At 38.5% G+C, this 72,089-nt stretch overlaps 2 protein-coding genes and 1 long non-coding RNA gene across 5 annotated transcripts; 2 read left to right on the forward strand and 1 right to left on the reverse strand.

Moving 5' to 3' along the window:
- Positions 1–20,665: 20,665 nt before the first annotated feature.
- On the forward strand, positions 20,666–21,601 carry LOC131534251 (gastrula zinc finger protein XlCGF49.1-like; the record flags this gene model as incomplete). Its single annotated transcript, XM_058767019.1, has 1 exon — positions 20,666–21,601. A coding segment is annotated over one exon (501 nt), but the record flags the coding sequence as incomplete, so codon positions are not given.
- A 12,761-nt stretch (positions 21,602–34,362) lies between these two features.
- Positions 34,363–36,364, forward strand: LOC131537624 (uncharacterized). Of its 2 annotated transcripts, XR_009270347.1 has the most exons (4): positions 34,363–35,244; positions 35,427–35,481; positions 35,917–36,040; positions 36,221–36,364. It is a non-coding gene; the product is annotated as an uncharacterized LOC131537624 (long non-coding RNA). The 2 variants fall into 2 exon arrangements; XR_009270346.1 differs by lacking the exon at positions 34,363–35,244 and having other exon boundaries at positions 35,277–35,481.
- Positions 36,365–65,534: 29,170 nt separating this feature from the next.
- On the reverse strand, positions 65,535–72,048 carry LOC131537599 (uncharacterized). 2 transcript variants are annotated; one of them, XM_058771173.1, is made up of 5 exons: positions 71,768–72,048; positions 70,450–70,878; positions 67,085–67,250; positions 66,875–66,990; positions 65,535–66,594 (listed from the first exon to the last, which is right to left on the reverse strand). In XM_058771173.1, exons 4-5 carry the CDS (start codon positions 66,953–66,955, stop codon positions 65,935–65,937), a joined length of 741 nt encoding a protein of 246 aa, XP_058627156.1. In that variant the 5' UTR covers positions 66,956–66,990; positions 67,085–67,250; positions 70,450–70,878; positions 71,768–72,048; the 3' UTR covers positions 65,535–65,934. The 2 variants fall into 2 exon arrangements, with proteins under 2 accessions (XP_058627156.1, XP_058627155.1); XM_058771172.1 differs by having other exon boundaries at positions 66,875–67,250.
- Positions 72,049–72,089: the final 41 nt, after the last annotated feature.

The following is a 72,089-nucleotide window of genomic DNA, read 5'->3' on the forward strand; positions in this document are numbered from 1 at the left end:
TTGCTTTTGATCAAAGAGGCTTCTCAGCGTATAAAATGTACTGTTCCACCTTGTTGAAACGTCTCGCTGAAGAACTTTGGTTGTGAGAGGTGAATACTTTAAGTGACCAACTATTCATCTGCATATTGCTATCACGTCAGAGATGCTCCATTGACATAACAAACCCTCGTTCACAGCTAGTTGTAAAGTGTGTGCTACGCAGGGTAAACTCACAACATCATTGACCTCTATTGCCTTAATGTTTCTTGCATTGTCTCTAACAACTGCATGTACCTTGAATTTGTCAATTTTCCATGTCTCAAGCATGTGTTGAATGCTGAAGTGATCGCTTCTGCAGTGTGTGAACCCGTAAACTCTTGTGTGTGCAGCAATATTTTTTGCAATTTGTAATCTTTATCAATCCATTGCCTTGTGAGACTGAGCATACATGTAGGGCTTACACCTGAGCTCCAAATGCCAGTTGCAAAACTGATGGCTGAAATATCAGTGGCCAGGAGCTCATGTATATGTGCTGCTACTACATTTGTACATGTCTGGTGGGCACACATCTGAGAAATATCTCCGACTAGGGAGTAACCCCACTTCTTCCACGATAGAAAACAGTTGGTCGTCTACTGCGATAAATTCCATGATTTTGCTTTAATGCTGTCTTGAGTAAACTTTTTTACTCTTTCAAATAGTAGGAAACAAAGGAAACAGCATTCAACTTCTATTAGTTTTATTAAGAATTTCGAATGATATAAACAGTTTTGTGGGTCTTTTATTGGCGTGACGGTTCATACGCGCTCCCGCTTTGTTTAAATTCAAGCGAAGCAGAAGTACATTCTAATTAGCATGAAATAAACATTGACTGAACATCCAATCCATATTTAAAGATACACTACGACTTACTGAATGTATAGTGTCTCATGTAATCATCCAATTAATGTTTCGACCGTGGAAAGACAGCAGCTAGAATATCCTAAATTGTCACATAACAGCAGAAAATCCATTCTGTGTCCATAAACTAGCGAGAAAAATGTACGCTAGAGAGGAGAATTTACATTTACTCATACTTGCTTGTAGGATATCAGAGCGAATCAGACAATTTAAGATTCGCTCAGAACATTGAAACATGAGGAGCCGAAATTCCACAAAGAGGCCCAAGACAACAGGATGTTCGTCATAAACCTGTCCACGATACCCTAGAGCCACCCAGTCTGAAGCAAGCCTCTTTCACAGAACAACTTACAACATTAACACAAAAGAACACATTGATAATCCAAACTCAGGAAGGAGATTGTCAAATTTGTGGCAAGTAACCAAGATTGATGATCAAAGAAACAGCACATCATGACCAAAATCATTAGAAGAGACTTTTTCCCCCACCCACGACAAAGACCAGACTGAAATTCCTTCTAAAGCCTTTTTGACATTTGTTCACAGAACAAGGGCACAGAAACTTTATGCACCAAAATCATCTTAAAAGGAATTATGAGCAACTAATGATTTCTATGCATATCTCCATATTATGTATGTAACCCACACATTTGACTACCATGTCCTAATCACTCATTGTGTATGTCTTTTTAATAACTATTTAATAGCTTAAGGGTTCATATTCATGTTTGGTATGTACAGTATCTCACAAAAGTGAGTACACCCCTCACATTTTGGCAATAATTTTAGTATATCTTTTCAAGGGACAATTCTATTGAAATTAAACTTGGATATATATTAGAGTAGCCAATGTGCAACTTATATAGCAGTAAAGATTTACTCTCCTCTGAAAATAACTCAACATACAGCCATTACTGTCAAAAAAGCTGGCAACAAAAGTGAGTACACCCTAAGTGATAACAGCTATACGTCGTTTAACCATGCAAGGCCACATGTCCTATTCATCATGTTCATGTTTTTGTCTGCTTGACAGGACCATACAAGTTTGTGTATCTTGTTTCAAAGCAGTTAAAATTTGGTACTTTGAGTACAATTCTCTCATACTGACCACTGGATGTTCAACATGGCACCTCATGGCAAAGAACGTCTCAGGTTACATATGTAACCATGGTTCCCTGAGAAGGGAACGAGACACTGCGTCCTCTAGGGGTCGCTATCGGGAACGCCGTCAGCGTGACCCGTGTCTGAAGCATATATACAAAAACACCAAATGTTGGCCGGCGACAGCCTATGACGTCACTACTGGCGCGACCACAGTATAAAGGGGCGCCGGGAAAATACGTCATTCTCTTCTTCGTCTTCAGTGACTGTTTTGTTTGAAGCGTGTATTCTACTGGTAAGAAACGATTTTCTACTATGGCGAGCACTAGCAAGGCGTTTAAGAGATGTGTGCATCCGTGTCCTCGTTATTGAAGGATTTCGTGTTGTTGATTTATGGATTGGGAGGAGAAACCGAGCAACGCCCTGAGCTAAGATAATAGGTGTGTTCAATTTGAAGCGGCGCCGCACAGAATAATCACTGTATGACAACAAAGTACCGCGAGATTCTTATGCTTTCGAATCACTCACGGAACTTTGATACAGTGATTATTCTGTGCAGCGGCGCTTCAAATTGAATCCCGTCTTGTAAAACCTCTGTATGACACTAGCCACTGTATTGTAATTCAGTTTCAGGTTGTTACTGATCTTCTTATAGCCTCTGCCATCTTTGTGGAGAGCAACAATTCTAATTCTCAAATCCTCAGAGAGTTCCCTTTCGAGGGAACTTCGAACTGCGTCCTCTAGGGGTCATTATGGGGAACGCCGTCAGCGTGACCCGTGTCTGAAGCATATATACAAAAACACCAATGTTGACTATGACGTCACTACTGACGCGACCACAGTATAAAGGGGCGCCGGGAAAATACGTCATTCACTTCTTTGTCTGAAGATTGCGTCCGAAGCATGGCACCGAGCCTAGAGGACGCAGTGTCTCGTTCCCTTCTCAGGGAACCATGGTTACGTATGTAACCTGAGACGTTCCCTTTCGAAGGAACTTCGAACTGCATCCTCTAGGGGTCGCTATGGGGAACGGAATACCCACACCACCATGCTGAGGGGAGTGCAAGCTAAGCACAAAAGGCGAGCACTAAGTACCAACTCTACCCGGCTAAGGGAGTTTCCCCTGGGACGGTTCAACAGCTGTCAGTGACATTATCCCCTTCAGCCAAAAACCTGAGCTGCATACCCAAGAACTTACCTGTTAGGGGCTGGGCCTCCTGGACCCAGGGTAGAGCTCAAAGGCTTGGAATCAGAATTAGCAGAGATTCCTTTAAGGGGATACGACCAAGCGCCTAGGATAGTAACTAGGCCTTGGCCTGTCACCCAGGGGCTACTGCTTGCTCTGCATGAGCTCGCTGAAGGAATTGTCTCAACAGATCCTTGGCAGCAACACCCTGTTCAAGTCAGTATCACTGGGGATACATAGGTAGAGTGGGGCCCAAGGTGAAAACCGGGACCTGACCGACTCAAAGAAAGGGCACGAAGCCGCAGCGCGTAACCCATACCATACAGGATTTTAGAAAGATCGCAAAACACTTGGTGTGCGATCTTACCACAACGTGGCTTTCAGAAAGTGTACAGAGTACAGCGTGCGCACTTACCATAACATGGATTTGAAACACCGTTCTGAAGAGCGGAGAATCCAACTCTCAGCATGAGAGGGAACTCAGATGCTCAGAAGGGAGCGGCATGCTCATAGGTGACCCTCATGGTGAGGGGAGCAACACCAGCTCGACCCACAAGGAGAGCATATGGGACACAGAGCTCTAGGGGAGCGGAGAACCCAACTCTCAGCATGAGAGGGAACTCAGATGCTCAGAAGGGAGGGGCATGCTCATAGGTGACCCTCTATGGCGAGGGGAGCAATGCTAGCTCGACTAACAACATAGCTCTGGAGAGTGGAGAACCCAACTCTCAGCATGAGAGGGAACTCAGATGCTCAGAAGACAGCGGCATGCTCATAGGTGACCCTCAATAGTGAGGGGAGCAACGCCAGCTCGACCAACAAGGAGAGCATAGGGCTGAATGACAGAACTCTGGAGAGCGGAGAACCCAAATCTCAATATGAGAGGAAACTCAGATGCTCGGAAGGGAGCAGCATGCTCATAGGTGACCCTCTATGGCAAGGGGAGCAATGCTAGATCAACCACTGACTCACAGAACTCTGGGAAGTGGAGAGCTCAACTCTCAGAATGAGAGGGAACTCAGAAGGGAGCGGCATGCTCAGAGGTGACCCTCTAAGGTGAGGTGAGCAAAGCTAGCTCGACCACTGGCCTAAAAATCCGGTAAGCCCTCCAGATAAGCTGCCACAAAAGCTTCTGGGCTATTTACTAAAACCCTAGCAGGGGAGACGCTACTTAAGTAGGGAGATTGCTACTTAAAAACCCTCGGAAGGGGAGCAGTCCCTAAGCTAGCACATAGATATCCTCAGATAGCCATGCACTTTACCAAACCATAGAACTGAAGTAAAAAGACCTGCAGGTCCTGGAACTGCAGTGTTGCAAGAGTGGAACACATAAATACCAGTGAACCGTAGAACTGGATCGTACTCACCCATCCATGGTTCCTTAGCATGAGATCAGTCCCGGAGGCGAAATCCGAAGAGTCGGGTCCGGACCATCAGTAAGGTAGTTTCTATGAAACATAGAACTTAACCAAAACATCATAACTGCAATGATTTTAAAGCACAGGTTCTATTTTGGTCCCCACCCAACTTTCTCGATCAGGTGGAATAAAACGGTGGTTGCAGGGGAATTAGAGAGGGGAAGATAAGGGCAGATGTACAGGCCCCCCGAGGGAAGGGAGTAGATGTTCAATTCTTACTCTGGTCCGGACGAGAGCGTTGAGGACGCCTCGTCTGGATCACCTCCCTCAGGTCTTGCCTACCTCTCTTTGACCCGCGCCTCTCTCTAGCCCTACCCGCAGGCGGGGGAGGGGTACGAGTCGCGACACTAGCCTTCTGTGACCATCTCTGATCCCCAGATGGAGATGGGCCAGGACCCCTGCGTTGTGCGGGCTCAGACCTGGACCTTCTTGGAATGAAGGTTTTGAAGGCCACTGAGCACGCCTTCGCCTCCCTAAATTTCTCGACCACCGTCTCGACGGAGGTACCGAAAAGCTCGGAAGGCGAGACTGGAGCATCGAGAAGAAAGCCCTTTTCTTTCTTCCCAAAATCTGCCAGATTTACCCACAGATGTCTCTCCGTTACCACCATGGCCACCATAGACCTGCCCATAGCAGTGGCGGCCTGCTTAGTGGCATGGAGAGCCAAATCCGTGGTGTGGCGCAGCTCAGCTACTTCATCAGGTGACAAGCCCTGACCCTTATCCAGGTCCTTCAGCAGATCAGCCTGGTATGCCTGAAGCACCGCCATCATGTGCAACGACGCGACAGCCTGACCTGCTGCTGCGTATGCCCTGCCATTTAAGCGAGATGTTTCCTGAAGGGGCTTAGATGGCAAGGAGGGAGCCTTGAGAGAGGATGTCTCGCCCACAGAGAGATAGCTGGCCAGCGTCTCTTCCACAGGGGGCATCCCCTCGTAGCCGTTTTCATGCATCCCTTCAATGTTAGCATAACTGGTATGCTGAAACCTATGAATGCGAGAGGAAAACAGCTTTTTCCATTCCCTCTCAACCTCTGCATGGAGATCAGGAAGAAATGGAAGGCTCACTCGAGCTGGGGGGCTATGGCCAGAAAGATAACGCTCATCGAGACGACCCCGCAGCGCCACCATCTTGGCCAACAGTTTGTCATACGCAGGGCAGGAGGATTGAGAGGGCTCAGCCTCAACTTCTTCGCCCTCAGACATCTCCTGCTCTTCCTGGGCATAACCCAGCAGAGCACTAGCTGCTGGATCAGATGATGTCAGAGAGATCGCATCATCGTCATCCCATGACTCACTCTCGTTCGCGGCCGACGAGCACGAGAGGGAAAGCCCCTTCTCTAACTCATGAGCCAGCTCTGCCTGCGAGCCCCACGAGCTCATTCTCCTCCGTGCCTCAGCAGCAGTGGGTCTCGAGCCGCGGGAAGCAGACGGCTGTCCCTCCTTCCTCGAAAAGAGAGACAGACGAGAGCGGAGCTTTCTCATAGAAAAAAGCTCACAGTGCACGCAGATTGCCCCCTCGATGACATCGCGTGCGTGCTCCTCGCCCAAACAAAAGGCGCAAAGATCGTGTGTGTCATCAGGTGTCAAATAACGAGGACACGGATGCACACATCTCTTAAACGCCTTGCTAGTGCTCGCCATAGTAGAAAATCGTTTCTTACCTGTAGAATGCACGCTTCAAACAAAACAGTCACTGAAGACGAAGAAGAGAATGACGTATTTTCCCGGCAACCCTTTATACTGTGGTCGCGCCAGTAGTGACGTCATAGGCTGTCGCCGGCCAACATTTGGTGTTTTTGTATATATGCTTCAGACACGGGTCACGCTGACGGCGTTCCCCATAGTGACCCCTAGAGGACGCAGTTCGAAGTTCCCTCGAAAGGGAACTCTCTGAGGATTTGAGAATTAGAATTGTTGCTCTCCACAAAGATGGCAGAGGCTATAAGAAGATCAGTAACAACCTGAAACTGAATTACAATACAGTGGCTAGTGTCATACAGAGGTTTTACAAGACGGGATTCAATTTGAAGCGGCGCCGCACAGAATAATCAATGTATCAAAGATCTGTGAGAGTGATTCGAAAGCATAAGAATCTCGCGGTACTTTGATGTCATACAGTGATTATTCTGTGCGGTGCCGCTTCAAATTGAACACACCTATTATCTTAGCTCAGGGCGTTGCTCTGTTTCTCCTCCCAATCCATAAATCAACAACACGAAATCCTTCAAATCGAACACACCTAATAACTAATTGGTCAAGACACCATTTTGGGATGTGTCCAAAAGCCCAGTTAAAAACTCAGGATTCCATCAAACCATGCTTTTTAGTTATTGCTTTTAGCCATGCTTTTTGCCACTGCTGTTTGCCCGTGAATTCTTCGAGCGCTGTTCCAGCGTGCTCTGGCCTACATGCCAGCTGCTACTTAGCCACAATGAGAAGAAAACCCATCTAGTCTCATGACATCCTTTTATTCTTTAACCTTAGTTTTTTTTCTTTCCGTTGTTTTGTTCCAAGTTTCGTGTTCTGAGTTAAGTTTGCCAACGCCGTTTCTCCGAGTCCGACCTCGAGCGCCCGTCTAAAACTTCAACCAGACCACAACTCCACAACTTCAGCCAAAGCCCAATACTTCACTACGAACGACCACTTAACTTTCAGCCAATTAGCAACCTCAGGAAACCCTCTTTCCTGCAAGGACTACAACAAAAGGGAATCCCTTAACACAAAGGCAACGCAAGTAATACAACTCCAGATTCTAGCTGAATTTGTGCATTTAATATCAATTTTAGCCTCATTGAAAAACTCAATGCGAGGGTTATATTAGTGATTGATGGTTGTTCAGGTCTATGCAATAGCACATATTCCTATAAGCTTGGGATTTCACATTTTCATTCTCTTTAACTCATTATTTCCTCACTTTCTCTCTTTCTGCAACGTGTATGAATGTGTGAGTGCGTGTGTTCATGTGTTAGATTAGTTTACATGTCTTATATTTATCCAATAAAGTCTTATTTATATTGAAAAGAGAGGTATCTTGTGTTTTGTGCATACAAGTTAATGTCTTAAACTGCCGATCTTGTTACTGTGCTATTTAATAGTTTTTTTCACTATATTTTGGATTTTAATATCAGTGCAGAGTTAATGTTATATGGCTCGTTCAGTAAATCGCTGGCCGACTCAATGATCAGCTCTTTTTTAATATAATTGTGACCCGTTCTGGCGAAATGAGTCCATTTTAAGATACGGGCCGATAATGTGGAAAAACAATGAAAAAAATCGATTTTTCTTTTTTTTTAGCTAATTTCAAAGAACAGACATTCAAAAATAATCTCCCAAAATTTCGTAGTCCAGATAATTGAGTAAAGGTATTTAAATAACTATTAAAGTTGACTTAAAGTTTTACTAAATTCGCTGGAAATGAACATTGCTTTTCTCAACTCCTCGTCACTTCTGAGCATTTCTCTACATTCCGGGTATCCCCTTGTAAGGTCTGTTTTGGGTTCTGGTTCATGTTCTTGTTTTCATGTCTTTTATTTTGAAGTTTAGTCACGGTTCCTGGTTGTTTCATGCTTCCCTTTCCCTCATGTCTTCATGCTATTGGTTCCCTTGTACATTGTGTCATGTTCCCATAAGTTGCTTTAGTCGTGTCTCGTCTCTCATTGGTTTGTTCATGTCATGTGACCCTCATTGTTTGTTATAAGTAGCCATGTTGTCGCCTTTGTTCCTTGTCGTGTATTAATATTGTAACTTGCTGTTGGCGAGTCTAGTCCGTTCATGCCATGCCAAGTCTGTCTCTGGTTAAGTCTGTTTCAAGTCTTTTTTGTATCTTGGATTTCAAATAAACTGCACTTGGGTTCTTCACTACGCTCGCCTTCAGTGGACTCATTACACCCCTGAAGTGTCACTATCTCTGCTCTCCAAATATGGTGTTAAACGTTGTATAAAACCAATCAAAAAGCTTAGAAATGTACACAAATAGTGACGTAATCGCTGATCATTTGACAATGGGAAGCCCTGTTTTGACTGACCGGCACTCGATTGGTCCAGCTATCCTCCTGTCAGACTAGCAACGCTCTGTGCAAACAAGCTAGCATATCTCCTTAGAAAGATAGTTCAATACTGTGTAGTGTAGTGTGTGTTGTTCTGTTTATTAATTTGAGAAATGTCGCTGTCAAAAGAGAGCAAAGTTGCGTGTATGTGCGAGGTGACAGTAGGGGTGTGCTATATATATATATATATATATCTCATCTGCGATAATATCGTAATTGTTGTTTTAACGATGTGCAATTTGACATTATCGAGCATTTTGCAAAAACCAAACAAAACACCCCTACAGAGAGCACGCATTCATTACGTGAAGTCTAGACTAGAGCACATGCGCATTTAGAGTGCATTCTTTCACTACATAATTCAGTCTATTAAAAGGCATTAAGAATGATCACAAAATTCAAGAAATGTGGGCAGAAAATGTGTCTATATATATATATATATAGAGAGAGAGAGAGAGAGAGAGAGAGTGGTGGGCAAAGTGAGGCTTCGTGAAACACTGAAGCAGTCGAAGCAAATGTGTCGAGGCTTCGAAACATTTCGACACCCGTCTCTACGGTGACACCTAGTGGTCATTTTCAAGTATGGCTCTGAAACAGCGTCGACAAAGAAACAGTTAAGCAAATTGTATGTTATAACGTATGTTGTGTTAGTCGATCCACTAAGTGATTTGGGGGAGTGGTTAGTGTTCTCGACTGGAATACTGTCTCCTTGGGTTCGAATCCTGGGTGACGCAGTCATCTTGACAAAAGATGTTTTAAACAATTAAAATGTGTGTTTTTATTGTTCTGTTCTTGTAATGTGTTGAAACATCAGTCTGACGTCTGAATGAACTCTTTGTGAATAAGTAAGTGTTATTTTGGTAATGAAAAATATACAATAAAGTACATCAAGCCACTTTTTTTATATATATATATATAAAGATTTTTATTTAAAAATATTAATTGTTCTGCTGTTGATGGACTTAGCCTACTTCTTTTTTTACATATAATTTCTCCAGCCTTTGAAAAAATCCTCTCACAAAAACACACGAAGTGAAGATGCGTTAACTCCACTTTTCTACTTTGTGGGAGTTAGGTTGAAACAGATGTGCGATTGTGTGATTTGCTCTTTACTTATATGACATGTTAGCGTTCTTTGGAGATATAATGTTCCAACAAGCCTGCTTGATCAATTACCAAAGAAGAGTGTCAAAATTATTCTAGTCAAAATTAGATTTTCTTATCAAAGTGATAAAATGTTGTGTTGCAAAAATTAGTACACCCTCCTGAAAATTAAAAAAAAAAAAAAAAAAAAGTGTATAGGTTTAAGGCTATTTTCGATCCACAGGTAAGTATATTGAACCAAAACTTTTATTAAGTAATTTCCTGACAAGTGTTATATAGCCCACTGAATCATACTCAGACTTAATGCTGGCAGCAGTGAACCACTTGCGAGAGAACTGCCAGGTGACTTATTTCTTAACATAAAAGAGGACAATGTTACAAGAGGAATACCAAATTATTGTTTTAAGTGTGAAAATATAGCAGAAGTAGCACCGACATTCAAAACCAATGGACTTGTGACAAGGCTCCTGAAATAATCAGCTCTTCGCTTTAAGTTTTCATTTAGTAATGAGTGAATTTTTGCTAGGAAAAGAGCAGGAGAAATAACATGCAAGTGTCTCAGAGCCGGAAAAAGCTATGAAAAGAGTGACACTTTATCTCGCAGAGTATGACGCAGCCTGCAGAAGTGACATGCATGGTTTTTGTCACCACTAGAATTACCTACTGTAGCCAAAGCAAAATAAACTAATTTAACCTCTTCCAAGGTCCATATTTACAAACTAGAGACTTCTGGGAATCCATGCTCTGGTCTCAAGAGTAAGCCAAGTCAATAATTTCGGATCCAAAAGCATCCAAAATGTTCTGTTGTTGCTAGAGGAGGAGTACAGAGTACAGTGAGAAGTGCTCGGTACCCACAGTGACGTTCAGTGGTAGTAAAGCTCTTATATAGGGATGAGTGAGTGCTGAAGGTGTGAGGGAGTTGTGCTTTATCAACGCTGTCATGAATTCACACACTACTGTGTGATGAAATACAAAAACCTGAAGCAGAAGATGCTACCCTCCCCTTATTCCCTGCATTATTGGGCATTTTTTTCAGCATGACAATGAAGATATTCATTCTCCCAAGGTGAAAATCCTTCAGTAGACATGTATTTCACTCAATCTTAACACTCTTGAGCAGCTGTGGGGGATTCTGTAAAGACGAGCTGAGCAAAACTCCCCATTAAAGACCAGAGCATTTAAGGAGGCCGTCCTCCAGGAGTTAAACAGGACAGATGTGAAAATTTGTCATGAACTTGTACACTCAGTGCCAAGAAGGGTCAGAGCAGTATACTTAAAGTTCAGGAGGACATACTAAGTACTAGAATATTATACATTTGCTGAATTAAATCTAGGGTGTACTCATTTCTGCAATCTTTCATTGAAACAAAATTGGCTAATTTACTTATCTTACAGAAAATATTGGCATATATTTTGTTGTTTTTATTAAGTTTATGTTTAATACATTTCAATTTCACCGTCTTTCCATGAATTATATTAGTGATCATTAAGATAATACATCTTTTATATTTATTCAGAGGAGGTGTACTCATTTATGCTGTGCACTGTATATATCATTTCATATAGTTACAATCACACGAAGAGTGCCGTTTTTTGTTCAAAAAATAAGCATGATTGTGATATTGATTTTATACAACAGTTCAATAAACAATAAGTTAATATTAAGAGACTTACGTTTTAGACACCATATTGCCAACAAAAAATAATTCCAAACAGCTACAGCACTGTTTTTTGCTTCTTTGAGCAACAAGACAATGTTTAGTTCCTGAATGAATCAACCGTTTAAATGACTCGGTTCAGTCGCAATGACTCACTTGTTAACAGTGACTTGCTGCCACCTACTGACGATTTTAATTCATTTTAAAATAATTTAAAATATCAGTATGTAATGTTTTATGTTTAAAATATCAAAACATTATGATTTGTAACGGCAGGTTAAAGCACTCCATGTCCTAAACAATGTGTAAATACTAGTGCTGTCAATTGATTTAAAAAAATTAACTAATTAATCGCACATTTTTCTGAAATTAATCACGATTAATCCCCCCTAACATTAAAGTTTTTAAATATACTTTTATATTGCAATAATTTCACATTCAATCTTCAAATTAATGTACAAACAACATAAAGACAGTATATGTTTTAATATTTGTTTAATGGCATCTTTTTTTTATGACTGAAGGCCAGTATCACTGATACCAATACTGATTTCTCGATAAAATAGATGAATCCTTAAAGCTATAAAAGTTCTTTTTTTCCTCGTCCTTTGATGAACAGACATCACAGCAGCTGGTTATTAGGTTATTTTGGCTGTTATTTCTTTAAGAGCTGCCGCTGCTGAACATGACGCGGATCTGACACGCATCCTATTTTCTCTCAACTCTCATCACCTTTTCTGACACACTTCAGGTCTTAAAGTCTCTATTAATGAGCTGACGAGTTGAATCAGGTGTGTTAGATGAGGAAGACAGTGCTGGGCTGCTCCAGGAAAGCTTTGAAAACCATTTCAGAGACATGTTCTTAAATGTGACTCATATAAAATATATTATATGCATGCAGCCACGCACAGTTTTAAGGCAGCTTTAATCGCCTTTTTGGTAACATCATGACTTAACCGTCCACACCATTGCATGCTCATAGTTTATTTCGTGCTTTGATATGAAATGATACAGGGCACGCTCAGGGGCGGACTTAGTGATTTGGGGGCCCTAAGTAAATTTCAGGTACGGGGCCCCAACAAAATAACTATAATGCTCTTTTACCCGTAACCCCTATTTTGCTCACTAGCTCTCTCTCATTATAGCTATAGCTATTATTTATTGTAACTATTACCCCTTCACAACTTAAGTAGCCTAAATAATTAGTCAACCTGATGCTGTTCTAAAGCCATATTAAGCTACCTTATTTTTTTCGGATAAAAAAAAAGACTTGCACTTTGATTTGTAAACTTCTTCAATCTTTTTCCAAATAAAAATTATCCCATGCAACTCGTTCCATATTCCAAGCGTTCTTAGTGCATATGATACATACAAATCGAAAATGTAATATCTCCAGTCATTGCATTCGTGCATTTATACAAGTTTTTAGTTTATAGTTCATATGCATTTATTGTTCGCGCTGGCGCGCCTATAAAAGCACACGAGAGACTCATTTTGAAACATCAAGACAAATAAAATTATGACTTGAAACACAATCATTTCTTTACTGAGGTGAATATAACTGTTCTGAGACAGTCATAACAGTGTAGAATGCGTGCAAAGAGCGCTCCGTCTATAATCACTAAAAGCTGTCACTCACTTCAGTTCATCGTGATCTCACGACGTTCCGTTAATAAGCTCTCTGCACAATTAATCTCTTATTTACATCTCATCTACACGTTGTTATAATGAGACGATTCACAAGCTTGCAGAACTCCGCACCTGACAAAAACTTATATATGACAAAAAAATTATTCATATTCATTCTCTATTATTGTTTTACTCCTCCTCAATTTTGTATAGTTAGCTATTAAGTGCTATTTACCTTTCTTATGTATGCTATAGCTTATTCCAAATTGTAAATACTAATTTGTACAAATGATATTAAAAAATTTTGTATGCCATTGTACAAAAAGACATCAAATAAAAATACATTAAAATAATAAATATTTTGGAGTGGCGAAGAGTTTCAGACTTTCTGTTTATTTTATTTTTTAAGTACTTAAAGCTCTGAAACAAAGGACGGCTTACATTTTTTTTTTTTTTTTTTTTTACCATTTGCATGTATGAATATGATATTTTATCCAAAAATAAAACAAAGTTGACAACATTTAAAAAAGAGAATTTAAATCACATTAAAGAAAATATATCCTGCAAAACAAATGGAGGAATTGTTTACATTTTTACAGATAACCAACTATGAATATCAAACCAGAATTTATCATATTGCAGGTGGGGCTTTGCAACATCCAAAACAGATGGGCTAGCATAATATCAGGGTGCACATAAGTTTTCAGCCTGGTTCTCATAAGAGAACCTGGAGATTTGCTTTGGTCCTCACACTGCACGTAGTGTGACCTATTAAACAGTGCGACAAAATGTTGTAAAAACACTTAAAGTGCCTTAATATACAGGTGCTGGTCATATAATTAGAATATCATCAAAAAGTTGATTTATATCACTAATTGCATTCAAAAAGTGAAACTTGTATATTATATTCATTTATTACACACAGACTGATATATTTCAAATGTTTATTTCTTTTAATTTTGATGATTATAACTGACAACTAAGGAAAATCCCAAATTCAGTATCTCAGAAAATTTGAATATTGTGAAAAGGTTCAATATTGAAGACACCTGGTGCCACACTCTAATCAGCTAATTAACTCAAAACACCTGCAAAGGCCTTTAAATGGTCTCTCAGTCTAGTTCTGTAGGCTACACAATCATGGGGAAGACTGCTGACTTGACAGTTGTCCAAAAGACGACCATTGACATGTTACACAAGGAGGGCAAGACACAAAGGTCATTGCAAAGAGGCTGGCTGTTCACAGAGCTCTGTGTCCAAGCACATTAATAGAGAGGCGAAGGAAGGAAAAGATGTGGTAGAAAAAGTGTACAAGCAATAGGGATAACCGCACCCTGGAGAGAATTGTGAAACAAAAGCCATTCAAAAATGTTGGGGAGATTCACAAAGAGTGGACTGCAGCTGGAGTCAGTGCTTCAAGAACCACTACGCACAGACGTATGCAAGACATGGGATTCAGCTGTCGCATTCCTTGAGTCAAGCCACTCTTGAACAACAGACAGCATCAGAAGCGTCTCGCCTGGGCTAAAGACAAAAAGGACTGGACTGCTGCTGAGTGGTCCAAAGTTATGTTCTCTGATGAAAGTAAATTTTGCATTTCCTTTGGAAATCAGGGTCCCAGAGTCTGGAGGAAGAGAGGGGAGGCACACAATCCATGTTGCTTGAGGTCCAGTGTAAAGTTTCCACAGTCAGTGATGGTTTGGGGTGCCATGTCATCTGCTGGTGTTGGTCAAACTGTGTTTTATGAGGTCCAAGGTCAACGCAGCCGTATACCAGGAAGTTTTAGAGCACTTCATGCTTCCTGCTGCTGATCAACTTTATGGAGATGCAGATTTCATTTTCCAACAGGACTTGGCACCTGCACACAGTGCCAAAGCAACCAGTATCTGGTTTAAGGACCATGGTATACCTGTTCTTAATTGGCCAGCAAACTCGCCTGACCTTAACCCCATAGAAAATCTATGGGGTATTGTGAAGAGGAAGATGCGATATGCCAGACCCAACAATGCAGAAGAGCTGAAGGCCACTATCAGAGCAACCTGGGCTCTCATAACACCTGAGCAGTGCCACAGACTGATCGACTCCATGCCACGCCGCATTGCTGCAGTAATTCAGGCAAAAGGAGCCCCAACTAAGTATTGAGTGCTGTACATGCTCATACTTTTCATGTTCATACTTTTCAGTTGGCCAAGATTTCTAAAAATCCTTTCTTTGTATTGGTCTTAAGTAATATTCAAATTTTCTGAGATACTGAATTTGGGATTTTCCTTAGTTGTCAGTTATAATCATCAAAATTAAAATAAATAAACATTTGAAATATATCAGTCTGTGTGTAATGAATGAATATAATATACAAGTTTCACTTTTTGAATGGAATTAGTGAAATAAATCAACTTTTTGATGATATTCTAATTATATGACCAGCACCTGTATTTAAAACAGTAATATTAAAAGATCAAATTCAGTGATCGCCATATTAATGATGCATAGTTTACACAGGCAAGCAGATGAGACCCGGATGAGGCCGGAACATGAACGCAATCCGCTTAGCGCTTCAGTGTTTTCCTTCTAATGGTTTTCTGTGGGAAACCATTTAATGTGAAACTTTGCACATTGTGTTTATATTCTAGCTTCATCCTCTTGTCTGTACAAAATATACTTGATCAATAAGGTGTCCACTGAATCTCACCTTTTAATATTTGCGTTTTACTACATTATTACTTGATGCAATCTGCGTAAAAATAACTGTCGGTCAGTGGAGCAAAGCTTGGTTTTGCCCTCCAGGTGGGCGTTCCTATAAGGGTGTGACGTCACGTGAAAACTATCAATATGCTGCCCTAGGCAAGATTTTACCTGGTGCCCCTTGCCTCACATTAACATTAGTGAATATTAACGAACTTGAACTAACAATGAACAATACATTTGTAACAGTATTTATTATTTTTGTTAGTGTTAGTTATTGACAATTAACCTTATTTTAAACTGTTTCCAGTGAAACTATAAAAATAGAGGTGCTGCCTAAATCACTTTATAAATTAAACACAATTAAACATCAATAATAACTAGATAGGAAAGTTCGTCGAGACAAACTTTAAGTTGGCTTGAGAAAGACGGACCAGAAAGTTTTAAAAAAAGTTTAAGTTTAAAAAGTTTAAGTTTGAAAAATGTTAAAAGTTTTAAGTTTGATGGGTTTCAGTCTGAAATAGTTTGAAGTTTAAAGTAGTTTTAAAAGCTTAAAGTTTGACATATAGATAGATAGATAGATAGATAGATAGAGTCAGATTATAGATAGATAGACAGAAAGACAGATAGACTTTAGATAGATAGATAGATGACGTCAGATTATTGATAGATAGATAAGAAACATTAGATAGATGAGTTTGAATGGATTAGAAATAGTATTGGGGTCAGTAAGACCTCAATCAACTTTCTTTAGTTAAAAAATGGTTTCCCTTCATCTCAGTGGAATAAGATTTTGTGACTTTTCAACATTTTCTATCTGTATTCACATAAAAAAAAAAAGGGCTTAATTCGGTTCTGAAGGTATGTATTTTATTTTATTTTTTTACTAATATGGTCTTTGGGGTCAATATTATATTTTAAATTTGTCAAAAAATAATAATAAATCCAGCATAGGTCTTAAAATTTTCAGACAGAAATAAAGGCCTGGTACTACATCACAAATGCAATGTAGAAAAGACGCGCGCACACACACGTGTGACTGCAACAAAGAGCATTTTTATAGAAATTGGCAAATAAAATCAATAAATTCTGCATAAATCTGAAAATGTCCACACAACAAAATCAAAGCCTGATACTAGAGCACAAATGCAATGTGGAACGAGCATACTCACTTACATACGTACACACACACTCTCTTACACACATACCCGCCATTCATATCTGCTTATTGCAGTTGTTGTTTAGTTTAGGTTTTTTTTTTTTTTCGTTTTGATTTTATTTACATTTATGTCAAAAACAAACAAAAATATTTTATTTTTCAGATTGAAATAAATACGTACCTGCAATCAAGTTTTAGTGACAACTTGTGTGGCATTTCTGCAAATTTATGTGGCATTATTGCAAAAGCGAGCACTTATACTGTTTTTAATGTATTTTATAATGTTTAAATATATAATTACAAAATATGTATCATAAAAGTTGTGAGAGGAGCAGTTGACCCCAGAAAAATGAATGGCTCTCTATGGGCCTCTGCTGGATATATATGGTCATTACACTATTCTTTCAAAAACTGTGATTTCTACAAGTTTTTCTCTAACCACCAGATGGCAGTATTGTACACCTAACACCTAGATCAATATCCAGAAACAGTTTAAATTAAATTTAGATCATCATTTAAGAGATTTATTCATAAAAATGTAATATTTCACATGCAAGCTAATGGTGTAGTTGAGGATTTTTGTGGTAAACAGGTACAAAAGTACTTCATATCTCCCAAAACACAGCATTAATGTATAGATGAGAAGTAAACAAACAAACAAACAAAAAAATATATATTATTTGTATGATTAAAAATTTATAAAAGTTTTACAATTACTCTTTCAATTTTGGGGTCATATTGCCCCCAAAGGACACAGGTGTAAACAGGAAAAACAGGTCTTATGATTGAAAGGTCTATGTTTGTTTATTTGTTTGTTTGTGTGTGTGAGGCGTGTCTGTGTCTGTGTGTCTGTGTGTGTGAGGCGTGTCTGTGTGTGTGTGTGTGTGTGTGAGATAGATCTCAGATAGATAGATAGATGAGTTTGATTGGGTTAGAAATAGTACATAGAAGGGAAGTCTGATTGAGTCTAATGGGCTTCAGTGTGTTTACATTTAAATTTTGACAGTTGGAGTTTGACGGAATGTTCAGATGAGCCAAGACTATTCAATGTAAGTCTATGGGATTTTTATGATTTTTAATCTTCAGTTATATGAAAACCGTAAGTCTGATCAGTTAGAAAAGATATAGCACACCCGGCGAGATCAGTCTGAAGATCTGGTGCGAGTTTGGAGTCTGTAGAGTTAAAGCTCTAGGAGGAGTTAGAGTTGTAAATTTTAGTCTCAGAAGAATAATAAGAAGTTTAAATAGCATTTCAGTAAGTTGGCTTTCTCAAGCCAACTTAATTACATCTGCACATAGGAGTGTGCAGATGTAATTACATTACATTACATCTGCACAAAACAGTATTCATTTGAACACTTCTCTAGCATACAGTAGGCTACTGTTTAATCTTCAAAATAAATTTGAAAAGTGTTCGATTTCCAGTAGATGGCAGCAATGTTTCTCAACCCTGGTCCTGGGCGCCCTCTTTGTACGTTTGCCCACTGACAAAGAAATTATCACTCTATTATTTTAATGGTAGGTTTATTTAAACAGTGAGAGACAGAATAACAACAAAAAATCCAGAAAAACACATTTCAAAAAGTTATAAATTGATTCTTATTGATTCCCAGTTCAGAAGTTGGTAAAAAAATTAAGAAAAACATTTTGACCTGTATGATAATTTAGCCTACTTATTGATAATTTGTTTGCAAAAAATATATGTATTTATGTGCAGTATTTTTACAATAAAATAATGTTCAGATTTATATACTTCCCTGACCAGTTTTTAGCAGCAATTGACCAGTAGGCCTAAGGTTTTTTTAAATGTTAAAGTGTAGCAGCCATTTTGATGGATACCTGTATATTAGCGTACCATTTGTATTGCCATAGTTTAACCACAAAAATTAAACTATAGTTACTATAATGAAACTATGGTAAATTTGTGGTTACTGTAGTTTTACTGCAAATACCATAGTTATGGTTACTATATAGTAAAAACATGGTTAACATGCCTTTTTAGACGTTTACATTAGCTTAGCGGGGAAGGTCCAGAGGTTGCCAGATTTGTGTAAAAAAACAACCAAATATCCATCCATTTTTCTTCCCTGAGCACCAGAGGGCTTCGGTCTTTTGACATAGTAATAATTTATTAGTGAACATCTATTGCAATCAGGTAACTGATGTCTGTGGAAGTGCGTCTGTGCGGAGGAAGATTGATCATGTGTCGAACCGAGGAGAGCAATAAAATTGTTGTTTTGTGGGACGATCACTTTTTTTGCAATATTTAAAATTTGGAGTATTGAAGTAGTATTGGTAATAAAAAATTAAATGGTTAAAAAAATTACTCATTTTTATAAACAGTGCGTTGTGAAGCCAAACCGATAACATATTGCTTTTGAGAGCAATGTTGATTGAACAACTAAAAAAGACAATGTAAAATAATCAGTTACACTACTCTAAAATCTGTAATTTATCATAACTAAAAATGCAGAAAGGCTGTGATAACACTTGTGACAATTCCTGACTAAAATAATGCAGAGGGGCATGTGGCATGCCTCACAGATGAATGGAGTGCATTTGAATTTGTGGGGTCAAAAAGATAACATTTTGCTTTTGAGAGCGATGTTGTTTGAAAAATAAATAAATACATAAAGATCATCTCAGTTATTTTTGTGTAAAAAAAAAACAAATACATAAAACATAAATAAACAAAAATAAACCCCACTAGAAACAGAATCTGGATTGTGCTTGCATTTGTAAAGGTGCATTTGTGTGTATGTGTGAAAAAGAAAAGATGAAACAACAGATTGCAATGATAAAGAGAAAGAGTGACGAATAGAACGCATAGCAAATGAAAGTCAAATGACGTCACCACATGCGACAAACCTTGGGGTCATAGTGCACAGAACGTGATTACGTCATAGTAGTCGTAGGAAAAGGTAACTAGCAGCCGCTAGCAACCTCAGATCTATAGAACGTGTGCAAAGACGTGCATTGTTTTTGTTGGTGTTTTTTGTTGAAAACGCATTTTATGCAATTTGTGCAGACTCGTTAGAGGGTGAAAACAACGCAACAGGAGTATGTTGTAGGCTTGATTTTAATGTGTAACGTCTCTGATTTTGTACGCAAAAAGAATTATTGCGCTACCTTTTTGGTTTCGGTTTCGCGGGCGCTCCCGTCGGTTTTATAGGGTTAAAAAAAAAATCCTGTCTGTTCCAAGCTTTATAATGGCAGTGAATAGGGGGTGAGATTTTGACGGTCATTTGCATTTGACTTGCATTAACTTCTGTGACGTAGTGCACACTCCTATGATGTGCTACATAACGCTACGCATTCTAAGCACATGAGCTGCGCAGCACATCATAGGAGTGTGCACTGCGTCACGCAAGTTAAATGCGTATCCGCATGGCTCCAAAAGCTAGTTGTTTTGCTTTATAAAGTTTTAAATAAGGATATTTGTCTTACACAAATGCATTGATTCACTTCATAAGGCCTTTATTAACCTCTTGGATCTGTGTGAAGTACGTTTTATGATCGCTCAGTGATTTTCGATCTTCAAAATCTCATCTCCTATTCACTACAGTCATAAAGCTTGGAAGACGCAGGGTATTTATTTTTTTATTAATTCTGATTGTGTTCGTCTGAAAAAAGAAAGTCCTATACACCTAGGATGGCTTGAGGGGTGAAGTGGGGTAATTTTCACATTTTGTGAAATAACCTTTTAACTTGTATTCGTCTCTCTTCATCTTAGACCTGAAAGAGGAGAGTCAAGAACTGAATGAAAATGAAGAGAAGTACCTGGTTGAGAAAATCTTCATAACGGAAGAAAAATATTTTAGCTGTTTGCAGATTAAAAAGACTTCCACACGAAAAAGAGCTCAGAAGACCGGAACTAGAGGTTTCTTCTGCCAACACTGTAGAAAGTTTTACTCATAAAGGAAACCTTAAAAAGCACATACAAATTCACACTGGAGAGAAGCCTTATGCATGCACTCAGTGTGGAAAGAGTTTCACACAAAGTGAAAGTCTTAAAGTCCACATAAGAATTCACACTGGAGAGAAGCCATACACATGCCAACAGTGTGGGAAGAGTTTCACACAAAAAGAACATCTTCAAGTCCACATGAGAGTTCACACAGGAGAGAAGCCTTTTACATGCACTCAGTGTGGAAAGAGCTTCACTGAGAAGAGAAACTTAAATCTCCACATGAGCGTTCACACTGGAGAGAAGTCTTTCACTTGCCAACAGTGTGGAAGAAGCTTCACAACAGCAATAAACCTCAGGTGTCACATGAGAATTCACACCGAAGATCACATGTGATCAGTGTGGAAACAACGGGTGCTTCTCAATATCCCTCCTCGCTTCCTCGCTCCTCCGTCCTCCATCCTATGACCCGGAAACCGATCGAGCTCAGCCATCTTGAAGGACATCTCAATTCTCTTACTGCACCGCGAGGAGGCGAGGATTGAGAAGTGAGGAGCCTTCCAGAGGCGCTATGAGCGAGGATAAACAGGTGTATCCTATGCGGAAGTCTTCTTCATCGAAAAACCTGACGCACGTGTAAATTCTCCTCCCCCTTCTCATCTGTTTCTCATAATCTAAATCTCATAATTTTAATTTATATTTTACCTTTGCAATTTAACCCCTTTGCTTCCACCCCCCATTTTCAGCATGAAGACACAAATGACATCCCCAAAATAAAAAGGTTCCTGCTCATGAGTCTTTCTGACTAGATATGTAATCAACATACAGTATGTTCACAAAGCTGACACTTCAAAGTTTACTGTTCAAGAGTCAGAATTACTCAGACTGTTATGATAATAAAGATGCATAAGCTCAAACATGAAAACAAAAATAAAAATATTAAAAACATTTTTTATATGTATAAAAAAAGTTGCTTTTAGGATATGGTTTTAGAAACAATGAACAAAAAAAAAAAACAATGAAGCTAAAGCCACAAGTCTACTAATGCTTCATTTTAAAGTTCAGAACATTATCTCTAAAACTGTGAATTTTATGAAACATTTTCTAAGACCATGTCATGTGTGTTTTCAGAGAAGGCTAATATAATGCTAATAACATTGATTTATGACCCCTGTAAACTCCCCTGTAAGATTTCTCCTCATGTTTGGCTCTGCAAACTGCCTCATTCATGTCTCTATTGTTTTCACTAAACGAATCTGTCACCCCTCCGGCAGGTATGAGACATGATCCTCATTATTCCTTTATCATTATTATTTTGTTTTATTCAGCCATTATTAGCCTTTATTCTGACAATAAAACACTTACCAAGATAGATCGCTTCAATCCCAGTATACATTTACCCAACTATCAGAAGTCTTTCTAAAAAAATACAACAAAACATTTTACATTGAATTATTATGACAAAATACATCATGAAGAAGAACTCCAGCTGTTCTGCATCTGCATTAGAGCTAACGTTAGCATCAAGCTACATAAGACAATTTATGAGATTAATAGTACACTTTTACTCAGAACTCACTTCAAACCACACATATATATATACATATATATATATATATATATATATATATATTAGTGCTGTCAAAGTTAACGCGTTAATAACGCGTTAACGCAAATTCATTTTAACGGCACTAATTTTTTAAACGCACGATTAACGCAGCGCAGAAGTCTTGCTCTCCCAGCGCGCTTACACCTCTCTCTCTCTCTCTGCCTCTGGTCAGTTTCTGTTCAGTGCGCGGCAGAGAGGAGAAGTGCTTTAATTCAGTTAAACACAGATATTATGTTGCTTCTCTAATTTTACATGCAAGTATAGCCGAAATCAAGGCAAGGCAAGGCAAGTTTATTTCTATAGCACATTTCATACACAATGGTAATTCAAAGTGCTTTACATAAAAGGAAGTGAAATAGTCATTAAAAATAATAAGAAATTAAAAATAATAAAAATCACAACAATAAAAACAAAGTGATTTAAAAATTGATTTTAAAAGAATTTAAAACATTTAAGAATAGAAAGTGATTATACATAGTGCAATCAGTTCGGACGTAGCACAGTGCTCATTCAACAAATGCACAGCTAAACAGATGAGTTTTGAGTCTGGATTTAAATGTGGCTAATGTTTTAGCACATCTGATCTCTTCTGGAAGCTGGTTCCAACTGCGGGCGGCATAATAGCTAAAAGCAGACTCCCCTTGTTTTGTGTGAACCCTTGGTATTTCTAACTGACTCGATCCTAATGATCTGAGTGGTCTGTTAGGTTTATATTCAGTGAGCATATCTTCAATGTATTTAGGTCCTAGGCCATTTAGAGATTTATAAACGAGTAAAAGTACTTTAAAATCAATCCTAAATGTAACTGGAAGCCAGTGTAAGGACCTGAGGACTGGTGTGACATGCTCAAATTTTCTGGTTCTAGTCAGAATCCTGGCAGCAGCGTTCTGGATGAGCTGCAGCTGTCTAATGGTCTTCTTTGGAAGGCCGGTGAGGAGACCATTACAATAATCCACCCTGCTGGTGATAAAGGCATGAACCAGTTTCTCCAAGTCTTGACTGGAAACAAAACATCTAATTCTTGCAATGTTTTTGAGATGATAGTATGCTGATTTAGTTACTGCTTTGACATGACTACTAAAACTAAGGTCTGTCTCCAGAAACACCCCAAGATTTTTGACTTGGTTTTTAGTTGATTGACCCCTAGAGTCAAGGTATGCATTCACCTTGAGAACTTCATCTTTGTTTCCAAATGCAATGACTTCAGTTTTCTCCTTATTTAACTGAAGAAAGTTCTGGGACATCCAACAGTTTATTTCATCAATGCATTGGCAGAGGGAGTCAATGGGGCTGTAGTCATTTGGAGATAAGGCTAGGTAAATCTGCGTATCATCAGCATAGCTGTGATAGGCAATTTGGTTCTTTCTCATTATTTGACTTAGTGGGAGCATATACAGGCTAAACAAGAGTGGTGCAAGAATTGAGCCTTGTGGGACTCCACTTAGACTTATGCTCTCCTATACTCACATAATAACCTCTCCCTTCTAAGTATGACCTGAACCATTTACCATCCCAGAAAGCCAGATCCAGTTTTCCAGTCTCTCTAGAAGTATGTTATGATCAGCAGTGTCAAACGCAGCACTAAGATCTAGTAGTACCAGAACTGATATTTTGCCTGAATCAGAATTGAAGCGGATATCATTTATTATCTTAATAAGTGTGGTCTCTGTGCTATGATACGCTCGGAAACCAGATTGAAAATTGTCCAGGTATCCATTTAAGTTTAAGTAGTTGTTCAGCTGATTAAAAACTACCTTTTCAATAATCTTACCTATGAACGGAAGATTTGATATTGGTCTATAGTTGTTCAACATTGTGTTATCAAGATTGCGCTTTTTCAGAAGGGGCTTAACAACTGCAGTTTTCAGGGAGTTTGGAAAAGTCCCAGAAAGAAGTGAAGCGTTCACCACTTCTAAGAGATCTGCTTCTAAACAGTTAAGCACACTTTTGAAAAAAGATGTGGGAAGTGTGTCAAGATAGCAGGTTGATGATTTAAGGTGCTGTACTATTTCTTTCAAAATTTTGCAATCAATTGCTTCAAAAACAGACATAGTCACTTCTTTTTGAAATTGCGGTCGAATCTGTGTGACCTCTGCAAAAGTAGATATGCCAATCTCCTTTCTGATATTATTGATCTTCTCAGAAAAGAAGGAAGCAAACTCATTGCATTTACTGTCGGAGAGCATTTCACTGGGAATCTGACTTGGGGGGTTCGTCAGTCTCTCCACAGTAGCAAAAAGAGTGCGAGAGTTGTTTAAGTTACTGTTTATAAGGTTTGAGAAGAAGGTCTGTCTAGCTGTGGCTAGTTCCACATTGAAAGCATGAAGGCTGTCTTTATAGAGGCTATAGTGAATTTCAAGTTTTGTCTTCCGCCACATCCGCTCAGCCTTTCTGCATTGTCTTTTCATACTCTGAATCACAGCATATCTATTGTCTTATTTTATGTGTATTTGATTTCATCAGACGACGGCTCGATTATCAGGATTTTTATGCAGATTAACATCTTGGAAAGGAGAGCTGGTTATGTTGATCGCGTTTTATGGGTCACGTTTCAGTCACTATTTCATATCCATTCCGTTGTCTGACAAAAGAAACAGTAAAATATATAAAATGAAAACAGTTTTAATGAGAATTTAGCTTCATCTAAATACAGTATGTGGGCACAGAGAGGGAAACAAATGTAATAATAAATGTACATTTTGCATGTTCAGAAGAAGAGCTGCCCTGTCATGCAATAATGTAAACAGGTTTGTGTCAGTAAATTGCTCAGTGCAAAGAAAGAGAATTAATGGGAACCTGGAATTTTTTTTTTTTCATGTGTCTAATAGACATGAACATGTTCGCTGAAAAACATCTATGACCTTTGAAACATGTATACGTTACGTTGTGTAGACCAGACACAGAGGATGAGTATAACACAGGTTTATTGAAATGCGTAGGTGGGTAAGTAATGCAGAATGTAGATACTGTGAGACTGTGATGATAATGACTGATAAAGGATATCTTGCCAAGGTGGAGATGCCAGGAGCTCGTGGCAGATGGGAGGCGCACACACCTCGGGGAATGATGGTTTCCGAGCTGGGACGACAGGCGAGGACAGACGAATGGAGGAGACACAGGGAGACACAGACGATCTAGACGAGGAGGTAAGTATAGCAAGGTAAGTCAATCTAGCAGGTAGGGAATGAGTCCACTTCATGTGATCGAGATCGGACACTGACTGGAGTGAGGTGTGTGCTTATGTAGTGTGGCTTGGGCTGAGTGTTGATGAGGTGCAGGTGGTTGTGATCAGTATTCAGGTGATTGTGATCTTTGCGTGGGATTGGTGGAGGAGCCTGGCTGATCCGTGACAGTATAGTATGTTCTATGTTGACTATGGTTTCAATAATAATAAACATACATTTGCATAAAGCATCCATATTTGTCCATGCCCATGTTGATTAGAGTATTAAAAACTAGAAAAGTATTAATTTAAGGTAATTTAAGGTACATTTAGAACAAATAAAAATGTGCGATTAAATTGTGATTAATCACGAGTTAACTCATGACAATCATTTTTAATGGATTGACAGCCCTAATATATATATATATATAGTTAGCACAGCTTTACTGGGAAAGTGAGCAAGTTACATTAAAATAATACATACAAGACAACGAAGAAAAGTGTATACATGCATTTTAACGTATACCGACCCATTTAACACATTCTTAGGACTTTCGCCTTCACAACGAGTCTCCCGCCGGTCCGTTAGCCGCGTCGCGTTGAAAAAAATATCCAATTAGAGAAAAGCAGCAGTAACTCGGCTAATATAAAATTAAATATAAATCTTACTTTGATAGATTAGGCCTAGAGTTTATCCATTGACACGTAGGTGCCCGTGTTTAAGTGGTGAGCGGCAAACCGTTTTTTTTAAATGAGAAAGGGCGAGAAGACACGCACGCCAATCTTCAATCTTCAATCTACAAAAAAAATTTTGTAACTATAAATAAACCTAATATAGCCCAAATGTGGCCCATATGGGACCCACAAATAAACAATAATGGGCAACCTAACTGGCGCCCACAGTTTTATCCAAGCTGGGGCCCATATTCAGCCCATCAAAGTGCCCACTCTGAGCCCATGCCCACTTGACGCCCCTATAGCCCAGATAAATCCCACGTGGGATCCACATGGACATGTTGGCTGGGATGTAGCTGCTGTAGACACAAGCAAAAAAGAGAAAAAAGAAGAAGAAAGAGGACCGAATATGAGTGAGAGATGTCTGTAAAAATGAAATTGTTTTCAGTTTCATCAGTGATTATTGATGAATTAGTATGTTATGATAAATCTGGCAAATCAGATGCAGGTTGACTGCTACTATTTTCACTTACGACAATCAGATGGCAGTCGACACTGAAAAAGAGAGAAGAGAATAATTATTTTCATGGTATAAATTCCCAAAGTTTATAAAGGCTCTGATGAATGTGTAATATCATCTGATAATGCAAGATGAGAAGAATGCAGAGACCTTACAGCCCACTAACAAATAGGCCTAAGCCATATGCATTTTCATTCTTGAGAATAACATTATTATTATTATTATTATGTTCTATTATAATTGTTGTTGTTACAAAATAAGGGATGACCGATTTCATATAGGTGTAAAGGCTTATTAGTCTCTCATGTCTCTCCAGGTGCACGCGCAGCGTGTGTGTGTGTGTGAGGGAGATCATTCGCTCACAGTCAAACCTGTGACTGACAGCGCACTACTTTCCATACAAATACGGGTAATGAAGATATTATTAAGAATGATTGTATAATTGGTCTCTTTTTAAGGAACGTTAACATGACAGATGACTCTGAAACGAAAGAGCGTCTCTCAGACGGAGCGGATTGGCTCCATTAGCAAACACGTCACACTGCTGTAACGGCATTTAACGCTGTTTAACGGAAAGTCGTTGTCTGTGTGTCTTTTTCGATAAATGTACCACACATTTACACACACATTTTATACAATTTAATGGGTTTCACGAATGAAAACTACCGCTATTTATTTTGGTTATTTCCCTCAGAAAAACGAACAATTCCCTCAGGCTGATTGTTATTATAATAACTTATTATTATTAAATTGTATTACTTTCTTTCTTCATAGTTTTAAATGTCATTTACTTTTGTTGTCAGCCTATTATAAGAAGTAATTTAACTAAATCGGTTAAGTAAAAAGTAATTCACCTCAGGAAAGCGCACTGCTGGGATGTCACTCGAAGGGGAGTCAGGTGTGCGCGTGGTGGGCACAGACCAGGCTTATATATGACCGCTGCCCGGTTTCGCGGGCTTGGCATGCGACTAAGAATTTAAATATTAAGAGAAAAGTTTATTTATCTTATTTTATTTTTTTTATATGTACATTTATATAATGGCACATTGCATTAACTTAGCATTAGACGTCAAAAAAGATGGGGTTTTCATATAATGCGGTGTTTGTGTTTTACTATACTATATTCAAAGCTATGGTGTTATCAAAAATATAACAGTCATATCATTTTTGTTAATTTTTTTTTCTCCCAGTTTGAGAGTCCCTCCTTGTTAAATATAATTGAGCAACCCTATAGGTGGCGATGTACGCACGCGACTCGCCAATAAGCCAATGAAGAAGAGCCACGCAGAACGCTATAGAGTGGGGGAACTTTGACGTCACTTTGTATACGGATCGGCGGTTAGCATGAAGCTGGTTCCTCGACAAAAATCCAATAGGATTTTTCCATAGGCTTTTGGATTATCGCAAAAAATAAGCTCTGTGTTCAATCATAGTTCATGAAATTTACACGTTTTGTCCATCAAGATAATCTTTACAAAGTAATACAAATTTTATGAATTTTAAAGCCTAAATACAAGCACCAGAACTAAAAAGCTAACATTAGGCTTTAAACGAACTACAGCACCACGGTCGCTTGCCTTCAACGTCACCACCACCGCGCTCCCGACAAATTTTAAACTTATTTTTAGAAACATTTTCCATGATAATTATTTACTCTGGATGAATTTTAATCCACATTACATTATAAAAAACAAAAACATGTTTATATGTGCACTTTTAGATAGTTTTCCTTTGGGTAATAAATAATTTTTATTTTGCTTTACAGTTGTTATGAACGTTTAAAAATACATATGTTTTATAATTGTGCCTTAAGTTTATTATCATAATGCATATATTAATGATTTTATGGCGCGCATGTATACCCCTGCTTAGCGCGCATACCTTCTCTGGGGCCTCATTTATAAAATGTTGCGCAGAAACCATCCTAAATTTGATCTTACGATCATTTCTTAGATTTGCGTACGAGTGATTCATAGAATGAATGTACGAACAGAAATCGTGCGTACGCCTCTCTTTCAGATGTGAAATCTATGAATCGCAAATTATCTTAAACTTGCGCACAATTGAATGGTTTCAACTCTCTGCCTTATAAACGACTCCTAATTAATGTCATTAACATATAAAATATCACCAATCATCATAATTCAGAACAGCGAGCTGCAAGAACAGCTTACATTTTCAAAAACTTGCAGTACTCCGACAATAAAAAGTGTGTACGTCTGTTCAGACCCTGACATGACGCTAAGCACTTTTCCACGTCAAAGACAGTTTTTATAAATATGAGCGCTAGCGTGGATTTAAGCGTACGCACACTCTACGATCAAATCTGAGCGTACGCACGCTTTATAAATGAGGCCCCTGAAGCGTAAACCTCTATGAAACCTAGCTATGGCTCTGTCAATTTCCAGCATCATGTCCTTTTTCACAGATGATAAAAAGAGCATAGAGAGGGGCTCGAATCATTATAAGTCATGGGCATTGCAGCCTACACACTGGTCTACTTAGCGGAGTTGTCAGGGCTAGCATGAGGGACAAAGTCTATCAAGTGCCGTCAGGGAGGGAGGAATAAATTATAATAATTAGTTACACGTGTTGAATGTGTATAACTGAATTTATATATAAAAAGCTGTTAAACAAGATGAACAATCACTTAGAATTATAGGTTAATATATTAATAATTTCAAAAAAATTAACCAGTTGAGGCCAATAGCATCATCAAAGTTATTTTCTAAAGTTGTTTTCTTCATATATTTTCTCCTGTTTTTAAAAAAATTATTTTAATATTATTATTATTATTCTGTTTTCTATTTTTCGACTGGTTATCCACACCCCCAAATATGAGAACCAGTGGTATAATAGCACAAGCAGCTTATAAAGATTCAGCCTTTACCACACATTTGTATTACTGAGAGCTGACCAGAGATAAATAAATGCACTATAGCAATCAGTATCTTCAAATGTTAAAAAAAATACATAAGTAAAAAACTGACACATTCTCATAAAATAGTTTTATTAAAATAAATCATATTCTGTCAACAATTAGCATTAATCATGAACCTTTGACAGGTCTCTACAGGTGATGGAGGCATTACGTCCACACAATGTGAATGCCCATGTGGACAATACAAATGTAGCCATGCAGCAGCATTGGCTATCTTTGCCATTCACAATTTCAGCTGCACAGACACCACATGTCAGTGGAAGAAACCAAAGGCAGCTAAGAGCACACATTCGGTAGATGAACTGTACCCCCCTCCGAATGAGCCTTATAAACTGCTGACAAGAGAGCCAACTGCTGAGGATCGCGACTGGCTGAGGAACAGACTCAGTGGCAGGTTTTCAGGAATGTTTTGGCTTCTCTCACCTGAGCCAGAAGGAGAAACATGTTCCTTGGCAACCTGTGCAGTCTGTGGGGCACCAGGGGCTTGAGGCTATCCTGGCCAGCATGGTTCTGTCAGATGAGCAACGGAGATCTATTCAGGTGGCAACAACTGGTCAGCGCAGCAACCCAAACTGGCATTTGTTTAGGAGAGGGAGACTGACAACTTTGGTGTTGTCCTTAAAGCAAAGCGTGTCACTGCTTCACTTCTTGCTAGAGTGCTGGGAAAACAACAAGCCCTAGATGGTGTTTTGTCTGTACAGTGGGGTATTGTAAATGAGATATAGGCCATCCGGGCATTCACTGTGGCAACTGACATGCCGGTCCAGGAGTCATGTTTGTGGCTGTCTCCATCAGGACTGCTGGGAGCATCTCCAGATGGTCTGGTGGGGTCATCCGCAGTATTGGAGGCAAAGTGTCCCTATGATGCACAAAATATCACAATTAGAGAAGCATCGCAATGAAGGGCTTCTGTGTCAGTATGGAAGACGGTATTAACACCCTGCGCAGAGACCATACTTACTGGCACCAAGTACAGGGGCAGCTTAACCTCACTGCAAGACAGACCTGCTACTTTGTTGTGTGGACTACCAAAGACAGTGTCATCATCCCCATAGCCCAAGATGATAACTGGCAGTCAAATCTGCTGGCTCTGGAAGACTTTTTTAAGACCCACATCCTTCCACAGTTGGCACTGCAGGGATTTTTAATTCATTGTTCATGTATATAGTTTTGAAACAGTTTTGATTGTTAGGGGGTTTGACTGAAAAAATACACACATTATGGGATTATATATTTTTGGAGGGTGGGGTCCTATATGCATTTTTTTATTCCTATTGATAAGAATTAAACAAATTGAAAACGGTAAAGAATCAACAGAGGCTCTTTTGCCATAATTGTTAATGTCTGTAAAAGTAGCTTTAGCTGAATGAAAAAGGGTGCGTCTTGATCAGCTCCATAGTTCAGTAGTCATGTTCCCTTAACGAAAATTCTGCACCAAAAAAAAAAAAAACATGCGAGTCAACTCAATGACACATGATAGAATTAAAAAAAACCCCAAAGAAACAGGAGCCTGTTGTTCGTGGCTGGACGGAGAACAGGAGCCTGGTGTTCGTGGCTAGAGGGCGTATGGACGATTTTTCTTTTTTTATTCTGCTGCCACTTCTTTTATGAGAGGACTTTGGAGGTTCACTAGAGCTCAGCATACCTGAACTAGTTTATCTGCAAAGTGCTGCAGATGAGACGGGATAAATTTCAGGATTTGAAATTCTTTTAAACAGGCAATAGCCCTTTCAACATGAATCCTATTCTGTGCAATCAGCTTTGTAGCATGTGCTTCACTGTGTGTTGGTGGACCATGATTGAGAAATGACGGAATGTTTAATGTGACTCCTTCAGGCATAATGTTGTGAATTAGGAATCCCTTGTCAGCTAAAATGAGGTCTCCCGGCTTGAAATGGTCCAAAACACCAGAATCCTGTACTATTTCTTTATCACTTGCTGAGAAGTGAGCTTGTGAAGGACCTCAATGAAAGTTGAGGACCCTCTACTACAGCCAGAGATGGTGGATCTTCATCTTTACCTGCTATATAAAGTGTAGCACTTTCCTCTCCTTCGTCTATGAATAGTGGAACAGTTTCATTCACAGTGCTTTCCTCTCTGAGTATGTAGGAATGATCTTCAAATGTGGGATCATTTGGGGCTACAAACAAAGTAGGGGCCTTTTTTTTCCCAGAAGGAAAATGACGGCTACAGATCCGGGAATGAGCACTGGGCTTCCTGGCTGCTCGTCTGGGGGTAAAGTACAAAACACACAATATTAATTTCATGAAAGATGAACATTTCCATATAAAAACAGGAAAAAATTCAAAACTAGAGCCAAACTAAAACTTACATGAAACAAATTAATAATAAATAGTAAGTAGTGAATAAATGAAATAATCATAACTAAAGCTCATGAATGAATGAATGTGGCATTAATAAAACATTTAATTGTATATTGTCTAACTAACAAAATAATTTCAAATAAAAGCTCAATTTGATCAATAAAATCAACATAAATTAAAACTATAATAGTATATTTAACATAACCAAATTAATATTGATAGGAGCACACATATCTTAAGACTGCAATAAGTACTGCAGGATCAAACCCCTTTCTGCACATTTCTAAATAAGGTGCACTAACAGAAAATTAATCCTTGATTAATATGAATATTTTCATTAAAAACGTGTCTCCACGTAGTATTTAATAAAGTTCTAGTGCCTTTAATCTAATAATAAACAGTAGAGTGAGAAAGTTTTTGGATATGGTAATATTAAATTGATTTTAGTGAATAAAATACCACATTTCAGCTCTCATTTTGTAAGGGTGGTTATACAAAGTGTTATGTTATCCTTGCTTCTAGAAAATCCTCAAGCTTTCTGCCTTCCAACAGCTTCATATGGCCGTAAACTTTTAATTTTAGCGTTAGCTTTAAGCTGTATGCATCATTAAAGTTTCACTTTAACCGTGACCACGTAAAGCCGGTAATTGTGGTTTATAATCGTAATATGGTTTACCTTATGGTACGAACCCAGAGTCTCCGCTGGGTTACATCAGTAGGAAAGCGATAAAACGAGCATCTTCCATCCGGAGACTTGTGGTTGCAATTCGGGGCAAAGCAAAAAACCATTGTTGAAGAACAATATAAAATTCTGAAAACTATTAATTGGTTATTCTACAATTGATTGAACTACAAATGAGAAAACACTACAATTGAAAAAACACTATAAATTGATAAACAAACCAATCCAAAAACTGCAAAAGCACGAGACTGTAAAAGCGGGTTAGAATGAGTTCCTGTTCGGCGTGATGACGTTGAATGTCTCCGACAGCGTCTGTAGTCCCATTTAGCAACTCGTTAGCAACCGTCTTTTTTAAGAAACATAACAGCTTAAAAAAATCACGAGTGGGGTGTAACTGGTGTGTTTTATGTCGTAGAATAAAACGTGAAAGTATCTTGAGCCTGTCTCTTCACTGTGTACGGTGTGTAACTTTACGATGTTTAAATGTATGGTTTTATGATGGTATGTTTGTCATTGGTGGGATTTTTGTAACATTTTTAAAAGTGAACTCATTTTGGTCTGTTTTACCCCGACCATATGTTGTAGCTCCGCGTTTTGCAACCAATCGTCGTGCATACCCCATGTTAAGTGTGTAGCCTATAGGGATGTAATGGTATGAAAATTTCTTATCACGATTATAGTGACCAAAATGATCACGGTTATCAGTATTATCACGGTATTATTAAAATGTGCTGGAGATGTTCAAAAAGTACAGACACATAAATCCCTTCACTAAGTTTTATATTTAAAAATCAACAAACAAATAAAATGACTTTTTGTTTGCATAATCACTAAAACAATAACATTACCAATGATGTTCGGATGTTAAATGACAACTGGACTGACAGCAGTTTAATAGCATGTTCAAATATCTAATGTAAAGGTTCAAATAAAGCTTTCAAAAAGTTCCATATAAAGGTAAACCTCACATTTCAGCCTTTAAATGAAGAAAAGGGTTATGTTAAAATGATAATTAATTAAATGGTTATGTATTTTATCTGCTCCATAAATAATTCTACATAACTTATCTGAATTGTTCAGATAAGTTATCTGAAATGTGTAGACTCCACATAAGCTTGTTTTTCCTCAACCGGTCAAAATTTACAGCAGGGCAAGCAAATTAGGTCCATTTTTGGCCAGACAGAAACTGCACACAAGCTGAATGTAAATATAAGTTTCTGTAAATCCACTCTAAGACAGCGGGTGGCACTTTATATGGAAAAGCTGTTTCCCATGAACTCCGTGGACAAAACAGTATTGTTGTATATTAACAACACTTCCTTTAGGTATTACATGGAGCGAAGATGAAAACAAAATGCCATCAAATTGTTTCTGAAGACAGTCAGAACCTTCAGAGGTACATTCATATAATTAATTCATTCATATATTCATGTGTATAATTCCCTCAGCACTCTTTAAAAACCTCCCTGCTTTTCCGCCCTAGTTTCAGTCAAAACGAAACTAAGTTACTCTGCTGCTGTGCGCATGTGAGACTGTTACTGAAAACTGCTTTATGCTGGACAGTATTTATTTATCGTGAGATGTTCAAATTGCGGTAATTGAATTATAATTATAATTAAAAAATGAAACGGTAATACTAACCGTGGGGAATTTTATCATGATTTATCATCAAACCGGTAATCGTAACATCCCTAGTAGCCTATATGTTTAGTGTTTAGCCTGTATGTTTAATGTGCCATGCGTTTCATCGTGGTTTTGATTTTAGGAGCTCCTGCAAGCTGATGGCCATATTGGTGAATGAGAATAGAGGAGATTTGCAGACCCCCATTAAGATGTTTCCCTTCCTTCGTAAGTATAAAAAGGTATAACAGCATCTGTACTAGGGGTGTAACGGTTTGAATTATGCTTTGGTTTGTATCATGTTTTTTATTGCATACCAATCACATTTGGCAATGTTGAGTTAGCCCCACTCATGCGCATGCTGTCTCAGGGTACCTAATGCAAAGACACCCAAAAACTTTGGTGTTTTGGGACCCTTTAGAAATCAACACATTTCTGCAACTTTCAGTCATTTCTTTAAAGGGGTCATATAATGCTACATGCACTTTTACAAGTTGTTTGAACTGAAATGTGTGTTGGCAGTGTGTGTACACAACCACCCTATAATGCTAAAAATCCACCCAGTGTTTTTTTTTTGTAATATCGTTAAATTTTTACCCCTTTCTCAAATCGAGCCGTCTGTCCATGTGACATCACATGGACGGAGGCCCCTCCCACAATTGTTGATTGACAGCAGCGTTTCAGCACAGACTGGACTGGTGTCTTACCTCAGACCCGCCCTGAGTGAGCTGTCATCAGTTGTTTGACAAGAATGACTCCCAAGCGATTCAGGTGTTTTGTTGTTGGATGTAATGATGAACATACCAGTAGTCATTTACTTCCTTCATCTGAGACGCTGAAGAGGATTAGGTTTTGTTCTGAAGGGAACGTGCCCTCCATCTACCTAAATGCATCTATGTTCGTGTGAATCATTCATGATCCAGCTTCACCTCCAGAAAAAGTGAGTACAAAGTTTTTTAAATGAATCTTTGCAAATGGCCTGTCCTAATAATGTGCTAATTAGCAAGTTTCACGATGAACGACACAATATCGCTTGCTCTGACAAGCCAATAGTATATTCCTGCACAACTGGAAGCTGCAGTTTCAGGACCGCATTTCTAGGACCCTATTTTTTTGTAACAGCGCCACCTACCGAATTGGATCACCAAAGATGGACGACATGGACAGCAATCAGATTGTAAGTAACTTTACCGATTTTCAATAAAATTTTATTTTATAACTTTAAAACGATGCAATGTTTACGTAGCCAAAGTGAGAACTGCAAAGAAAAAAATTATTAATTCCCACGAATTTGTTTGCTAGTTTTGATTATTATGACATTCTTAATTCGTGGCCATGATTTAATTAATGTTGATTAAATCTAGCCAGCACATTAAATAAACTTAAAAAGATGATAAAAGCATGTCGATGTGAGATGTGTCAGATTTACCTCTAGCTTACTGTATTAGTGTGAAAACTTGTTTAATACTCATTGTTTTACCATATTAGTTAAGTATAAATGTTTTCATAATCTTTCATAATTTAACTGCTGACTGCTTGGTTGCACCACAATATGTGTTATACGCCTGTTGTTTTGGCAGTACTTTAAATTAATTTTGTTGATGTTTGAAAGGCATGGTCAGCGGTTTGCCTTCTGGACTGATGAGGCCAGAAACCTGCTTCAAGGAATTCTTCAGCCAGTGTACAGAGCACTTTCTCAGACCTTCATTGTACTGGGACCAGAGGAGCATTTGGTGGTACTTTAACAATGTTCACATTTATTCATCATTACAGACTACTCATAGTAAAGGTTCACCAAGGGCATTAATTAGGAATAACATTAACAGTATATTTGAACTATGCTGCAAATGATTTTATCTTTATCTTAAATGCATCAATTTCCTCAAAATAACTGTTGCACCATGGTTTGCCCATAGGGTGTACCTCAATGGGAAGCCCTCAAAGTTCCTCGACAGTGAGGAACAACAGGACATCCTTTTTAACTGAGAGGAGCACTGCATTGGACACCAACACAACTGAGTTTCACAGATGGAGTACAGTTCATCTATGGTCTTCTTTTTCCGGAGGTATGCCGGGCCATATAATGTGTTTGTATGTTTTCCTGCTCTTGCACTTACACTTACAAAATCTACTGTATAAACTGCATGCTGGTGCTACTCGTGTATGGACCCATGTATAATGGCTTGCTGTTCAGTAGTGATTTAATAGTATGCTTAAATTAACCTTTTTTCATAGGCCATCATATATGCTCTAGCTGTCCAATAGAATTTGCAGTTCTTCCTTTCTGGTCCGGAATATCATTACAGGTCAGAGTAGAATATGAATTATTTTTTGCACAATGCCCAGTGCACCCTTTTGTTACTGATATTTCTGTTAACCCAACAGTGGTTGTTCTCTGATAACTATTTCAGTGAGGTGTAAGATTTTAATAGAAGGATTGATGGTAACACTTTCTATGAAGCCTGTATTTATAATACATTAATGAATGAATAATGTATTATTAGAAACCTTATAATATGTTGTATCATCTTATAAATAATCATAAGAACAGTTTTAATGTATTATAATACTTATTTGTGGTTAATTTGTGGTGGAGTATGATGATTTATAACACAAAATGAATACGCTGCATCCACTTAAGTTACAATGAATTATATTGCTCATAGGTATAATGTATTAGATGTCATATCTTGCCATTCTTTAAGGTCTGCATAATAACTTAGTACATCTTATTAGTGTTTTTACTGTAAAATAACAAATACAAAGTCTTCATGAAAACATTCCAAAAGGCTTTATAATGTGGTCGTATTATTTATAAGTGTTTTTTGTCTGCTTTAAGTGAAGTAACTTCATTGTACCTAAAGCAGACAAAGACCACTTATAAATAATAATAATTTTTTCTCTCAAACAGCCATACGATCAGATATCAAATCAGATGAACGTGTACACATTTGCTTTTAACTGTTTTTATGTTAATATCAGTTTGATTATTTTGATGGTACCCTTTAGACAACTGTTGATAAGTAACTCTGCCACTATGTCAACTAGCAGTCATTAGAGTATTAGTAGTATGTCTGTTAAATATCTGGTAACACTTTATTTTGATGGTAGACATTCTACTGACTATAAGCAACTTTGCAAGTACATCAACTTATTCTACCAACTGTAACCTTAACCTAAGCCTACTAATACTGTATATACATAAAGATGACCTGACTTGAAATAATACGGGATTAATAGAAAGTGTTACCGGATTGACAAACAATTGAGGAAAGAAGGAAGAACATTCAGTTGGTGGGTACTGGGTATTGCTCTTTTAAACTTAAATTTGGAGTTTAGAGTTTGGAGTTAGATGTCAGTAATTCTGTGTGGTTCTCTCTCTCTAAAACCCCAACAGTGCATAAGTGTTAAATCAGAAAGATATATTACAGAGTTAAACATGTTAAAGAATTTTTTTTTTATTAAATCAATTAAGTACATTGATATTACAGTGGTGGACAGAATTATTGGCACCCTTGATAAATGTGAACAAAAAAGCCTGTAAAAATTAATCTGCATTATTAATCCTTTTGATCTTTTATTAAAAACAATTCACAAAAATGTAACCTTTCATTGAAAATGGGAGGAAATATCATTATGAAATAAATGTTTTTCTCAAATAAACGTTGGACACAATTATTGACAACCCTAGAAATTCTTATGAGTAAAATATCTCTGAAGTATATTCCCATTCATATTCACAATTTTGAGCGCTCCAGGGTGATTATGAACATGAAATTATCCAGCCATGGCTTCCTGTTTCACAGAAATATAAATAAGAGGGAAAACAAAGCCCAAATTCCCTTAATCATCCATCACAATGAGAAAAACCAAAGAATATATTTCTGATGTGCAGCAAAAAATAATTGAGCTTCACAAATTAGTGAAGTGGCTTTAAGAAAAGCCACAATCCCAATAATTAAGAATTTCCAATCAACATAAAATGTTACGAAACTGCCTGGAAGAGGATGTGTGTCTATATTGTCCTAATGCACGGTGAGAAGAGAGTTTGAGTGGCTAAAGACTCTCCAAGGACCACAGCTGGAGAATTGCAGAAAATAGTTGAGTCTCAGTGTCAGAAACCTAAAAAAAAATTGTCAAACAGCACCTACATCACCACATGTTGTTTGGGAGGGTTTCAAGAACAATTCTCCTTGCTCATCCAAAAACAAACTCCAGCATATTCAGCTATCAGACACGACTGGAACTTCAAATGGGACTGGCTTCTATGGTCAGATGAAACTAAAAAAATGAACTTTATAGAAAATGAGTGGGTGAACTGAATAGAAGAAGCACCAACATGGAGCTGTGAATCTAAAGGATCTGGAGTGATTCTGGATAAAGGAATGCCCTCTGATCTCTTGTCAGGTGTTTTCTAACCTCATCAGGCATTACAGGAGAACATTTAGAGTTGTTAAACTGGCAAATGGAGGTTTCAAAAAGTATTGAATAAAAGGGTGCCGTTAATTGTGGCCAATGTGTATTTGAGAAAAACATTTATTTCATAATAATATTTCCTCCCATTTTAAATTCTTGTTATCCAATGAAAGGTTAGATTTTTGTGAATTCTTTTAAATAAAAGATCAATAGGATTAACAATGCAGATTAATTTTCGCAGCCTTCTTTGGTCATATTTACCAAGGGTGCCAATAATTCTGACCACCACTGTATGTCAAATAAGAGATAAATGTATTGTTTTTTTGTTTTTCTTTTGTGCATGAACAAATAGTACTTTATCATTTTATGTAATTTTTCTTTAAATGGTAAGATGAGTTTTATTGGCTTGCGCGCAATGCTGATCTCAAGGTCAAACCATTAGCCTTACTGAAAGGTGGACTGCCAAGAATTAAGCATCTGAACTGCAAACAGTAAATGTTTTGTGATTCATTTTACATTAATTTACAAATAAATACATCATATTATATCAATTAACTTTTTTGAAAGATGGGCTTAAATGGTACAGTGTCACAAAATGCATTCAAACTAGTCAACACAAGCTAAACTTAAATTTAAAAAACAACATTTCTTAATGTGGGCACAATAAAATGACTATGATGCTTAGTCCACAATATATTTATGCTTTCTGCATGTCTTTGTAAAGATATGGTACATTTTTGAAGGAAAACATTCTTCATTATTCACTGTGGAACCATTTTGCACTGAATTGCAAATGGCACCTGTGTTCAATCTGATCAATTTTCTGAGTGAAATGTGTTTAATGTAGTGGTGGGCATAAATACATTTTTTTAATCTAGATTAATCTTGGAATTAATCTAGATTAATCTAGATTAAAATGGCTCATTTGAATTCTGCCAAGTAGATCAGAATAAGTTCACTACTAGTAGTAAACAACTAGCAGTCATCAAGAATTTAATATTGATAATAACATTGAAGACATTGTATGATTATTCCTTAAAGATAAGGTTTTAATAGTTTTAGTAGTAGTAGCCTATTACGTTCTGCCCAATGTCTTCAAGTGAAACCGAACTTTTATTTTGACGGGTTGCCGTGAGGATAGTTTTTCTCAAATGAAACGCTCGAATGCTCATGAAGTGACTCTCAGAGCAGTTCTGGAGATGTTGTTCATGTATTTATGTCCTCATTTAGTGAGACGACAGCATCACGTGCGCTTCTGTATGAGTAGTGAACAAACCCGTGCGTCTGCGCCATACATTAACACAGAGACACACAGAAGTCATATTTAAATAGACGTTTTGCGGCTTAATATTTACAAATAGGAGTGGGAGTGTGCTCACTTGTGTGTGCGCTTACGTTTGTGTGTGTGTGTGCGTGTGTGTGTGTGCGAACCGGGGAGGAACTCCGCTGTGCGAGCGATACAGAGAGCGCGACCATGTAACGTAGAGACAGACTTGCCGATTTCCATTGGGAAGCTTCTTAAAAATAATTTTCCCTGAAGCAAACCCGGCGGCTTCATAGCTGCATCCATGTTAGCACGTCACGTTTGATGTGGTAATTTCACAGTAGACATACACACAGGTTCGAAGACTCGTTCTCGCCCCCTACAGTGCAAATCGGCTAGGTATACATCCGCGCTAAAATATCAAGGTGAAAATCATCATAGCTTGCGTAGTATATACCCAGCTCCCAACCCAACTTTGATAATAGATTAAAGGCGATATTTTTTTATCGCCCGATAAGAGTCTCACGTTAACGCAGCACGTTAACGCCGATAACGGCCCACCACTAGTTTCATGATAAGTTCTTTGTGTGCTTTTACCTTAATAACCTTTTATCTTACTACCATAATTTACAACTATACAGGTGCTGGTCATATAATTAGAATATCATCAAAAAGTTGATTTATTTCACTAATTCCATTCAAAAAGTGAAACTTGTGTATCATATTCATTCATTACACACAGACTGATATATTTCAAATGTTTATTTATTTTAATTTTGATGATTATAACTGACAACTAAGGGAAATCCCAAATTCAGTATCTAAGAAAATTAGAATATTACTTAAGACCAATACAAAGAAAGGATTTTTAGAAATCTTGGCCAACTGAAAAGTATGAAAATGAAAAGTATGAGCATGTACAGCACTCAATACTAAGTTGGGGCTCCTTTTGCCTGAATTACTGCAGCAATGCGGCGTGGCATGGAGTCGATCAGTCTGTGGCACTGCTCAGGTGTTATTAGAGCCCAGGTTGCTCTGATAGTGGCCTTCAGCTCTTCTGCATTGTTGGGTCTGGCATATCGCATCTTCCTCTTCACAATACCCCATCGATTTTCTATGTGGTTAAGGTCAGGCAAGTTTGCTGGCCAATTAAGAACAGGGATACCATGGTCCTTAAACCAGATACTGGTTGCTTTGGCACTGTGTGCAGGTGCCAAGTCCTGTTGGAAAATGAAATCTGCATCTCCATAAAGTTGGTCAGCAGCAGGAAGCATGAAGTGCTTTAAAACTTCCTGGTATACGGCTGCGTTGACCTTGGACCTCAGAAAACACAGTGGACCAACACCAGCAGATGACATGGCGCCCCCAAACCATCACTGACTATGAAAACTTTACACTGGACCTCAAGCAACGTGGATTGTGTGCCTCTCCTCTCTTCCTCCAGACTCTGGGACCCTGAATTCCAAAGCAAATGCAAAATTTACTTTCATCTGAAAAGAGGACTTTGGAGCACTGGGCAACAGTCCAGTTCTTTTTCTCCACAGCCCAGGTAAGACGCTTCTGACGTTGTCTCTGGTTCAGAAGTGGCTTGGTAGCCCTTTTCCTGAAGATGTCTGAGCGTGGTGACTCTTGATGCACTGACTCCAGCTTCAGTTCTCTCCTTGTGAAGCTCTCACAAGTGTTTGAATCAGCTTTGCTTGACAGTATTCTCAAGCTTGCAGTCAACCTTTTCCTACCCAAATTCTACCTTCCAGTCAACTTTGCATTTAATATGCTTTGATACAGCACTCTGTAAACAGCCACACCTTTCAGTAATGACCCTCTGTGACTTACCCTCTTTGTGGAGGGCGTCAATGTTCATCTTCTGGATCCTTGCCAAGTCAGCAGTCTTCTCCATTATTGTGGTTTCAAAGAACAAGAGATACCCAGAATTTATACTGTAGGGATGGTCATTAATTGAAACCCAAATGTAAATATTCTAATATTTTGAGATACTGATTTTTGACTTTCATGAGCTGTAAGCTCTAATCATCAAAATTAAAAGAAATAAACATTTGAAATATATCAGTATGTGTGTAATGAATGAATATAATATACAAGTTTCACTTTTCGAATGGAATTAGTGAAATAAATCAACTTTTTGATGATATTCTAATTATATGACCAGCACCTGTATTTAGATATTTAGGCCTACAAATTACACTGTGTAGCACCATTATATAATGGGTGTCTGTTGATGTTTTATAATACAAAAATCATAGAGGCGTCACCTTTACCACGAGGGCACAGTAAAACAGTTTGGAGTGGACAGAAAATCTTTTCGGTAGTGAGTGAAGGCCAAGATCAGAGTTAATGCTCATCAGGGATGGGAAGACCTTCCTCAGTTCATTGCTAGACAGCAGGATTTCAGAGTGTCAAGTAGACTGTAAATAAGAAGCTAGATTATATATAGATTATATATAGGCTGTGTAAAGTGGAAGAAGAAAAGAGGTGAGGTGATATAAACGTGGTTTAGACTAGTGTGTGTTTTTACAGTCCTTACAGGTCCTATGGGGTTAAATGTTATTAGTACAGGTGATGAGCGCTAGCAAACATAAAAATTACTAGAATGAATTTTAAAACACTTCTGTGTCAATAAATAAATATATTGATGTTTTACTTCTTGAAAATCAATATTTAAAAAAATATATATACCGTATTGACCCGAATATAAGACGATATTTTTTTTCTTGAAAATACATATGAAAAAACGCGGTCGTCTTATATTCAGGGTCTAGGCTTTGACATGTCAGTAATACACCCACAACAATAGGTGGCGCCAAAAACGCATAAAACAAGTGTGCCATGAAATATGTAATGTAATGTGTGTTGTAAAGATCGCAAGTGAAAACAAAAGAAAAAGAAAAGCTTACAGCGGCACGAGTCGTGACTGTCATGTTAGCCTGATGGGACCAAACTTCCTCTGTAAGTGATTTTAAAACATAAGACAGTACCCAGATTTGAAGACTACAATAAGATTTCACTTCTACTGTGATAAAATGTTGGTAGGCTATGAGATGGATAGCCTAAATGTTATATAATTCAGATGGGCTACCTGTTATTTCAATGGTATATCAAAAAGTGTATATTTTTCAATGTCATTGTTAGTACATTTTACCAGTATTTACCATACTTTCAAAACAAAAATTAAAATAGGAAAAATATGCAATTTGAAAATAATTTAAGAAAAATGTTTTACAGAGAAAGAGAGAGAGAAAAAAACAAAACAAGATTTAGATTTCAAAAAGCCTTTTTCCAAAAGGTACATCTGGAAAAAGGGGGGTCGTCTTATAATCAGGGTCGTCTTATATTCGGGACAATACGGTATATCTTATTTTATACACATGCGGGTTTAAATGGTGCCAAAGTACCAGTTAAGCCCATATCAGACTTTTGACATTATTCATAAAATCTTAATATTATATTCTAAAGTGTACATCAACTAAGTAATACATTTTCAAATGAGATAAATCTTGTATTTTAACAATTGATTTTTCTTATAAACCACGTCAATATACGAAAAACACATAAACTTAGATTTTGGTGGGCTTAATCAGTGTTTTAATCATAATGAATACTCCAAACCCCCACCATCTAATATACATTTTATTAAAACAACAAATGTGTTAAGAGAGCCATCCTGTTTATTTCTAAATAAGAAATAAAACTGAACTCAATATTGCAATGCATCAAGATCAACAGAAAATTATCTGAAACATACACACAGTCTTATTTCTGTGCATTAAAGTATTGAAGTGTTGTAGTCTTGCCTTATGACATTTAAAAATGTAATGTTAATTTTAAACCATGTCTCCAGTTTTTATCTACAAAGCTTGAATTTCTGCAAGGACAATAAAAATAAGTTATTGAATGTTAAGTCTGTATTTGCTGTGAAATAGAATGTGAAATTTGTGTGGCCATAACCTTAAATACAATACCAGCAAGCATGCAAATTGTAAAAGAATAATTAACAGGCCAGTCAAACTAAACAATATTCCAGCCTGTCAAGCAAAACGTATGTACTTGTCTCCTATTTTCTTTTTCAGTGAGCTGATTACAGATGTCCCACTGCTGTCATGATTGTCATCTGACAAGAATTTTGTGTAATTTCTTCTTGTGCCATGATTGTCCTTTGAACTTGAATATTTGTATTTATTTGTTCTGGTTTGTTTTTTGTTTTTTCACCACTGTCCTTTTTTAATGCATATTAACTGATAATGTCCTCTACTGCTGTAGTATTTAGACATTTTGAAAATTGCATATCACAAATCAGTGACTATACTTGGTGGTGTGAAGAACTAGATGCGTTATGGTAAATTAAATGTTAATAAGAGGGTTTCTGTGGTTTGTGATTTCTGTTTCATGCAACATTTCTATATGAAATAGCTAAACTTATCTAAGTAAACTTCATTTAAACATATTTGCATAAATACCATAAACTTTGTTTATAGTGATAAGCTGATATGCATTTAAAATTAATCAATAACTGAATTTGGTTATTGTCCCGATTCAAATGTGTTGTGCAAATGGGTTTGAAACCATAGATAGAATTATGTGATCACTTGTAGATACTGTATAATACATAAGGACAGTTATGCACTTGTTTTGTCTTAATTTTAATTCATGATACTGCATTTTACAAATAGGAGAAACCCCTTTTTATTCTTTGACCAATAGTGTGTGGACACTTACCTGTGATGATCATAAATGACTTAAAAAATTGAACAGGGGATTAAGTCTGAGTTTTTTACAAAGCACACTACTGTTGCAGGTGGGTGTTGAATATACTAAAAGCTTAGATGTCTGATACATAAAGTCTTGGTAAAAATGACCAAGTCATTACGATTAGAGTAACTATCTGGGACGTTCTTGGTTGTCTTGTTACGTTAGGAGGACGTACTGACGACGTTGTGAGTTGGTAATGGGATGGTAATGGAACTACGTGCATACGACGTTGTGGTTATGTTGCCTATTGCTAAGTCATGAAATTACCAAAAATTACCAATACGTTACGTAACTGTTACGTCGTGTGTTAGCTGGGATTATCTACAAATAATTATTCATGTCATCTTTTAAAATGCTTGATGAATTAAGAATCTTAACATGATAATACATGTAGTGCAATAATGTGAAAAGTTATCATGAGACCAGCTGACCATGTCGCTACAACGTTCTTCACGGGACGTCTTTTGAGGACATTAGCCAAGATTCTAAAAAATGGAACTTTACCACGACGTCCTCACAACGTCGCCATAAAGTAATGTCGCGCTGACCAAAGGACGACGAACTGGCAACGTCCTCACAACGTTCTGTGTTTGCTGGGTGGTTACTTCACACCCCTGCTTGTAACCCAAAGGTTGTGGGCACACAGTGCGTGTGTGTGTGTTGGGGGGGTAATGACGAACAGTTTTCAAGCGCATCTAATGGACAGATAAAATGAGGTTTTTTTCCTTAGCTGAATTGACTACTGTTTGTCACCCACACCTGTCTGTAAATTTTGCAAGTATTTAACCAATGAAAATTATGAAAAAGAGCTTGTGATGAAACCAAACTCGAGCTTCAATCAAGTGTTGCTTTTGGCAGTCTGCTTGTTTGAAATGCAAGGGGTACATAAAGCAATGGTTGTTTGAAAATAAACAGCCTTTCTTTACTGAGTAAAAACAGGGCCAGCCCTTGCATTTTAGGGGCCCTAATCCCCCCACCTCCACCCCCTATCGTACACATCTTACACTGACACCTTATTGTAAAGCAATGTTATTCTAGTGTCATTCAGGTACTATTATATAATATTTTGAATTATTTTTATATTTTCTGCTGTCATTTTCATTTTAGTTAAAGTTTTAGTAATTTTATTTTATGATTTTTTAAATTAGTTTTGTTGTTTTTAAATGACTATTTAATATCTTTTTTCAGTTTTAGTTATTTTGTAACATCAAGATAAATGAAAATGGTAAATGTTGCCTTGTCAACTAGCTAAAAAAAAACAGTTCTGTCATGACAACTCTCAGAGGGCTTGGCATGGCAATGTACATGACAATAATTTGTGTTTGATCTTAGCAGAAAAGATCTGCTACACTGCTGCTGCTGATGCAGTTTCAAGTAGCGAGACTTCCACAACATGCTGCTGTGAGCATGTAAGAAACACTGCTGCTGCACATATAACAAATATGAATAACCCCCATAGCATATACAGTATAGGGGTTAAAGCAAAAAAAAAAAAGTTTGTGAGTGTTTCACAATATTTTGATACTATTTTAAATATATTTTCAATGACAGAATATATGTCTTTTAATCACAAAAAGTAAAACAATGCAGTTGTATTTTTAAATGTTTTAAAAATGTATCCATTTTTTCTTTGTGTTGTGTGTGTAACGTGACTAGTTATTGTGATTTTTATTTTATTTGTATGTTGTTATTAATTTTGTTGTGTTGGTGAGCCAAAGACAATTTTCCACTCAGGTGGACAATAAAGTTGTACATTACATTACATTACTTGATTACTAAATTAATTGTTAGTTACAGCCCTAGATTAGTTAAATGTAATCTACTGATTATTTCGACAATTGAGTAATCTGATATTTTTTAGTAATACAAATAGAACTAAGTGAAAACGAGGCTTTAATATGACCATATTTATATATAAAATAACAAATAGGCAATAATAATTGGCTTAAATAAAGTATGAAAACCAAGTAATTACATGGTTTTATTTAACCACACACCAATATGCCTATAATAATTATGAACATAACCAACGTAAGTAGGCCTACATTATGTATTATAACAAAGAGCCTACCAGCAAAGGGCGCCAACGGCCTGGTGTTGTTTCACTTTACAGCGTGATTCAACGACGTTTAAATCCATTTCATTTCACATGCAAACTCAGAGCGAGGGTTTAAACTTTTATTTTGAAATCGCGATCTACAACAAATCGCATATAGAAATATGTTGATGTATTATCCTGTGTTGGCATGGGTTTATAAATGATTTACATTACAAATCTAGTGAGATAACGCACACTGATTTCCCAGATGACCGTTAAGTAACCCAAACTCACAGCATATACAGAGGAAGAGTTTAACGCCTTTCACACATGCAGTCTTTACTGGTAAATTACCGGCAAGTTACCATTAAGAGATCATGTGTGAACAGGACCTTTTTAATATTCGTTCTGACAATTGTAGTGGGATGAACAGTGGATGCGTTGTTTCTTTAAATATGTCACAAATGCATGAGTTGTTCAATCAAATACTTTCACGGGTGTATAAAAGGGGGGCTTTTAAGGCACCGTTGTGTTCGAGCACCGATTGTGCGTCACTGCCCTAGACCCGCCCATTCCGGTTTTTGACTCTTCCTGTCTCATAGGTATGTGTTTGCTAATTAGTCAGCATTGAGAGGTGCGCTTGAGGTAATGTTTTCTTTTTATTTAGACCGTAGTTTTCCGACGGATAAATGTCATAGTGGTTGGTTGGCGGCTGCCCTTCTCATTCAACGTGCTTTTGTTGTACTCTGGTGCCTGTTCGCCGTGTTGTCCATCTGTGTGCGCGACCGGACTCGTGGCCATAGCAACAACATGAAGGTGGGTGTAACAACCGTAGTTGATGCGTGGTATTTTATGTGGTAAATAATTTTGCTTATTCCTTTTAGGAGGAATAGTTTAGTTGCGCGGTCCCGCGCTGATCTAGGATTCATTTCTTTCAGTGCAGCCTGCGGGGCAACAGTCCTTGATGCTGCTGCTTTGTTGACGTTACGTTACTGCTGGGGATTTAATCCTGCTCTTCGGGGTGGCGTTGTTTATCGCTCCCCTTCGATAGACCAGTTTTTCTGCGTGTAGTTGTTCTTATTGTTGTTGTCTTATTCATTTCTGTTGATATTTGTTCGTTGCTGCATATTTGTTGAAGTTATTTTTCTAGTTAGTAATTTATATATTGTTTTGTTATTCTTTATTTTGTATTCACTTTTTGTTTTGTGTAATTGTGTTATGATTAACTTGGTTTTGCTTGGATTTATTGTTTACTTTGTGTAAAGTTGGATTAAACATCCGCTTTTCATTGGATGGTATATTTTTACCTCATAGGAGGTGTTTTTTTGGTTTTCTTTTATCATTAATTGAGCAATTGTATAATTTGTTATCATTATTTGGTTAATTTTGTCTTTTGTTGCAGGAACCGAGGCTTTCAGGCAGGCCGCTAGTTGGCCCTTGTGTGCGGTGGTGGGACCATCACGGAGTGTAGTGTGTTTGTGTGGTCTTGTAGTGTGTGTGTGTGTGTGTGTGTGTGTGTGTGTGTGTGTGTGTGTGGTGTAGTGAGATTTGGGCACTCGGTGGTAAGCCTCGGTTTCCTCTTTCATGTTTTTGGTTCTTTTGTTTGTGTAATATATTCTGGTCTGTAGTTAAAAGTTTTTAAGGTTAAACCTTTAATGTTGAATATTAATATTTAATATTGATATTGAGAGTGCTTGAATATTGTGAAATAAAGCTTTTGTACCTTTGGTATCCACATCTCCGGCCTCGGTTTCTGGAACCACATTCCTGTGTGCCCTTTGTAGGTGATAAATTTGTAAATTTTCCCTGTTTTACAGGGTGGCGTAGTCAGCTAAATTTAAAGTGTTCCTTTCCAATACGCTTCTGGCCTGATGAGGAGTACTATTATAACTGAACACCACCTGGGGAAGACTAGCCACCCAATCTCGTTTCCTGGACACTGGCAGAGTGCGCAACAGATTATGTAAAGTACGGTTAAAACGTTCACACTGGCCGTTACCGGCCGGATGATAAGGAGTAGTACGGGACTTCTCCACACCGTAGAACTCACACAACTGCCGTATTAACGAGGATTCAAAATTCCTACCCTGGTCAGAATGGAGACGGCCCGGAACACCGAACCTGTAAAACCATTCTGTCACCAGGGCTTGGGCCACCGTTTCGGCCCGCTGATCCCTTGTCGGAACAGCCAGGATATACTTACTGAAAACGTCGGTCATCACCAAAACGTTTTCGATGCCAGAGCTTGTGGGCTCCAAAACAGTGAAGTCCACCGCAAGAATGTCATTTGGCCTAGAGGACAATAACCGCCCCATAAAACCCCGAGCCAGTGGCTGGGTGTCCTTAGCTTGCTGGCACCGAGCACACTCCTGACACCAACTTGCCACATCCGAGGACATTCCTGGCCAATAACACCTCTGCCTCACCAATTCGATGGTGCGCTCTCTGCCCTGATGTCCGTGTTGCTGGTGCAATTGCCTTAACACCTCTGACCTCAAGACCACAGGCAATACTACTTGCAACACTTCCTCTTTACCATTAGGGCAATGGACCCGGCGATAAAGCATACCATCTCGCTCCACCAAACGATCCCACTGACGGAGCAATATTAAGGCTGCCTTAGTCATTCTGCACCGTTCATCAGGACCCGGACGGGTACCCGTCTCAAAAATTCCAAACTTCCTGGATAACTAGGTCAGCTGCCTGCAACAAACCCAATTCATCGACTGAATAACCAGGAAGCGTAGACACTGCACATTGGGTCACTATTCCAGCAGGATCCACCCCAGTTAACGGCCATAATGACTCAGGAATGGCAGTGCCTGGGGCCAACCCATCCAACACACTAGGTTCCCGGGGGTCCCTCCGTGAAAGTGCATCTGCATTTTTATTACTCTTACCTGACCGGTACTTTATCTCAAAATCGAAGGCCGCCAGCTGAGAAGCCCAACGCTGCTCAGTCGCACCAAGCTTTGCGGAGGTCAGGTGGCTAAGGGGGTTATTGTCTGTAAATACCACACACTTATTGCCCAACAGATATTCACGGAATTTCTCTGTCATGGCCCACTTGAGCGCAACGAATTCCAGCTTCATAGAGCTATAGTTGGACATATTGCGCTCAGTGGGCCTTAAACTGCGACTGGCATATGCCACTGGTCGTACCTTACCTTCATTTTCCTGGGAAAGGACTGCCCCTAGACCTTGATGGCTGGCGTCCACCTCCAGGATGAAGGGTTTAGAAAAGTCTGCATATGCAAGCACTGGGGCAGTGGTAAGTTTTCCTTTTAACCCCTCAAAGCTCACCTGACATCTTTCACTCCAGGCACAGGCAAAGCTTCTACCTGTCTGCTTACCCTTTACACCAGCAAACTCCCCTACCAGCTTATGTAGAGGGGCAGCCAACGTGGCAAACCCTGCTACAAACCGCCGGTAACAGCTGGCGAAACCCAGGAAGGATCGTGACACTAGAGGGACAAGGCCACTGGGCCACAGCCTCGATCTTACTAGGATCGGTTGCCACTCCCCTGGAAGAAATAACATGACCCAAATACCTCACCTCTTGCTGGAGAAAGGCACACTTCTCCAACCTAGCTTTTAGCCCTTCCCTTTCCAGACGATCTAGAACAACCTCCAACCTCTCCATATGCTGAGCGATAGAGGTGGAGAACACCACAATATCGTCTAGATATAAAAGTAACGACTGGCACTGCTGGTCCCCAAATAACCTCTCCATAAGTCGCTGGAAGGTAGAGGGTGCATTGCACAACCCAAAAGGCATTCTGTTCCATTCGAACAGGCCAAATGGGGTGCAAAAAGCGGTCTTCTGCTTATCCCTCTCTGTGACAGGGACCTGGTTATACCCACTAGCTAGATCCATGGTGGAAAACCAACAGGTCCCTGTCAACGCATCCAGTGACTCCTCAATCCGAGGCAAAGGAAATGCATCCCGTCTAGTCTTGGCATTTAACTGGCGGTAGTCAACGCCTGGCGTAGACTACCGTCCTTCTTTACCAACACAATTGGAGAAGCGTACGGGCTACAACTTTCCCTGATTACCTGAGACTCCAGCAGTTGATTAATGTGGGCCCTGACAACCTCATACTCCGAGGTGGGTACACAGCGATGTCGTTGTCGCACTGGCACATTATCTAACAATGGGATATCATGAGAGATGAGACTTGTACATCCCAAATCACCATCATGTTCAGAGAACACTGTCTGATACTTCCTAAGTAAGGCCTTTACCTTGCCCTGTTCCAACTCTGGCACTGCAGTCAGATCTACCGCTGCAATCTTCTCTGAAATTGTAGAACTAGCTGCTAGGGTGGCTTGAGAATAAGCATTTGCTATAGTGGGTCTAATTTCAGTAACACCTGCTGGCAAGCTAACGACGTGCACTCTACCCAGACTACCTAGTACCCTGCGTGGAAAGAGTAGGACGTCAGATGTGCCTAGGTTGACCACCGGCACGTAAACTGAACCACCAATCACTCGCACCAAGGCAGGGGAAGCTAACAACCCTTCAGGTAACCCAGACTCAGTGGGCTCAAACAGTACTGTACTACCTGCCAACTGTTCTGCACAAGTTGCCGCAACCAACTTAATAGTACCGCCTGTGATGCGACATGCCCGAGGACCGCGCACCCTTACCTTAGTCATGCACTCAGCAGGAGGCTGCTCACTACCTTGATGGCAGTGTTGTAAAGCTTGAAAAACCGAAAACGGCGCGCTAGCGACCGGGGGAAAATCAAACAAAGCGGGGCCATGCTGTCCAAAGAGTTCCTGGTAGCATCGCCCGAGTACATTCATCCCCAACACACCAGCACCCCTCATCGCGGTACTATCCTACCACAGAGATCAATGTCCAATTCCATATATCCAATATATGGGATAGAAAGCCCATTTGCAGCCCTTAGCTGCAACCATGAACACGACCTCAAACGCTCCTGGCCCCAGGGCTCAAAATGTTGGATAAAGCAACTTTCCGTAATGGTTGATACCATTGAACCGGTATCAATTAAACAAGGGACCACCACACCACCAATTAAAACATCCAGATGCGGGCAGGGAGACATTAAATTTGGAATGGAACTGGATTTATTACCATCTGAGCCAGTCCTTTTCCCAACCGAGCGATGGCTCTTCAACACGGCGGGAATTAGTTTTCCGACACATTATTAGTTTGCGGCTGCCCACCTCCAACTACTTGGTCAACACGAGAACGCAAAGGAGACATAACACGTTCACCCTCACATTCCCGTGCAAAATGGCCTGGTTTCTGACACCGCCTACAGATGATGGGCCCACTACGAACAGATTGGGCACGCGGGCGAGGATGGGGGTCCTGCAACTGGGCAATACTCTGGGTGAGCTGATTTAATTGTTCTTGTTGTAACTTTAGTATTTCTCTAAGCTCCCCCACTTCAGACTTCTGAAATGAGCTACGATGCCCCTGTACTTCATACTGAAACCCGTGCGCCAACGGAACAGAAGAACTTCGGCCCCTTGCACCGCCCGGCATTCCCTCCCGCTCCCAACGAATAGCTTCGCCACGCACATCCAAAAGTGTAGAGTGGGGCTGACGACGAACCAATTGTTTCAGTTCACGGCGAAGGGAAGTGTCGCAGACATATTCAACAAATTGATCTCTCAATAAAACCTCTGCATTTGGCATAGCAGTAGGTGACTTCTGCCTCACCTTCTCTAGGAGGCCCATCAAAGCCAAGGAGAACTCCAACAACGTTTCCTCCTCACATTGCCTCCTAGAGAAAAAGGCTTCCTGCAGGGCAACATAAGACTGGGAACATCCATATACAGGTGCTGGTCATATAATTAGAATATCATCAAAAAGTTGATTTATTTCACTAATTCCATTCAAAAAGTGAAACTTGTATATTATATTCATTCATTACACACAGACTGATATATTTCAAATGTTTATTTCTTTTAATTTTGATGATTAGAGCTTACAGCTCATGAAAGTCAAAAATCAGTATCTCAAAATATTAGAATATTACTTAAGACCAATACAAAGAAAGGATTTTTAGAAATCTTGGCCAACTGAAAAGTATGAAAATGAAAAGTATGAGCATGTACAGCACTCAATACTTAGTTGGGGCTCCTTTTGCCTGAATTACTGCAGCAATGCGGCGTGGCATGGAGTCGATCAGTCTGTGGCACTGTTCAGGTGTTATGAGAGCCCAGGTTGCTCTGATAGTGGCCTTCAGCTCTTCTGCATTGTTGGGTCCGGTGTCTCTCATCTTCCTCTTAACAATACCCCATAGATTCTCTATGGGGTTCAGGTCAGGCGAGTTTGCTGGCCAAGCACAGTAACACTATGGTCATTGAACCAGCTTTTGGTACCTTCGGCAGTGTGGGCAGGTGCCAAGTCCTGCTGGAAAATGAAATCAGCATCTCCATAAAGCTTGTCAACAGAAGGAAGCATGAAGTGCTCTAAAATTCCATGGTAGATGGCTGCGTTGACTGGACTTCAGAAAACACAGTGGACCAACACCAGCAGATGACATGACAGCCCAAATCATCACTGACTGTGGAGACTTCACACTGGACTTCAAGCAACATGGATTCTGTGCCTCTCCACTCTTCCTTCAGACTCTGGGACCTTGATTTCCAAATGAAATGTAAAATTTACTTTCTTCTGAAAAGAGGACTTTGGACCACTGAGCAACAGTCCAGTTCTTTTTCTCCACAGCCCAGGTAAGATGCTTCTGACGTTGTCTCTGGTTCAGAAGTGGCTTGGTAGCCCTTTTCCTGAAGACGTCTGAGCGTGGTGACTCTTGATGCACTGACTCCAGCTTCAGTTCTCTCCTTGTGAAGCTCTCCCAAGTGTTTGAATCGGCTTTGTTTGACTGTATTCTCAAGCTTGCGGTCATCCCTGTTGCTTGTGCACCTTTTCCTACCCAAATTCTTCCAGTCAACTTTGCATTTAATATGCTTTGATACAGCACTCTGTAAACAGCCACACCTTTCAGTAATGACCTTCTGTGACTTACCCTCTTTGTGGACGGTGTCAATGTTCGTCTTCTGGATCATTGCCAAGTCAGCAGTCTTCCCCATTATTGTGGTTTCAAAGAAAAAGAGATACCCAGAATTTATACTGTAGGGACGGTCATTTATTCAAACTCAAATGTAAATATTCTAATATTTTGAGATACTGATTTCTGACTTTCATGAGCTGTAAGCTCTAATCATCAAAATTAAAAGAAATAAACATTTGAAATATATCAGTCTGTGTGTAATGAATGAATATAATATACAAGTTTCACTTTTTGAATGGAATTAGTGAAATAAATCAACTTTTTGATGATATTCTAATTATATGACCAGCACCTGTAGTTCTCGCAAAATGGAAAAGATTTTCTCTGGGTCCCCACGCTCAGAAACAGAGCGATGCCGAACCTCCTCACGTGCGTCCCCTCCTAAATGATCAAATAGGAAAAACGCCTGATCTGCCACCGACAGATGGCGAGTTCTTATACAAGCTTTTGCTTCCTCGATCCACTCATTAATGCCAATACCTGATCTACCATCAAATAGTGGACATTTTCTGTCCCTTGGGATAAACACGAGTCGTTCGGTTAATGTTGCATTAGCACCCACTGATTGATCAGTGGATGGCCCTGAAAATTCCCGAGAAGGGCCAGCGATTGGACTGGAGGGGACAGCACGGTTCTGCTCTTGGCGCAATTTTTCGTTATCCGCCCTTAACTGAGCAACAAGATCCCTCAATTCCCGCAATTCCTCTTCCATTTTTCCCTTAAAGAGAAACTTACCCAACAATCTCAGTACACCGCTAGGGGAACCCACTGCTAAGATGCTCCGAGTCCACTGAAATGACACTGCTGCTTTGTTCCAAACACTAAAAGAAAAAAGAAAAATATACAAAAACCCCAGACTAGTCTATACACGATCACAGTCTAAAACATTTACCCAAATAACAATATGCATCCACACCTCCGTCCCACAAAAGGAAACGACCCTGCCGACTACGCCAAAATGTGGCAGAAGCGTATTGGAAAGGAACACTTTAAATTTAGCTGACTACGCCACCCTGTAAAACAGGGAAAATTTACAGGGTGGCGTAGTCAGCTAAATTTAAAGTGTTCCTTTCCAATACGCTTCTGCCACACAATCATATCGTTTTTATGGCGATGACGTGATTACTATGAGCTGTTTACAAAGCTCTGCTGCTTTTTTAATAGCGTTCCTATGTAAATATGCGCTGGAGTGATATCTTTGACCATTGCGCCTCGCAGCTTTTTCAACATGTCGCACTCGAGACCCAGGCTTCTTTTCCATTCATCAGGGCTGCGGCTCTGGATACTATTATGTGCGTCTCGTGTTTAGAAGAGCAAAAACATCTGATTGGCTAGTAATGTTAGTTTGGTTGCGAGTGAAAGTGGTTTTCCTCTCATACAATTGCTAGGCGAACTCGTGAACTTGAACGTGATATCAACAAGTTTTTTTTAAATGTATAGTACTCTTTTTTTTTTTTTTTTAAAGCCGAACGCCAGAAATCCAGCACGGTGCCAGAAAACTTATACAGTGAGGAAAATAAGTATTTGAACACCCTGCTATTTTGCATGTTCTCCCACTTAGAAATCATGGAGGGGTTTGAAATTGTCATCGTAGGTGCATGTCCACTGTGAGAGACATAATCTAAAAAAAAAAAATCCAGAAATCACAATGTATGATTTTTTAACTATTTATTTGTATGATACAGCTGCAAATAAGTATTTGAACACCTGTCTATCAGCTAGAATTCTGACCCTCAAAGACCTGTTAGTCTGCCTTTAAAATGTCCACCTCCACTCCATTTATTATCCTAAATTAGATGCACCTGTTTGAGGTCGTTAGCTGCATAAAGACACCTGTCCACCCCATACAATCAGTAAGAATCCAACTACTAACATGGCCAAGACTAAAGAGCTGTCCAAAGACACTAGAGACAAAATTGTACACCTCCACAAGGCTGGAAAGGGCTACGGGAAATTGCCAAGCAGCTTGGTGAAAAAGGTCCACTGTTGGAGCAATCATTAGAAAATGGAAGAAGCTAAACATGACTGTCAATCTCCCTCGGACTGGGGCTCCATGCAAGATCTCACCTCGTGGAGTCTCAATGATCCTAAGAAAGGTGAGAAATCAGCCCAGAACTACACGGGAGGAGCTGGTCAATGACCTGAAAAGAGCTGGGACCACCGTTTCCAAGGTTACTGTTGGTAATACACTAAGACGTCATGGTTTGAAATCATGCATGGCACGGAAGGTTCCCCTGCTTAAACCAGCACATGTCTAGGCCCGACTTAAGTTTGCCAATGACCATTTGGATGATCCAGAGGAGTCATGGGAGAAAGTCATGTGGTCAGATGAGACCAAAATAGAACATTTTGGTCATAATTCCACTAAACGTGTTTGGAGGAAGAAGAATGATGAGTACCATCCCAAGAACACCATCCCTACTGTGAAGCATGGGGGTGGTAGCATCATGCTTTGGGGGTGTTTTTCTGCACATGGGACAGGGCGACTGCACTGTATTAAGGAGAGGATGACCGGGGCCATGTATTGCGAGATTTTGGGAACAACCTCCTTCCCTCAGTTAGAGCATTGAAGATGGGTCGAGGCTGGGTCTTCCAACATGACAATGACCCGAAGCACACAGCCAGGATAACCAAGGAGTGGCTCTGTAAGAAGCATATCAAGGTTCTGGCGTGGCCTAGCCAGTCTCCAGACCTAAACCCAATAGAGAATCTTTGGAGGGAGCTCAAACTCCATGTTTCTCAGCGACAGGCCAGAAACCTGACTGATCTAGAGAAGATCTGTGTGGAGGAGTGTGCCAAAATCCCTCCTGCAGTGTGTGCAAACCTGGTGAAAAACTACAGGAAACGTTTGACCTCTGTAATTGCAAACAAAGGCTACTGTACCAAATATTAACATTGATTTTCTCAGGTGTTCAAATACTTATTTGCAGCTGTATCATACAAATAAATAGTTAAAAAAATCATACATTGTGATTTCTGAATTTTTTTTTTTAGATTATGTCTCTCACAGTGGACATGCACCTACGATGACAATTTCAGACCCCTCCATGATTTCTAAGTGGGAGAACTTGCAAAATAGCAGGGTGTTCAAATACTTATTTTCCTCACTGTATTTGCATATATGATCACCCCACAGCAGATCTATACAGGTGGAGCTGGGAAAGGTGGAGGGTTTCTGAAGCACGCTGCAACTGCTACAGCAAACACTAGCCAAGTATTTGAATGTAGAGCAGCAAGCTCCTTGGCTGCTGATACAGGAGAGAAGCAATCAGCTGTGCCATGTGACAATGATGTCAGATTGAGTTTTACCTATCGGACTGCGCCATCTAGAGTTTCATGCCAGAACTTTGTATTTTTAGTATTTGATTTCAGTTAACCCTCTAAGCGCCAAAGTCGCAAAATTGCGACAAGGCGTCATACTTCATTAAACAGATTGTAGTTCCTAATATGGTGTAATATCTCATTTGTATTCCCTACCACTAGATGGCAGACATGTAGTCCTTCGATTCTAGACCAAAATTGTTCGAGGAAATAGCAGACAAAGTGAGCGTTCGTGTCATTGATGCGGAAGCAGTTCAGTAGTTCAGTAGGGTTATGCGCAACAGACTTCCGTATTCTGCTAACCAGGTCTCCTTGCTTCCGGTTCACGCATTTGCAAATGCCCCGTTAAATATGAAGCTGTTTTACTCGAGATGCCTTCAAAGTAGACACTAAAGATAATCATTACCAATGTCCATCACATATGTGGATTGATATATAAAAGTTTTTTATTTTTATTATTTTCAGTAATATTTATATATAAAAGTCGAATAAAATGTCAACAATAAAAACATCTAGCTAATTTAACTGATTACCTTAAAAGTCCATTGATATCGCCATTATTTAATATTGCTATTAATACGTTCTCCGACAAGCGGAAGCGATGAGACCTGTTTTCCGGGTTTGGTCAGGTGACGTTCGACATATACCCTGTTCATAGCATCTGAGTAAATTGTGAGATTTGTGAGAGAAAATCGCCAAATGGCTAATAAAAAGTTGTACTGTGAGGAGATGTGTTGCAAATGTTATTCGCCTATTCTAACTCTGAAGGGGAATATTTGCCTTTGGAAATGACGATCGGCCGTCTAATGATCGCGCATCTCCCGGTACATCTTTGCATAAGCAATGGCGCCGCCGTAAAAGGCGAGAGTGTTCACGAAGCACCATCAAGTGATCATTTCGAGCCTTTGCCCAACGAGGATGAGGGTGGCAGGGGTGGACGTGGTCTTAGGCTGCATTTACACTGCATGGTTCAAGTGACCCAATTCCGATTTTTTCCTCCCATGTGGCACAGATTGGATATGGCCCACTGTAGGCAGGAAAAAAATCGCATGGATTCCGATATTCTCCGATCGGTTTCAGGCCTCATTCATATGTGGAAATAAATCAGATTTGAATCAGATACGTGCATTTGCGCCTGCCGTGTAAGCGGACAAATTGGATATTCCCCTGTAAATGCGACTCCTATGTCATTGAAAAGTGAGTTTTTTTTAACATTTCAGGGTACAGACCTGTAACAAATGAAACATCTCTAGTTGAGTAGCAGAGTATTCATTTCGTTCGTTTGTGTTAAATAAAAGGCGATCTGATGCTGAATGTATTGCTTTTGAAATCATGCTGAGTGCTCGCTGCTGCTGCTGTTGTCAGTGACGGCGTCTCGTGCTCAGAGGAGCGCTTCAGTCCCGTTCGTTCAGTTGAAACCACAAAATAATTGCACACAAACATATCCCTGCCTTTGATATACAATCACTGATGAACACATTTGGTTTTAATTACTAAAAAACACAGTCGATGTGACATGTTTAACATTATCTACCACCTGAGTATTATTCCACTCGCAAGCTTTCAGCGGAGCTGCGTACATCACGGTCCTGAAGAATTTGTACTAGGATATATAATTATTTTGATGTAGGCCTATAGATGTAACTATTGCATTAAAAACGTTTCTATATGAATTCCATGTCAATAAATTAAATTCAATGTACTATTTAAATTTATTTGTGATGTCATATGCTATTTTTGGCTTGTTTCACCAAGTGCAGTGTAAAATGCACACATCGGATACGGGCCACTTTTAAAAGAAATGTAAGCACGTCGTCCAAAAAATCGGATATAGTCACAAAATCGGAATTGGTCATAAAGACTTGCAGTGTAAATGCAGCCTATGTGTCCATAGGAGAGGCACAGCGTTGCTGATGATCGGCCAGACTGCGTCTTTTTTTTCTGATCGCGCGCGCACTTAAAGGGTCGCCGGCAGACAGTATGGGGTAGGTCTGTGCGTTGTGCCATGCAATGAGAGGTGTCATACTCTCAAGAACTATAAACTGTCACCTAGATACCTGATTGGGCAGATAGCTGGTCAACCTGATAAAAAAAATAGGTACATGTATTTTACTATGGCACAGTAATATAGTAATAATTTGCTACTTTCTCCTGTTTTACTGTTGATTTCCTCTTTTCATGATCATTTGGAATGAGGATAAAAAGACAAAAAACAAAACAAAACAAAAAAAAAACATGCAAATAAGTTCAAACATCCATTCAATATCTATTATTTCCTGAATATTACTGATGAACTGATCAAAAAGTAGGCTACTGTTCACATGTGTTTTACTACTATATAGTATAGTAATATAGTAATAATTTAGTACTTTCTCCTGTTTTATTGTTGGTTTCTTCTTTTCCTGATCATTTGGAATGAGGATAAAAAAAACATGCAAATAAGTTCAAATATCAATTCAATATCTACTATTTCCTGAATATTATGAAATTCAAGAGGGCCACCCCCTGATGACATCACAATATGCAAATTAGATGAGTATATTTACAGCCCGCATAAACTTTAGGTCATGCCCAACATTTTTCTAATTTACAGTAGATCTCTATCTTTAAGCCCTTTCAAGCTACAAGCTTTTGAAATCTTGATGTCAAAATCCAGCATTTTTTTTTTTCAAAAAAAACCCCTGGCGCCTAAAGGGTTAACATTTATTTTATTTCAAGTAACAAATGTTTTTTTTGTTTTTGTTTTATTTTTTACTGAAGAGGATTAGGGCCAAGCAATAATCAAAAATTAAACCATCTCAAGATTAAAGTCATTATAATGCTAGATTAAACTCATTACATTTCGAGAAAAATGTCAAAATAAAATGTTGAGAATAAACTCATTAAATTTCAAGAATAAAGTCATTGTGTTTCGAGAAAAAAGTTGTTAAACTTCTAGAAAAAAGTCGAAATAAAATCCTTAAAGGGGTCATATGATGCGATTTCAAGCTTTCCTTTCTCTTTGGAGTGTTACAAGCTGATTGTGCATAGACAAGATCCCTGAAGTTGCAAAGAGTGAAGTCTCAAAACCAAAGAGATATTCTTTATTAAAGTTAAGACTCTGACACGCCCCCTAAAACGGCTCATTCAAACACGCCCCCACATGTCTACGCCACGATGTGGAAACATTTGCGTAAGGCGTGGTTTCAGTAACAGCAGTAGTGCTGATGCAGCCTGTCAGGGATACACTGTGTGTTTCTAGGCGAAAGCAAAAGCACTTTATTTGGCCTTCCGAGAGTAGATGCATTTAGGAATCATTAAGATTACTTACATCAGAACAGCAACACATTTTATTGATAACAGTTTCGTGAACCTAGGAGAGGAGGTAATCCTGACTTTGCTATGACAATCTGGCGCTTCTGAATCAGCGACTGTATGTTTTGTTATTAGTTTAAGTATTTGACTGTTCAAATGTGGAGTTTTGCGCGTCGTGACAAGGGGCGCAGCACACGAGCTGAGCTATCTTAATCGCGGCTTGTGTGTGCTTGTGAGAGAGAGAGAGAGAGAGGGTCACATCACAGTGGAGTCAGCTGTCTTAATCGCGGCTTGTTTGCAAACACATACAAGCTTCATCACTGTGTCTGTCACTTGACTCTGTTCTCGCAATTATGGAAAGGGGCGTTACATTTCCGACTCGTGCTTGTGGTGTTCGGCCAATCACAATGCACTGTGCCAGTTGGCCAATCAGAGCAGACTGTGCTTGTCGGAAGGAGGAACTTTGTAGAAAAAAAAAAGCGTTTGAGAGAGGCGGGGCATAGAGGACCTACAATAATGTACAGTATTTTAAAAATAATGTGTTTTTTGAACATTGAAGCATGTCAACATATTCTGTTACACCAAATACACAAAATAATGATCTTTATAAAAGCATCATATGACCCCTTTAAATTTAAAGAAAAAAGTCAAAATAAACTGCTGAGAATAAACACACTCATGTCAAGTTCATTTCATCTCGTTGGACAGTATCAAGCGGCGTCTGCAGTGGTGTAGTTTGGAGATTTTTGTCAAAGAGTCAGTTGTGGTCTGCGAGCCATAAGCTCCCGACCACTGCAATAGAAACTAGAGCCCACTATAGTTTAAGACATAGCTTAGACATGGCAAGTTTAAGACATGTTAATCCCGTGGCAGAAACAGAGAAATAAATAGAAACATAATTAGCGTAGCTGTTGTTCCATCCAAGCTAAAATTATTTGTTCAACCTAAGGTAAAGTAATAATAATGTGCTTTTGATCAGATATAATTGTAGTAGAAGATTATGAGATGCATTACATGAATGGTTGGCTAAAGAGATGTGTCTTTAATCTAGATTTAAACAGAGAGAGTGTGTCTGAACCCCAAACATTATCAGGAAGGCTATTCCAGAGTTTGGGAGCCAAATATGAAAAAGCTGTACCTCCTTTAGTGGACTTTGCTATCCTAGGTACTACCAAGAGTCCAGAGTTTTGCGACCTTAGGGAGCGGGTTGGATTGTAGCATGATAGAAGACTAGTTAGGTACGCAGGAGCTAACCCATTAAGGACCTTATAGGTAAGTAATAATATTTTGTAACTGATACGGAACTTAATAGGTAGCCAGTGCAGAGACAGTAAAATTGGGGTAATAAGATCATATTTTCTTGACCTGGTAAGAAATGAATGAGGCATTTATATAGCGCTTTTATTGTGTATTGCAATACACCCAAAGCGCTTTACAATCATGTGGGGGGGGGGGGGGTCTCTCCTCAACCACCACCAGTGTGCAGCATCCACAGGACAACGGCACCAGTGCGCTCACCACACACCAGCTACAGGTGGAGAGGAGAGAGAGTCATAGAGCCAATCAAGTGGATGGGGATTATTGGGAAGCCATGATTGACAGGGGCCAGTGGAGGGAATTTGGCCAGGACACCGGAGTTACACCCCTACTCTTTACGATGAGTGTCATGGGATTTTTAATGACCACAGAGAGTCAGGACCTCGGTTTAACATCTCATCCGAAAGACGGTGCTTTTTTACAGTATAGTGTCCCCGTCACTATACTGGGGCGTTAGGACCCACACAGACTGCAGGAACTCCCAACCAGGTACTGACCAGGCTCAGCCCTGCTTAGCTTCCATGGGCAACCGGTCTTGGTCTGCAGGGTGATATGGTTGTGGATTCTAGGACTCTAGCCGCTACATTTTGTACTATCTGTAGCTTGTTTACTGAACAAACACCTAGCAGTGCATTACAATAGTCCAGTCTAGAGGTCATGAATGCATGAACTAGCTTTTCTGCATCTGAAACAGGTAGCATGTTTCGAAGCTTGGCAATGTTTCTAAGATGGAAGAATGCTGTTTTTGTAACATGGGAAATATGATTTTCAAAAGACAAGTTGCTGTCTAACATAACACCCAGATTTTTGACTGTAGAGGAAGTAACAGTACATCTGTCTAGTTGCAAATTGTGATCCAAGAGATTCTGTGTACTGTTTTTTTGGTCCAATAAGTTATATCTCTCTCTTATCTGAATTTAAGAGGAGAAAATGATTGGTCATCCAATCTTTTACATTTTTAACACACTCTGTTAGCTTAGATAATTTAGAAGTTTCATCTGGTCTTGTTGCGATTATATAGTTGAGTATCATCAGCATAAAAATGGAGACTAATCCCGTATTTTCTAATAATATTACCAAGGGGCAACATGTACAGTATATCGAAAATAGCAGAGGACCTAGGACAGATCCTTGTGGTACTCCATACTTGCACGCTCTCATCCGCTGTATTTTTTTTCTCTTCTCCGTCCCTGCAGCTCTCTTGGTTAGCTTAGAGTTAATCTCAGCCGCAGAAGTCACGCCCAAAGACCGTTGGCTGAAAGTCTGATGCATATCGCCAGTGTTGGGTAAGTTACAAAAAAAAGTAATCCACTACAAATTACTAATTACTTCTTTAAAATTGTAATTTGATTACATTACTGATTACTGCATTTAAAAAGTAATCAGATTACTAATTAATTTACTTTCAAGTTTACTTTTCAAGTCATCAAACCTAAAAAATACACTACAAAGAGAAACTCATAATTCTTTCATTAATTTCATATTGACTGAAAAAAATAAGTAGGCCTATTAATTGTATACCTTGATTCACTCCGAATATCAACAAAACTTTTCTTTTATTTATTTTTTTGGTTTTGTAAAATAAAGAAGACAAATAAAGCTGGGGACACACTACACGACTGTCATGCCGATTATGAATGGAATTTGGTTTTGAGGATGGATCATGCCTAATCGGACCGGGTCTGTTCCAGTTGGGCTCAGTCAATGTTTGCAGTCGGTAGAAAAATTTGCATAGTGTGTGGTGTCTAAAGATACTAATCCTAGAATTCAAGAACCAGTCGTTGCCAGTCGTTTTCACAAAGATTTTTTTAAACACGTTTAATATTTGCGACTGGGCTGATGGCGTCACTGTTACCCTGGAGACGGTATGTACTGACACAAGGAGATAATGGCGACAAAAAGAGTTTGCGGTGTAAAAGTACATTGGACAACTCACATGGAAGAAAAAATGATTGAACTTTGGCAAGAACATGAATGTCTTTACAACGTAACATCAAAGACATACCACAATCGAAATGACAAAGAAAATAGCTGGGCATCAATCGCTGAAGCATTGAATGTATCAGGTAAGCTTTCTTTCGATACTATTTATTAGACTATCCATGCAAATATTCCAGTTAGTGTAATAGTCAGCTGTCCCAATACTACGCAATGTTACGCAAAATGAAAACAAAAGTGAATAAGCTATATCTGTACGTATTCTCAATCTGTGATTTGATAGACGTTTTCTGTTTATTTGCAATGGGAGTTTCTGAGTGGTAACGCAATTTCTAAACCAAAACCAAAATGATAACCTGTCGGCTGTCCCTCCAAAAAAAAACAAACAATAGAAGCCCAATAGAAACCATCACATAAATTCCAATGGTTTCCATTAAAATACCATTATGAACCATTAGCTTTTTCCAGTAAAACATTACAAAATTCCTTTTTGTAGTGTAAGTATTTCTTATTTATATTTTTATATACAATATATGATAATAATCATAAAACAACACAAAATGGACAAACTGTAGAATGTATAGATGACAAGTTTTTTTTTTTTCTTTTGTTGAAATATTTGAGGTAAAATGTAAAAATTCTTTACCAGATACACCTCCACTTGCTCTGCAAGAAGGGTGCCCCTTCTCTAATTTCTTTCTTATGTCATCTATGGCTTTTAAATTCACAATATTGTTCTAAACGTTTCTTTATAGCTTGATCCATCAATTAAAGAATATCTGGAGGATGAGGAGTCAGATGACAACCCCCTCGATCAAGACGACCTGTCAGAGGAAAGCAACTCCTTTACCTCTTTTGAACAAGAAAACCCTTCTCAATCAAACACTCCTCTGATTAATCAGGGCGAAAATACTTCAAAGCTAACAAAAAAAATGCCAGAGAGAATTAAAAGGCAATGACATTGAACTTCAAAAATTGGCTGTCCTAAAGCAAATGGCTAATATCGTTCAAAATACAAGCACTGATTTGTTTACTTTATTTGGACAACAGGTAGCTGACGAAATTAGAAAAATCAAAGACAATATGACCCAAACTACACTAAAAAGAAACATTATGACTATGATTTATGATGCCCAGGAGTTAGAAATTTACACCCAACCACAACATGCCCCATCATACGCATCCTCTAAATATCCACCTCCTGGGTACCCATCAACAAACCCAACTCTATCTCAGCCACCTGCTAGGTATTTAACATCACAAGCGCCATGCCAACACTCTAACGTAGCACAGCAGGGTGAGCCTCTGGCATTTTCAAGAATGCTTACTAATTTAGAGGAGTAAAAAGACAATGAACCTTGAACCTACCCAAGACACTAATTTCAGTACAGTTCAGTTAGAGTTCATGTAAAGGGTGTTTTTGTGTCTTTACAATTATTATTTTTTAAATATAATTTACTGTTATAATATGGCAATAATTTACTTACACAATGCATTCTAAATGTTGGAATAACATAATCTAATCCTATTGCAAGTATTCTTTCAAATGAATTCCCATTTGCCTCTCCAACTTTTGGCCATATGTGTTTATACAATACATATTTATAAGTATTTATTAATGTATTTTTGAATTTGTAAATGTAATGTTTTAATTGTATTGTATTTATTTCTCTTAACTTTGTTTGAAATAAATCTACGAAACAACTACAAATCTGAATGTTTTATTGATTTTTATGTTTTGAAAATAATTAAACAGAATGTTACTCATAAAGCACCATTACTTAACAGTCAATATTAGTAGTCAACCACTTCAGCCCACAATGAGATTCATCTTCATAAGTATCATATAAGTTGTTCTGTGTAATAACGGGTGATCACTAAAAGCACATTTAACTATGCTATACATAGTATACTAATAACATCTGTAAGGTCTTTCCTGGTTTATTTTGCATTAATATTCATGTGTGCAGACAAAATAGACAAAAAAACTAAACTAAACTAAACTGACAACTAAAACTGAAAGTGGACTTTTCATGTGTTTTGGTGGTACTGGTACAGGTATAAATTATTTAGAGATATTTGTCCTGCCATGGCACAGCTCCTGCTGGGGACATAAAGTAATCCTTAAGAACATTTTGCAGGTGTTTGGCATGATGGCTGGCATTGTGTGTTCTTCCTCCTCTCCAAGGGTGCAGTGCTCCTTGTACTTCCCTTCTCCACTTACAACACAAATACTCTGTCTGCAGTTTCACGATCTGCTAGTCCTGGTGGGAGGTATGCCTCAGACCCACAATGCCCTAAGTAATTGTGGAGACACATAGCTGCCATAGTTACTTTGGTGACTTTTTCTGGTGATAGCAGCATTGTTGATTGAAACACTCGCCATCGGTTGGCAAGGATCCCGAAGGCATTCTCTACAACCCTTCGTGCCCGAGAAAGGCGATAGTTGAAGACTCGCTGGTCAAACTCCAGCTGTCTATGTGGGGAGGGCTTCATCAGGTCTGGCCGAAGTGGGTAAGCCTCATCCCCCGCTAACACAAAGGGAAATTGGATGTTTGAATTTGGCAGTGACTTTGGTTGTGGGACATGCAGCAGCTCTTCGTCTAATGCTCTTTTAAGGTCTGAGTTCGCAAACAGACCTGCATCAGAAACTCTGCCCTGCGTGCCTACATTCACATAAATAAAATTGCAGTTTGCATCGATGGCTGCCAACATAAGGATGGAAAATCTGCATTTGTAATTTCTGAATGTACTGCCGCTGTGTGCTGGTGGCTGGATATAAATATGCTTTCCATCCAGGGAGCCCAAGCACTGAGGAAACTGCCATTTGTCTTGAAAGCCTTTGGCAATCTCCAGCCACTCTTCCTCAGTCCTGGGTGTCTGCAAAAGACAAAACAAAAAAAACTTAAAATAATTGTTTGGGCTACTTACACACCTTGGACATATAACAGATCAAAAAAGTGCAATCACATTTCTCATTGATTTTAGTTGATTCTCCAAAGTAACAGAGACACTGTCCTGACAGTAGATCACTTTTTAATGTAAAATTTGTAAAATAAGAACAAAATGCATCAGCCTGAAAACTAGAGCTAGAGGTTTAGAACAATGACACATCAATCAAACTGAGATAAAGCAATTTTGTAATTATACAAATATGTACCTTCAGATAGTCCTTTTTTAGAACACGATGGAGGGCTTCACATGTCTCTGCAACAATCATGGAAACAGTGCTGGCCCCCATCCTAAACTAAAAACTGAGGGACTTAAACGTTTCACCTTAAAAAAAGATAACAATGATCCATACACACCTTCATTCAAAAATGAAATTAAATGGTCTTAAAGCAGCCCAAATCACATACAAATGTCTTACCAGTTGCCAAGAAGCGCAGTGTTACGGCGAGTCTCTCCTTTACAGTGATGGCTGATCTTAATCTAGTGTCCTGTTTTGAAATGTGAGGCTCCACTTTTTCCAAGATGAGACTGAAGTCATTCGACGTCATTCGGAACATCTTCCTGAACCCTTCTTGGTCCTGAATCTGTTAATATTACACAACAACAAAGAGTGTGTGAGACAGAGAGAGACAAAGTGAGATCAAAGGCAGAATCTGAAACTGTTAAATATAGTTAATTGAGCCTAAAGGCTAAAATCAGATCACAACCTGGTGGCTCATGCCCTGATAAAATGTTTTTTATATATATATATATATATACATACATACATACATACACAGTCATGGCCAAAAATATCGGCACCCTTGGTAAATATGATCAAAGAAGGCTGCATTGTTAATCCTTTTGATCTTTTATTAATTTTTTTTTACAAAAATCTAATCATCTCATCAGCCATTATAGGAGAAAATTTAGAGCTGATAAACTGGCAAATGGAGGTTTCAAAAAGTATTGAATAAAAGGGCGCCGTTAATTGTGGCCAATGTGTATTAGAGAAAAACATTTCGTTCATAATGATATTTCCCCCCATTTTAAATTCTTATTGTCCAATGAAAGGTTAGTTTTTTTTGTGACATTTGCCGATATATTTGGCCATGACTGTATATATACACACACACATACCTATAACCTAAACCTATATATATTGTTTTTGGGGGAGGGGGTTATGTCTGAATTAGATTGGGGGTTTGACTGTAATCATTATGCAAAAACTTTATTAAAAAAAAAAAAGAAAAAAAAAACTAATAAAAAAAAGGAAGAAAATATAAACATTAACAACAACAAAAAGGTTTTTGATAATGTCTATATATATATATATATATATATATATATATATATATATATATATCCACATTCAAAACCTGATCAGAGAAATTGTCTGAAACTATGGAATACGCGGCTGTACAGACACCTAGTGGTTACATCATGGCATTACATATTTTGTTAATTTCTCCGACCAGAGAGTAACGGTTCTGCCTCCATTAATTGGATTTTAAATGTGTTTGCTCTATTTTTAACTTAAATATTGCATTAATAAAGTAATAATAATAATAACAAATGTGCATTTGTATTATTTTACATATAAATGATGAAACGACCAAAAAAAAAAAAAAAAAGTTCAGTCTCTAGGCTGATGGGGAAACTTACCGCTCTGCAACTTTGTTCAAAAAAGTTACCCCGTGTATTATCAGCCAAACAGTACCAGAAATTAGTGTTATTATGTATATATTTGAAAAAGAATATATGCGGGACATTCCACCGAATGGGTGACATTTGCTTCCAAAACTCTTTAAAAAAAAATAAAAAATGTCTATATTTTTTAAAGACTGAATCTAGTAATACACATATTTAACTATTCAAAATCTGTATTGGTCAATCTCAGGTAACTTTATTTAATTTTTTACACAATTTTTAAGTGGAAGATGCATGCATTTTTCTCAGTCCTGTTACCAAAATTCTAATGTCTTTTAAAAAGCATGTTTAAAATGATGTCAACAAATTCCTTGATTTCCCCCTCAGGCAGGTGTTTATTTTAATGAAATTGTTGGTTTCATGGTCAAAAAACATTATTTTTATCATAAAAAGTCACTATTTATCTACAGAAGGTGTATTTTTCTTAAGTACACGAACCCATTTTTTTTTATTTTAAAGGCAACTCAAACCTCAAGCTTATCAATTTTCTATGAAGCAATATATTAAACAATAGGATCAATTATGAACCAAACTTAATTAAAAAAAATAATGGTTTAACTTTATTTTTTAAAGAAAAAACAATTTAGTAACAGGAATGAAACTGGTAACAGGAAGGAGTATCCATTATATTAGTATACAGGTTTGACTACACATGTGAGGTGTTAATGTCCGCACTGATACAGTGAAAGTGTTGAACATTGACTAGTGAGCTGCTAAAAAAAAGCCAAATCATGTTTCTATTTAAATGTAGCGGTCTGTTGAGGTTTTTGTTAGGGTTATGTTTAAGGGTAGAGGATAGGTTATAAGATAGTATATAAATAACTAAAAAATAATAAATATTAAATTAAAATTAATATTAAAAATAATAAACATAAATAATATCTTTTCAGTTTTTCTGTGGATATTGTTTTCTTATAGCGCAGCTCACACTCAAACGCCATTCCATATATGAGTCTAATACATAATTGCCACAGGACAGAAATCATACATTTTCTGTCATACCTGCAGGAAAGTAATATAAAACAACAATGCAGGAACAACCATAGGTTTTCTCTGGGCAAAAGCATTGTCTCAGTGTGGATAGAAGGCCAAAACATTGAGAAAAAGATGCATTTTCAAATGTAGATCTAGATTAATATGGATGTAGCCTAATATTTACATTAATAATTCTGATGACACTACTCACTCCTGTTACTTTTACTCAGTTACTATATATAAGTATAGGATATGAGTAACAGGACTGAAAGTAACAGGATTGAGATTTTAGGATAAAATTAGCAAATACATATAATCTAGCCACATTATGACAAAATGAAATTATGAGAATGCTCAGCAAATTATAGTAATTCACAAAGATTTGTATTTTTAAAATAAACAAATAACATCTAAGAAATAATTTAGGTAACAGGACAGTATATTTATAATGACACTCTCAGCTACCGTTACAATATCTTCAAATATACAGAAAAGAAAATAAGACCACATGCTTTCGGTAATTTCATTGCCTTCAGAAGATCCAGATGTTGCAATATTATGTTGAAAATGTGTCTTGTGGAATTTTCCCAGTTTTTTAGAGGGGGGGAATGTGTTAGGGTAACAGGACTGAGTGAAAACCAGGGGACACGACTAAAATGTGTATTTTATCCAAAATATTATACATTTATTTTGAAATAAATGTATGTAAAGCACAGATGGGATATGGAGGTACACAAAAATGCGAAACAAACATGAATTCTAAAGGATTTTAAACATTATATTTAATGTAAAAATGTAGCATTAGACACTGGGGACATGTACAAATGCTGTGTTTTAGGTAGTTTTTAATAATTTTTTAAATTATATATTTTAAACTTACAGTTAGATTAATGTGCAGGACACTTTGTTTAATAATAAAATGTATTTTATAGGTAATTTGTATGCATGTTTGTACCTATAATGCCCTGGGGACAGAAATGTTCCCCATTCGGTGGAATGTCCCATATACCTGTCAAAACAACTGTATAACGTTGAGTATGTTCGTCTATATCACTACACAGATCGTTATCTTTGTCTATCCTAGCCAAAAATGATCTTAATTTAACAAAGTTTACTCACCTCTAATTCTTTCTGTAGAGTGCAAAGTCCACGTTGCCTCTCCATCCAGGACCGCACCCACATCCTGCGGGTTTTTCCTCTTTTTAGATTTTTTTCTGCACAAATTGCGCTAGGTTTGTATTGATGTCCATCTTTGTTTACATACAAGATCTCGTGCAGTTGAGTTATCGCGAGATCTGTGGATTCCACATAATTTTTCCAGTCCTGATGCGCCAGTCATTAAGTGTGTTGTGTAGTGGAGTGACTCAGTCATTAGGTTTGTGCTCCTTTCTGATCGTCAAAGACGAAAATCTGCTCAAGTTGATGGAAACAGTTATTAAGTGTGTTCAGGTCAGTCTTAGAATGTTTCAGCTGGTCGTGTAGTGTGTCCCCAGCTTAAGGTGCGCTTTCTGCATTCTGTCTCCGTGAATATCTTCCTGAAATGAGTCACTAGAATGAACGAAAATGACATGAGAAATTCAGTATATCTAAAGAAAGACTTAAGTGTCTATTATTAAATTAAGTAAGTCATATCGAAAACAAATATTCTCTGATAAATATAATCCGTATGAAACCAACGCGAGGTAGTCTTTCCCGTCTGAGCTCACCTATAATGTGATCATGCCCACGCACATCGCACGCTATAAGATAATCATCCACGCGAAACCAAGCTTGAGACGCGCAAACATGTAAACACTCATGTCACCTCTGTAGAAAGGTTCAAGTTCATCTCGGCTACTTTTCGTTTTTGTACGAAGACGCGCTGTGAGGATTCAATCCAGCAGTTGATCTCATTCTGATGAGTCATTTCATTTTTTACTTTATTAGTATTACTGTGACATAAACTTGTACACATTCACTTGTTGAACTTTTCCAAACTATAATGCCAGACTAAAATATGTCAAGTGCAACATTTTGAAATATGATATGCAACCTTTCATAGCATCTAAATGCAGTGGCGTACCGTGGGGTTTCAGTCAGGGCCTTCAGTAAGCAACTGTAAACTACATGTACACATCTCTGTTACAACTAATGCAGCCATATGCATATAATGCACATTATGCCGCACACAGGCTCTCAGCAACAATGACGGCTGATCAACAATTTCAACAGTAGGCTAGATTAGGGTGGGTTAAATGCAGAGTAAATTTCCCTACATGGATCAGTAAAAGTAATCTGCTATGCACATTCACGTCACCCTAATGACGATGCGCCCAAAGCAGCAAAACTGTACAAATGCTGGACATCCACATACTGCACCACAGTATTATCAACGCACCATGTACACCTCCATAACAATGTGCATGATACAATACTCATCAAATAATAAAGCACTCACCTGTCACTTGTAAATAAAGTCCATGGGTCTGTCATTCCGTCCCTTTACTCAGATTAAAAAGTAAACACGTCAACAAAATAACTTGTGCTCGGTGCTAGCTGTTAGCCACTCATAGTTGCAATCTTTAAAATGGTGCATAAAAACTTTGCTGGCCTTTGTTAGCGAATTCGGTTAGGTGTTGGTCTTCCTTTCTCAGTTATTCTCTTTTGTCTGCAAAAGAGCGCCTTGAAAAACAAGATCTGGTGTAGGTGCCGATGACTGCGGCTGTCGTTTTCTTTTAATTGAATTTCACTTTCATTCCTTGGAAATCCCTGAAGGGGCG

The sequence above is a fragment of the Onychostoma macrolepis genome, chromosome 03 (genome assembly GCF_012432095.1).
Source record: "Onychostoma macrolepis isolate SWU-2019 chromosome 03, ASM1243209v1, whole genome shotgun sequence".
NCBI classification, from domain to species: Eukaryota; Metazoa; Chordata; class Actinopteri; order Cypriniformes; family Cyprinidae; genus Onychostoma; species Onychostoma macrolepis.

Coding starts and splice junctions, on each gene's coding strand:
- LOC131537599 (XM_058771173.1), bottom strand. CDS start 66,955: ATGGGGGCCAGCACTGTTTCCATGATTGTTGCAGAGACATGTGAAGCC. Junction 66,595..66,874: donor TAAAAAAGGACTATCTGAAG/GTACATATTTGT, acceptor TGTCTTTTGCAG/ACACCCAGGACTGAGGAAGA.